General features: G+C 44.9%; 1 protein-coding gene across 2 annotated transcripts; it reads right to left on the minus strand.

Moving 5' to 3' along the window:
* Positions 1-232: 232 nt before the first annotated feature.
* B3GALT5 (beta-1,3-galactosyltransferase 5) lies at positions 233-52,240 on the minus strand. 2 transcript variants are annotated; one of them, XM_041734947.1, is made up of 6 exons: positions 52,088-52,240; positions 23,243-23,356; positions 21,194-21,281; positions 5,258-5,417; positions 4,899-5,061; positions 233-4,123 (listed from the first exon to the last, which is right to left on the minus strand). In XM_041734947.1, exons 5-6 carry the CDS (start codon positions 4,932-4,934, stop codon positions 3,188-3,190), a joined length of 972 nt encoding a protein of 323 aa, XP_041590881.1. In that variant the 5' UTR covers positions 4,935-5,061; positions 5,258-5,417; positions 21,194-21,281; positions 23,243-23,356; positions 52,088-52,240; the 3' UTR covers positions 233-3,187. The 2 variants fall into 2 exon arrangements, with proteins under 2 accessions (XP_041590881.1, XP_041590880.1); XM_041734946.1 differs by lacking the exon at positions 52,088-52,240 and adding an exon at positions 38,311-38,411.
* Positions 52,241-72,089: the final 19,849 nt, after the last annotated feature.

Below are 72,089 nucleotides of genomic sequence, written 5' to 3' on the forward strand. Positions count from 1 at the left end.
CAGCCAGGGAAATAACAACAATGCTATCACACAAAATGTCACAGCCACTGTGTCCACAGTGATGGCTGAAACTGGACAGGAGTTTAAGCTGATCTAAAATCATCAGACTCGGGGCACCTGGGTGGCTCAGTCGGTAAGTGCCTGCCTTCGGCTCAGGTCATGATCCCGGGTCCTGGGATGGAGCCTTGCATGGGGCTCCCTGCTCAGGGGGTAGACACTGCTTCTCCCGCTCCCTCTGTGCTCTCTCTCAAATAAATAAATAAAATATTTTAAAAAAATAAACAAAATAAAATAAAATCATTAGACTCTGGTTTCCATGGTTTTAGATCACCAATTAGCCTTAGACTATTTATTGGCTGAGCAAGGACAAGTAGGTACCATTGCAAATCCATCTTGTTTCTATGTTCATGTTTCTAGAGAGGTGGAACAATGGGCTAACATCATCCTCCAACTGGCCTCCTGGCTATATAATTTCAAGAACCCCACACCCAAACCATCTGGGACTTCATTAAGGAGTACCTGCCAGTGTCACCTGGTTCTTGCCTTGCGTTGTGCCCCGAGTGGCCATTTTACTGCTGTTTCTATTTGGGCCATGCTTCTTTAATCTACTTGTCGAATTCGTGTCCTCTGGACTACAACAGCCCCACATTCAGCTGATGTTCCCATGGGGATTCAACCCATATCCACCGGGAACCGAGTTCCCACATCAGAATTAGATCTGATAACAAGACGTTGCCATGACCTCCAATGATAGGCAGTGTCTACACCCTTGATGAGCAGATGGCCCAAGTACCATCTATCTATCGTCGTTGGCCCAAGTACCCCTTGATGATGTAGCTATAGGAGAGGAGACCTCCATCCATGTTCCCCCTGAGAAATCAGGAGGATGAAATCTCTCAGGGGGGACAAGAGATGATCTGGCACCACAGGAACAAGCCCCAGATGAACATCATCATGCACCACCGGGAGCACTTCCTGAACTGCTTTTCTTACAGAGCAGAACGAGGGTCTGACCCCACACGAGCCAGACTTAAAACAACAGCCGTGGCCATTTCCTGTTGAGGTGGGAACACACAGAGGCTCCACAAACCTGAAAAACCTCAGCTCCAAAAACACGAGCTACTAGGTGGCCTGCCAATATCAGCCAATCAGGACGAGGCACTTTTATGTCCCTTAGAGCATAAGGGCCAGGAGCGGGAACAGTGGTGGAAATGTTCCCAAACACCCCCTCTGCCCAGGGAAGCGAGGCTAATGGCTCTCTGTGGGTGCTGGGTCTCTTTCAGCTCAAGCTGTCACCCCAATAAAGCCCTGCTGGTGCCATTGACTTTTGGGTCCCACCTCATTTCTATCGTCGTTGGCCCAAGTACCCGACTGGGGTCACAGAGCCATGCCTATGCTCATGGTCCCCTACGACTGAGCTACAGGCTGAAGAGAAGGCCAGATCCTGAGTCCACCACACCGAGCCCACCAAGCCCAGTGCACACAGGGACACACACACCAGACAGGATGGACACCCAGTGGAACCAGCCCCACTGCCAGTCCCACGAGCTCCCTCATCCTCAACAGCCACCCACCATTGTCTTCCAAATCAGGGGCAGCCTTTCCACAGGACCAAGGGTCCCACAAAATCTAGGTTTCAGAAAGTGAGCACTGTCCCTGATTCTGCCCCCTGGGAAGGAGGGTTTTCTGAACATGGCTCAGCATGCTCAGAGCAGCCAGGATAAGGTAACGCATCTGCAGAGAAGCAGCAGATGATGAGGGATGTTGTTTAAGCTAATGTGGCCATGGCCATTGTGTGGCAAATACGTCCTCCTGGGCTCAGGTAGGAGCTTAGTCCAACACTGGTGGGTTACCCAGCCATGCGAGCCCTTCACTCTGAGCGCTGGTAAAGTCAAGTCAGGTAAAGTAAAAGGTAAGAACCAACCATTCCCGCAACCAGGAGCAGGGCAACTTTGCATGAAATCCCACAGCGGCCGAATGGGTAAAGGCTCCTGCCAAGCAGGACCTCGCTTCCACAGCCTACAGAACAGGCTTCTACAAGCCTCCAGGGAGAAGGAAATAGAAAGTGAGTCTCCACTCCACCAACTCACTTGTTCCTTGGCTGCCTGAGAAATTCAAAGATGAGTTTGGGTCAGGCATGGGCAGCATGCACAGGAAGACAGCCCCCCTTGGCCAGAGCTCATTTCAGCGCTCAGTGTCCGAGGGGTTCCTTGAAGGCATCTTGTCTTAAACCCACCTGAGTTCCCAGAAAAGCTCCCAGAATCTTTCACAGGCCGAGCCTTGTGCCCAGCTGCCCTCCAGTGTGACCCTGGACGCCTGAATTGCAGAGCAGGGGTATTTGAGTAAACAGATGGTTCAGAGGAGATGGCATGCCCTCAGGGAGGTCAGCAGTGTGGCCAAGAAGTCTGCTCAATAGGTCAGGCTTTGTAGCCATTTCTAAGCTGAATCTATAAAAACAGAGTTTCTGTCTAGAGATGGCCATTTCTTAGGGGCTATGGCCAGGGCTGTGCTTGCTCTGCCATGAGCTGAGTGCCGAGCTGCTCACAGGGACTCAGTATCCCTGCTGGATCCATGCAGTGAGTGAAGGAGCTGGGGGCATGTTGCTTCACCCCAGTGACACCACTAAAAGTACAAGGACTGGGAGCTCAGGTGGAAGGGACTCTTGGAAAGGGATTGAAGGATGCCACCGTCCGGCTTCCCTCTGAACCCTCCTGGACTCTACTCCCCGCCAAGGGAGGTGCGATGGAGGGGCAGGGGCTGCGCCTGGGTTCTGACAGCACTGGATTTTCATCCCTGCCTCATCGTTTGTTGGCTGCGGGGCCTGGGGACAAGGCCCTGCATTTCTGTAAGCTGCTGAGGCCTGGTGTGTAAGATGGGGGTGGCGTCACCCACCACTGCCTGGGGACACTGATCCTGGAAACGGGAAAAGGAAGGCGTGCATCAAAGGCTTAGCACAGTAGTGTAGGTAGTCAAGAGATGGCATCTGTTATTGCTTGGGCACCACGTGGTTTCATTCAGGCCTACGTGGTTGGTCAGACGTGCAGCGCTACAGGGTATCACCCTCACTGACTCTCCCTCCTCCCGCCTCGCTCTCTCCCTGCACCCCCCACGATCCTCAGCTGAAGATCTTCCAAAACTATCACTGTGGGTTGTCTCCAGCGTGTCCCCATGTGCCACCGGGCTCTCCTCAGACAGCTGGACACTCCTCTCCCGGAGAATTCTCCAGAGCCTGCCAGTAGCTCAGCATGTTGCGAGGCTTGACGAAATGGCAGGCCACAATCTTCTTAAAACGACACGTGGAAAAGGGTAACCCGTTTGGGAAAAAGGTCTGCTCGGAGTGAAGTTCCTCCAGCCTGATTTTCAGCTTGGCCAGGCAGAGTCCCACAAAGACGTCTTCGAGCTTGATGAAGGGGACGCTGTCGGAGACGTCGTACACCTGACTCGCAACGTCACTGGAGAACACGTAGCCGGTGCCCGAGCAAAAGGGCGGGTACTTATCCCATGGGTATTCGTATTTACTGACAAACCACTTGTTGGCCTTGTCCCTAATGGGAAACTCGTTCAGTTTTAAGAAGCCGGTGAAAAACCGAGTGGTTCTGTTCTTCTTGAGAAGCAGCTCGGTCAGGTAGTAGACGTTGACAAACATGTCCGAGTCCGTTTTCATCACAAACGTCGCCTGAGGACAGAAGCGGTGGATCCACTCTATGCCCATCATGGTCTTCAGGGTCAGGTTGAAGTAAGCGTCCACAAAGTCCTTCTGGATGATGTCGCGATGCCGCTGGCTTTCCTGCGCCACCACTTTGGACAGGTCCTTACTGGCTGTGGCTCCCAGAAGGAAGAAGGTTTTGATTGGCCTCCCAAGCACGTTCCTTTCTTTTCCCCATGTGTTGCGGATGACCGTGCGAACAAACACCTGTTCGTGGGATGAGGTCACCAGCAGGACAAGGAAGGGGGGATCCTGCCTGCAGTTGATATCTGGAAGCTGGAGGAAGCTGCCTCTTTCTTTCTTGAAAACAAATGGCTGGCCTTTAAAGGGAATCAGACCGTACATGCTAAAATACAAACAGAGGGCTCCCAGGACCACCAGCGAGATGTACATGAACCGCATCTTCAGGTAAGCCATCTGAAAGGAGCAAGGTGGGGTGGTCAGACCTCAGGAGAGGGAGAGCATGTTTAGCTTTGCCCTGGGAGGCCTAGATGCGGGGACACACCTGCGTCTCATGGCCCACGCTCGAGAGACTCTGCAGTCTCACTGCATACAGGGGTGGAGGGCTGTGATTCAACAGTGTGCATGGTGCCCGACAGCGTCATTCACTCCACAGCATGAGATCGGAGCACAGGGCTCCAGGCCAGCCTGCCCTTCACCCCTGGGAGTCTCAGATTACTCCTCTGAAATATGGGGCTAGGTCCCTCCAGCTCTGCCCAAACCTGACTCCATAAGCTAGAGATATTGCAAGACTGGAAGCCCTGTGCTCATCTGCATTCTTCTCTGATCAAACCAAGCCCCGTTTTATCACACCCAGGAAGAAGCAAGACCAATGTTCTGATCTGTACACTCACCCCCCTTATTTGTGGGAATCACTTACAAGATCCCCAGCAGATGCCTGAAGTCAAGCATATACCTTATAGATACTGTTTTCTCCCATACATGCATTCCTATGAGAACTTTTAGTTTTTAAGTTGGGCCCAGTAAGAGATTCACGACATTCAAGAGATTCATTAGTTATTGGATAACTAATGAATAACTAATAATAACTAATAATAAATAACCAATAATAAAACTAATAACTAATAATAAAATAGAACAATTAAATTATAACAATAAACTGTAATAAAAGCCACACGAATGTGGTCTCTCTCTCTCTCTCTCTCAAAATTCCTTATTGTACTGTACTCACCCTTGTTGTGAGGACGTCAGATGATAAAATGCCCATGTGATGAGATGAAGTGAGGTGGGTGACGCAGGCGTGAGATGTCGCGTTAGGCTACTCCTGACCTGACAATAGGTCAGAATGGGGACCATCTGCTTCTGGGCCGCGGTTAACCACAGGTGACTGAAACCTTAGAACACAAAGCTTCAGATAAGGTGGGAATTCCATACCGTGGAACACTGTCCCTGCTAGTGGTGCTTATTTTATTTGAGGGGTTGCTTCTTTAAATCTCCTGGTTCTTCCATTATGCACCCACACATCTCTGTCATTCTCAGCAAATCCAGGACTATGTTAATGTTATAAAATTAAGAAAGCAAATAACTCACTTTCTCCTGGCTCTGATGAACCTCTAGTTTGGAAGCTAAACCACAAGGTAGATTCCAAGAGGAAACTTGCCAAAGAGCTGTCAGCAAATGCCGCTGGACACTGTCCAGTTCTGGATTCACTTCATTTACCCAAAATGATGATTCCCTTTCTCAAGAGTCACTATAAGGAAAAAAACCAAAAAGAACAGAACCATTCAAATCAGCCATGCCTCACCAGCCGCACCTCACCGTTGGCTTTGCCAGCATGTTGCAGACCTATGTCACCACCTACCCAGGTGACCTTGAGGAGCATTTGGGTCCCACTCTAGTCCCACTTTTCTCTTCTGCAAAATGGGTGCAATCAAGACAATTCCACCACATGGTGCACCTGTTAACAACAATAACAGCATGCAAATATTCGAGAAGTCTGTCAGGCTTGATGTGCTAGGACAGCACCCAGAGCTCTGGAAGGGGAACCGGCAGATTCATAGGTCAGCCTCAGTCTAATGTCTTGTGCCAATCATTGACCTTCCTACATAACAGTCTGTGGCTAACGCCTACAGAATTTAACACAGGGAAGAGATCCACCAGTTCTCAACTTACCATCCCGGTCTTCAAAATGTCATCCTGGGAGGAGCTCAGAGGGGCCATCAGGAGAAAAAAAAAACAACTAAGTGGAGGAAAGAAAGCTGATGGCAAAATAGGAACTTGAAATTTCATTCAGTTAGAATTGTTCCAAATACATTCACCACAAAAGTTGTGGAACAGTGATGGAAACTTCCAGGACCAGCTAACTCTCTGGAGGCCAACTTAGTCTGGCTCTGTTCTTCATGACCCCAAGAAGGTCTTGTCCAGCTGGAGCCCCACCTATTTCAGAGAAGTCGCTGTGGGAGGCAAATGGATGGCAAGAATGCGTCTGAGCCACGCCTTGCAGGTTGCTGAGAATTCTATTTCCTTCTTCCTTATTTGTGGGAATATTTACAGGGCTAGGATGTGTGGTTTATTCTGGCTGAGGAAGAGGTAAGGGGAATCAAATTGCATTTACCACCACAACAGATTTTTAAAAGAAACATAAAAATCAAGTCAAGAGAAATATAATGATATTTCTCTATTTTGCTTCCTTTCTCAGATAAGTTTGCTCTTCTTCAGTAGATCGCCTCACCAGTAAACCTTAAAATCTCATTCCCGTAGGGCACCTTTTCTCAGGATCCTTCACATGGATCTCAATCCCCAGGGATGGATGCTCAGCTCACTGACTGTATTGGTCTCTCATTAGACACCAAACAGCATCTATGAGACAGAGCAAGTGGCATGGCCCAACCGGCCAAAGCTCCCTGGGGTCATTTATTTTCATGTGCAGTTGGAACACACTTCCTACCTGAGTGATGTGACCAAGAAGTTATACCTCATTTCCCCATTTACACCTTTGATTGAGGCTCTATGTTGTACTACAAGGCCCCCCTGAAGGGGCTTTGGGAAGGGCACCTAGCATCAATAAGGAACGGAGTGTAGAACAGTACATTTTAGAAAAGGAAATATTGGGGATCCCTGGGTGGCTCAGCAGTTTAGTGCCTGCCTTTGGCCCAGGGCGTGATCCTGGAGTCCCAGGATCAAGCCCCACATCAGGCTCCCTGCATGGGGTCTGTTTCTCCCTCTGCCTGTGTCTCTGCCTCTCTCTCTCTCTCTCTCCTTCTCTCTCTTTCTCTGTCTCTCATGAATATATAAATAAAATCTTTTTTAAAAAAAGAAAGAAAGAAAGAAAGAAAAGGAAGTATTTATCCCCCAGATTCTGTCCCTCAAAGTTTGGCTAAGAGGCAGGAACCCTTAGCATATAAAGCAGCTCTATGGACATAGCCATGAATAGGCAACTATCTCTGCTATGGAAGCCCCATCTTCACAACACACCTGGCCAGCCTGTGTAGCCTACCCACCCAATCAGGAATGGAACAACAGTTTATTTAGCAGATTCTGGATACCAGGCTTTGCTCTTCCAATCTACAGGCAATAGACACAGACACAGAGCCTCGGAACCGGAGTAGATAAGTACTGTGCATGAATTATAGATCAAGGCAAGCCAGAGGTGGCAGGCCCCTTCTTATCTCTCCTCTGCCTCCCCGCCCTCCCCAGGATCCTGTGCAGGTGTTACTTCAGTTCTAGGCTGGGGTCACTGTGTGCCCCTTCTGGGCCAGAGTGCCCAGAGGGCCAGAAGCATGCCGTCCTAATACTCGAGGCTGTGCATAGATTAGACACTGGGCACTTTAGAATTACAGTGGAATAGCACAAAGCTAGGGGCTGTCTGTGGGGAGCCTGGAAGTCAGTGTCTTAACTCCATCAAACAGAGGGTCCCTTCCCAGGCCAGGTGGGTAGGACTCCTAACCTAAGGCTACAGGGCCTAAAGTCAAAGGGATTAGAAGTCCACATCCCCAAGGGCTAGAAAGGCAAAGTCAGTCTGCAAAGTTAAGTTTAATGAGGCTGGGGGGAAAGGGGTGGGGCGGTGGCAGGGACAGGAGAAAACATCCTGGATCTGAAAAAAGGATGATGAATGTAACCTCATAAAATACCATCAGGAGACTTCAAAAGCAAGCCACAGAAAGGGAGAACATATGTGCCATACATATATCTGAAAAAGGACTATCAGTCAGAATACATTGAGAACTTCTATAGATCAATGAGGAAAGCACAAAAACAAAACAAAACAAAAAAAACCCCACAATCTTAAAAATTGAGTTGTAATTCTCCAAAGAAGACATACAAATGGCCAATAGACACATAAAAAATGCTCAACATCACTTGGCATCAGGGACATACAAATCAAAACCACAATGAGATACCACTTCAGAACGTCAGAACAGCTAAAATTAACGTTAGGAAATGACAGATGTTGGCAAGGATGCAAAGAAAGAGGAAGCCTCTCACACTGCTGGTGGGAATGCAAGCTGGTGCAGCCACTCTGGAAAACAGCATAGAAGTTCCTCAAACCTAAAAATAGAGCTACCTTATGACCCAGCAATTGCACTACTAGGTATTTACCCAAAATATACAAACACAGTGATCCAAAGGGAGACCTGCAACCCAATCTTTATAGCACCAATGTCCATAGTAACCAAAGTATGGAAAGAGTCCAGATGCCCATCAACAGATGAATGGATAAAGAAGATGTGGTATCACACACACACACACACACACACACACACACACACACACACAGGACTACTACTCAGCCATAAAAAAATGAAATCTTACCATTTTCAATGATGTGGATGGAACTAGAGGTTATTATGCTAAGCTAAATAAGTCAGTCAGAAAAAGACAATTATATGATTTCACTCATATTTGGAATTTAAGAAACAAAGCAGAAGATTAAAGAGGAAGGGAGGGAAAAATAAAATCAGAGAAAATCAGAGAGGGAGACAAACCATAAGAGACTCTTTAACTCTAGGAAACAAACTGAGGGTCACTGTAGAGAAGGTGGGTGGGGAATGGGGTAACTGAGTGATGGGCATGAAGGAGGGCACGTGATGAGATGAACACTGGGTGTTATATACAACTGATGAATCACTAAACTCTATCCCTGAAACTAATAATTCACTATATGTTCAAAGTAATTGAATTTAAATTAAAAATAAAATGAATTGTGAACATATATTTCACAAAAGAAGATATTTAAATGGCCAAAACCCAAGAAAAGACATCACTAATCATGAGGGAAATGCAAATAAAACCACAATGAAGAACCACTGCCACCCATGAAGATGACTAAAAGGAAGTGAGATGTTGGAAAGCCCTATTTATTTGGCAGCATCTACTGTGGGGAAAGCTATATGATCTGACTCAGCACACCACACCTGAGCTCACACCCAACAGAAATGATGTGTGGCCAAGAACATGCAGAGCACATTGCTGCCCTTAATAACCAAAACCTGTGCTCTCTGTCTGGGTCCAACCAAGAGAGAGAAAGCACACAGTAATTCAAAGGGATCACACTATAAAGTTCCTCTACAGAGAAAGGGGAACCTTCTTACACTGTTGGTGGGAACGCAAGCTGGCACAGCCACTCTAGAAAACAGTGTGGAGGTTCCTCAGAAAAGTTGAAAATAGAGCTACTCTACCACCCAGCAATTACACTACTGGGTATTTACCCCAAAGGTACAAATGGATCACCCCTTTGGTGATCCAAAGGGGCACCTGCACCCCAATGTTTATAGCAGAAATGCCCACAATAGCCAAATTGTGGTAAGAGCTCACCAACACATAAATGGATAAAGATGTGGTCTATATATACAATGGACTACTACTCAGCCATCAAAAAAATGAAATTTTGCCATTTGCAATGATGTGGATGGAACTAGAGGATATTAGGCTAAGTGAAATAAGTCAACCAGAGAAAGATAATTATCATATGATCTCACTCACATGTGGAATTTAAGAAACAAAACAGAATCATAGGGAAAGAGAGGGAAAAATGAGACAAATGAAACCAAAGAGGGAGACAAATCATAAGAGACTCTTTATCATAGGAAACAAACTGAGGGTTGCTGGAGGGGAGGGAGTAGGGATTGGAGTAACTGAGTGATGGGCATGAAGGAGGGCACCGGATGGGATGAGCACTGGGTGTTATATAAGACTAATGAATCACTGAACTCTACCTCTGAAACCATTAATACATTGTATGTTATTTAGTTGAATTTAAATAAAATTTAAAAAAATAATCATTCCTCTAACAAGGGATCTGAGTGATGACCAATTATCAATAAACAAAGAGATCTCTAACAGAGGAACAGCAGATATAAGGAGCAGCACTGCCTCTGGTGCTTAAGATGAAAACTCAAGGAAAGTCCCAAAATCCAGGCCAGAAACGCAGACCTCTGTGACAAGGACACAGTCTGGTCCACTGACAGGAGAGAAGTCACTATGGGCCCAGAGCCATTTTCAAGATTAGTCAAAAAAAAAAAAAGAGCGACTTCGGAGCCAAGAGGCAATACATTAATAAATGACATGAATGTATACAAGAAATTTCCATCAATAGTAGAGTGGGTCAATGAAATGTTACATAGCCGTTAAAAAATACAAACTTTTGATATACCCACTATGTATTAATCTGACAGATGTTATGTTGAATGAAAGCAGCCAGACATGAAAGAGTATGTTCTTCATGATTCCATTGATAAGAAGTTCAAAACCTGGCAAAATGTATAGATGATAATAGAAGTCAGAATAGAAATCAGGTTTGGTGGAGGGATTATTAACCAGGAAAGGGCACAACTACCCTTCTGGAGAGTTGGCCATATTTTATTTTTGATCTGGATGGTGGTTACATATGTAAAAATTCATTGAGCCGTACTACCAAGATTTGTGTACTTTGCTGTATGTTATTCACATTAATAGTTTCTTTTTTAGAGATTTTATTTATTTATTCATGAGACACAGAAAGAGAGGGAGAGAGAGAGAGAGAGACGCAGAGACACAGGCAGAGGGAGAAGCAGGCTCCATGCCAGGAGCCCGAGGTGGGACTCGATCCTGGAACTCCAGGACCACGCCCTGGGCCGAAGGCAGGCGCTAAACCACTGAGCCACCCAGGGATCGCCCACATTAATAGTTTTGAATAATTTCCAATAAAAATAAATCTCTGAAAAGGTGATATCTTCTGTAAAATAGGCTGAATTGATTTACCACAAAGTCTGATTTTTTTCACAGTGCATTTCATGGGCCAGCGCATCACATCACAAAAACATTTTGTGTCTGGGTCTTAATTTATAATGATGACTGAATAACAACCCAAACAAGTCAATGTTATTGAAAGAAAAACATCAATGTTGGGGCACCTGGGTGCTCAGTGGCTGAGCGTCTGTCTTCGGCTCGGGTCGTGATCCCAAGATCCTGGGATCAAGTCCTGCATAGGGCTCCCGACGGGGAGTCTACCTCTCCCTCTGCCTGTGTCTCTGCCTCTCTCTGTGTGTGTCTCATGAATAAATAAATTAAATTAAAAAAAAAAGAAAGAAAACATCAATGTTACTTATAGTTCTCTTAGAAACAAGAGACCTGGCTTGTCATGCTGGGCCATAGGAGGGTCACAAGTTTTGGTCAGGAAACAGAAACAAGAGCAACAGACAGGTCCAGGTCATGGCTTTTATTGAGTATTTTTATGGAAAACCTGACACATGGCAGGTGAACAGATGAGGACAGGCTAGTTTGAGTAATTCTGGCAACTGGCTGTCATGTGGCCCCTAGGTACCTGGTACCTGGCCCTGGGACCATTAAGGCAGAGGAATCGCATCTCCTGAGGAAATAGGGCCAGAGGAAGTGTGGCTCTGGATGGATTCGTTTGCATATTAAACGCCAGGTCCTAGCTGGGCCCTTTCTTATTTCTAAGAATGGGCTCACCCTGGGAGGGGCAGTCCCTCCCCAGGCAGAAATAAGGTGTCGAAACATAATATATAGAAAATTAAGAACAGGATTAATACGACTCTGGGAAACAAAGTCTGGGACTAGCTTTTTCTGAAAACTCTAAAATGTTGACATCTACTTTACCATTATCAGTTGGCCAGATAAGGAAGACAGTCCCCCCACCCCCTATCTAAGAGCAAGGTTTCTACGATGATTCTGCAATATTGCATTCATGGTCAAATCAGTACCTACCCCACTTTCTGTTGGAAGCCAGCTCAAGAGGCTACAGAGCAGATTTTAGAAGACTCTTTTTGTTAACTTCTGGTAGCCTGCTGGGATGGAAAGATGGGGGAATTTGGAAAAAGATCTTGTTCACATTTGGCTCCGTCAACACAGTGGTATAAATTGGCACCAGGGTACTTCTGCGCAGCAGACCTGTGTCTTTGTCTCCAATTGAGATCATAATGTCTGCCCCACAGTGTGGCTGGAAAGCACTATATGCAGGGCAATAATTATTTCTGTCTTGGTTCTAATCAAAGTGTGCCTTTTGGTAGTATCAATTCATAATTCGACTCTTCTCTTCAAGCTCCATCTTGCTAGAGGTATTTGGCCCAGTTCCTCGTCACAGACAAGTGAGTCATAGACACCCCATGTGCTGTCCACGGGGTGACCCAAACTCAAAGAAGAGTGGTCTAGAAGGTGCCTGAAGAGCCTTACTCTTGGCTGGCTGCTCCCAAACATATAGGATTACCAAGGACATCAACGATGTTGAAATACATTTATCAAAAATCATTTTTAATACCATGGACTTTCTTCAGAGAGTTAGAACAAATTATTTTAAGATTTGTGTGGAATCAGAAAAGACCCCGAATAGCCAGGGGAATTTTAAAAAAGAAAACCTTAGCTGGGGGCATCACAATGCCAGATTTCAGGTTGTATTACAAAGCTGTGGTCATCAAGACAGTGTGGTACTGGCACAAAAACAGACACATAGATCAATGGAACAGAATAGAGAACCCAGAAGTGGACCCTGAAATGTACGGTCATCTAATATTCGATAAAGGAGGAAAGACTACCCATTGGAAGAAAGACAGTCTCTTCAATAAATGGTGCTGGGAAAATTGGACATCCACATGCAGAAGAATGAAACTGGACCACTCTCTTTCACCATACACAAAGATAAACTCAAAATGGATGAGAGATCTAAATGTGAGACAAGATTCCATCAAAATCCTAGAGGAGAACACAGGCAACACCCTTTTTGAACTTGGCCACGGTAACTTCTTGCAAGATACATCCACGAAGGCAAAAGAAACAAAAGCAAAAATGAACTATTGGGACTTCATCAAGATAAGAAGCTTTTGCACAGCAAAGGATACAGTCAACAAAACTAAAAGACAACCTACAGAATGGGAGAAGATATTTGCAAATGACATATCAGATAAAGGGCTAGTTTCCAAAATCTATAAAGAACTTATTAAACTCAACACCAAAGAAACAAACAATCCAATCATGAAATGGGCAAAAGACATGAAGAGAAATCTCACAGAGGAAGACATGGACATGGCCAACATGCACATGAGAAAATGCTCTGCATCACTTGCCATCAGGGAAATACAAATCAAAACCACAATGAGATCCCACCTCACACCAGTGAGAATGGGGAAAATTAACAAGGCAGGAAACCACAAATGTTGGAGAGGATGTGGAGAAAAGGGAACCCTCTTACACTGTTGGTGGGAATGTGAACTGGTGCAGCCACTCTGGAAAACTGTGTGGAGGTTCCTCAAAGAGTTAAAAATAGACCTGCCCTACGACCCAGCAATTGCACTGTTGGGGATTTACCCCAAAGATTCAGATGCAATGAAACGTCGGGACACCTGCACCCCGATGTTTCTATCAGCAATGGCCACAATAGCCAAACTGTGGAAGGAGCCTCGGTGTCCATCGAAAGATGATGGATAAAGAAGATGTGGTTTATGTATACAATGGAATATTACTCAGCAATTAGAAACGACAAATACCCACCATTTGCTTCAACGTGGATGGAACTGGAGGGTATTATGCTGAGTGAAATAAGTCAATCGGAGAAGGACAAACAGTGTATGTTCTCATTCATTTGGGGAATATGAATAATAGTGAAAGGGAATATAAAGGAAGGGAAAAGAAATGTTGGGAAATATCAGGAAGGGAGACAGAACATAAAGACTCCTAACTCGGGGAAACGAACTAGGGGTGGTGGAAGGGGAGGAGGGCGGGTGTTGGAGGGGAATGGGTGACGGGCACTGAGGTGGACACTTGACGGGATGAGCACTGGGTGTTTTTCTGTATGTTGGTAAATTAAACACCAATAAAAGTTAATTAAAGAAAAAAAAAATCATTTTTAAAGTGTGCCAGAGTAATATATGCCCCTCCTTATGACTGCATCTCACACCAACTTCTGGCTCCAGGTCCGACAACTATCTTAATTTTGAAGATAGCAAGAGCTGTGCCCCTGTTTGGAAATGTCTACAACTCCTATCATGTGATGTGAAAATATTGGTGATTTCTTTCAGAGACAAAGTCACAGGTTCTACTGTGTGTGGATCAGTGTCTGTTATGGGCTGATTTGTGTCCCCCTCAAATTGGTGTCCTGGAGACCTAACCCCTAGTCTCTCAGAATATGACCCCATTTGGAGATAGGGTCTTTACCAAGTTACAATAAGGTCATTATGGTGGGCCATAATCCAGTTATGACTGGTGTCCTTATAAAAAAGGGGTATTGGGCAGCCACGGTGGCTCAGCAGTTTAGTGCCTGCCTTCAGCCCAGGGCCTGATCCTGGAGACCCGGGATCGAGTCCCACGTCAGGCTCCCTGCATGGAGCCTGCTTCTCCCTCTGCCTGTGTCTCTGCCTCTCTCTCTCTCTCTCTCTCTCTCTCTGGATCTCTCATTAATAAATAATTTTTTAAAAAATTCTTCAAAAAAAGGGGGTATTTAGACACAGACACACAGGGAGAATGTCATGGGAAGATGTAGGCAGAGATTGGGTGATGCTTCTACAAGCCTAGGAAAGTCAAGACGGCAGGCACACACCAGAAGCCAGGAGAGGGGCCTGGAGCAGGTTCTCCCTCACAGCCTCAGAAGCAACCAACCCTGCCCACACCTTGATCTCAGACTTCCAGCCTCCAGAGCTGTGAGACAATACATTTCCATTGTTTTAAGCCACCCACCTGGGGTACACTGTTACGGCAGCCCCAGGAAACCAATATGGTGCCCACATTCATGATGGAAGAAAGTGCTACATTTCAGTTGGAGGTTTGTGAAAATAAGAACGTAGGGTTTTTTCCCATCGTAGATGTTGGATCCCAGGTAATTAGTTCTCCTCTGGTCCTCGGGGTCCCACGCAGCCCGTGGCAGACAGGCTCACACCCCCGAGTGACGAGGGTCGCACTCAGAACTACAGCAGTGTGGCACCTGGAGGGAAGCCAGGACAGTGGAAGTGGGAAGCACCGGGGGAGATGGGCGGCCCCCACATTACCAGTCACTCTGAGAAGGTTCTCATGCCCATGGTTGTTTCTCTCTGGTCTTGCTATCTGGCACGGCCACAGCTGTCCCAGGGCCAGGAGGTCAGGCTGAGGTCGAGCAGTGTGGAACATCTGCAAGCTGCACCCTTTCACCACTTTTTTGGATAAAGTGTACTTTTCAACTATATTTTCTAAATGGTGATAGTGGCTCACAATGTTAAAATTGTTTCCTATTTAATAAAATGAACCATAACTCTATTTCAGCCCTGCTCCCATTTACAAACTGTTTCACCACCTACCTGGCTCCTGCAGTGGCTCAGCAGAGGCCCACCAGGAGGAGGCGGTGGCCGTGGACTCTCCCACCAGCCGCCCACCCGCCGTGGGGCATCTGCGAGCCAGTGGCCCAGGCCTGCACACGCAGGTGTTCAGAGAGGGCTCCTCTCTGGTGAGAAGGGCACTCAAGTGTCCCACCCCAGTGCAGAACGGTATCTCTCTGCCTTTTCACATCATCTCATGAGCCCAGCCAGAAGCTGTGAACAGAAACCCCATTTATCATCCGCCTCTCACTGGGCAGTGGCTGCGGGCCAGCATGGCCTCGGGGGGCATCCTGTGCCTGTCTTTCCAGGCTGATCAATGAAGACAGGACCCTATCCTGTTGGAAGCACTCTCGGCATAGCCCATGGCTGTCACAAGGGAGTGAGCACTGTGTCCTCACCCCAGGCCCTTTTGCTGCCTCAGCCTCCCGAGAGGCTCCCCTATGGCAGGTAGGGGTCCAGGCTCCATGAAGAAGACAGACCTGGAAGGCCTTAGGGCCCACAGCACGAGCAGAACAACAGCTCGCAGAGTGTGAGAGGAACCCTCTCCTGACCAGGCTCCCGTCAGGGTCCTCCTATTCCTTTCCCAGTGAGATCTCAACCTTCAGACATCCGCCCAATTTTAGCTAGGACCCTGCTAGGTTGGTTTGGCCAGAACCTGACCCCTGATGTTTCCTCCCAGGAATCTCTCAAGGGCTTCCCCCACCCCAGCACCACCACCCCCATCGCTCTGCTCCTCAGCTGTGCTTCCTACTTGTCTGTGCTCTGTTGGGAGTTGAAGCCAGCTCTATCCCAGGGTCTCTCCTCCACTGTAATAGTTCCAGACTAAAATCTGGTTTGCTGCTTTATCTGTTGTACAGCTCTGGTTTTTCTTTGACAGGGCAGAGGAGAGAACAGAGGTATGCAGGAGTTGGGATGCTGGACAGAGGCAGGGAATCTGGAAAGGCCTAGTGGGTTCCAGAAACAGGATGATGCACACTGGGAGGGCAGCTGGAGACCAGGTAGGGCGGGCTCCAGGTCTGGCCTTTTCTGAGGACGCCACGGAGCCCATAGTCCTTCACTAGGCTTATTCACTGAGGAGTCTGGGGTCCGATGGGGCCTCCCTCTCCTACTCATAGTAGGACAGAGAGGCCTCCCACTAACTTCGATTATAGCTGCTCCAATCTGAGGAGCTAGAACACACGGTTCATACCAATGATCACTGGTCCCAGAGTTGATGAATTTAGAGTCTTAGGGAGGCATTTTCAGGATTGACATTTTAGGCAACCAAATACCACAGATCGGGTGGCTTGAACAACAGATATTTCTCACTCAGAGCTCTGGAGGCGGAAGTCGGAGATCAGGCTGCCAGCATGGTTGGGTTCTGGTGAGAGCCACCCTCTTGGCTCACAAAAGCCAATTTCTCACTGTGTCCCCACATGGCAGAGGGAGGAGGAAAGAGGATGAAAAGAGGGAGGGAAGGAGAGAGGGAATGTGCACAAGGGCTCTCTTGTGTTTTGGGTCTCCTCTTTACAAACACGCTAATCCCACCACACAGGCCCCACACTCATGACCTCATCTAAATTTAATTATCTCCCCAAAGCCTCACCTCCAAATGCCACCACATACATCTGAATCTGGAGGGAGGTATGGTTCAGTCCATAGCAGGGAAAATCTCCAAACATTTACTGAGCACCTACACTATGTGAAAGGCAGGGTGCTGGTCACTGTGAGTAGTCCTGGGGTCTCCTCCGACTCCCTGGGTCATCTTCAGTTACATGAACTTACTACCCAGAGGCAAGGGTTAGCCTCCCAGGCTTTCTGCTGTGCTTCCCAGTGGGAAGCACCATTTCTAGACCCTCTAGACTCATTCTCTTCTAACACAGACATGATAACCGCACCTGGCCTGGTGACTTGGGCTCTGAAACAGAGAGGTGGAGACATAAATGTGCTTTGGGGGAAGGGGGGCCGTTCAGAGGCACTCCTGCAATCCCCTTGCTCTGCAATCTACCCCCTGCTGAAGCTTTCTCTATTAAGAAAAAAAATGCTTAACTTGCAGCTCTCAAACCTTCAAAACCTGAAAGCACAACTCAAGGTTTTTAAAATCCAGATTTCTTTAAACCTCCACAGCATTCTTTTCTCAATGGCCCAAATAACACTCAACAATCATACAGGACAGTTTTATCTGCAGTGTCAGAAGGAACAACAACAACAAAATGGTGACCGTAGATTTAGGAAGGCCAATCTACAGTGGGCTTTTTAAATAAATAAATAAATAAGCAAGCTTTGGATCATTTCAGTAAGCTAAGACCTGGGACTTTTCTTCTAAACAAAAATTAAACAAAACAAATTAATAACATAGCAGAAAGGATACAGCAGAATGTTATTAATGGGGTTGCTGATTATTCTGTGCAATCAACTACGTCAAAAAAATCCAGAAAATTTGGAAAAGCTCTTTGATTGCCTGGGTCTGATGAAATATAGGAAGGATAGCATTTTTTAACAGCATATAAAACACTCTGAAAACAAATACAAGAGATTTCTCTCAAGGAGCAGCTTCTCCACAATTATTCCTCATGCGTGTGGCCCAAATGGTAGAGCCATAGACTCTAGGCTGCTTGAGGACCCTTCCTCCAGAATTCTAGAGGGACAGGAATTCGGCACGCAAACCATAGAACAGGAAAAGGAAGAAAAATAATGCAAACCAGTGAGTGTGACCATTCTGGAAATATGGCCTGCCCGGATTCCAGTTTACACGAAGTGCCCCAAACAAGAAGCAGTGGAAGCAACAGGCAGCGTTCGGGCTGGACTTGAGCTGCACGCAATGTGTCTTTATGGCTTAAAATTTCATTTCTCCACCAACATGTTTAGCTGATCTTTCAGATGAGGACTCAAAGAGCTACTTATCAATCAGCCCATGCCCTGCACAGTCTGTTCCCATCGACCTCCATGCCTCTACCCTCAGGCCACACCTGTTCCCTTCAGCCCCATGAACAGACCTGTTTCTTCCCTTCTGTGCAAATGGCTCTCCCGCTGTGCTTTCTGGCTTTCTCCACCTGTGACCCCCGACCTCCACCCCTGCCATGCCATTTCTGCTCAGCTAACTCTAGCTCACCCCTGACCCTGACCAATTCCTCAGCAAAGCCATTCCTTCATTTACTACTCATGGCACCCCCATATGGTATTTAAGCAATTTCATTAATGAAATTTATTTCATTTTTTTTATTTTTTGTGCAAACTTTGGCTAGCATTCCCACTGCTTGATAACCCCAGCACAGAGTAAGAACCATCTTCCACGTTTTTGACCATTGTAGCGCCTGCCAACACACAACATTTGCCACATACGACCCCAAAGGAAAGTTCTGAATGAATCAGTGAGAAGATGCCCATGTCTCCGAAAGCCAAATCATGCTTTTTTGCAACATGGAGACATTTTCTTACCTGGAAACAAACCTTCACTTTATAGGGCATCTCCTTGGGATGAAATTTTTTTCACCAAATATTTCAGTGCCTTAGGTATTTTTGTTTTATGTACATTTTGTAAGACTTCAATTATTTCCCAGAAGAAATAGAACCTGGCTTCCTTCAACAGAAGAAGAAATACTGAGATTTTCACCCCCTACTGCTCACACTGAGGAGGCTGAGGGGGTCACCAGCAGCAGTGTGTGGAGCGTCATTAGGGGGTTCAGACATAACTTCACATGCTTTCTCATGGAAGGAAACAAAAGCTGTGCTGAGAAGAAAGACGGGAACTAATAGCACATTTGTCACATTAATTTGCCTACTGGTCCTGGGAGGTAGTCAGATGCGTAGGAGGATGCAAGATAATTTTCATTGAGAAAACAGCGCATATACACAATAATAAACCATGGCTCTCCAGACGCAAAAGTCAAGAGCATTACACAACTTGCCAACATGGCAGTAAGGACTCTCCAATGCAACTGACCCTCCACCGAACACCCTCCTGACCCAAACACCTTCAATCTCCAAGGCACACGAAGGTCGCCCTCAACCTGCTACTTCCTCTGATTATGGGGAAACTCTCTTTCCATGGATTTTGTCACTCACGGCTACCTCTCAACCCTGACAGACAACAGGGAAGAAGAAGACGACAAAAATCTATCAACGAGCAAAAAGCTGAATCCAAGCATCAGCAGTTGGGTCAGGACAGGCAGGCCCACCCTTGAGGCTTCTACTATTGGTAATGCCACTGTGACCATTTGTCTTCTGCTAGGATGCCCTTTGGACCATGGTCCTTTGATTTCACTGCAGGAGGTGGAGCCGAAGATTCTGGTTTTACAGTGGATGCTCTGTAACAGGTGGGCAATTTCTACCTCAAGGTGATGAACTACGTTCTTAGGCCTGTCGTTTTATTCCTACACAATGATCAGATAACTTCCTCCAGCATATCTTACTTGCTGATTATCTTCTGGAAGGATTCCACTGATAACCCACAATGAGGAAATGAACTTTGTTTTTCTAATAGAAATACGATAAAAACTTCCTGACTTTGCTTGCTGGGCTCAAAATTACTTGGCCTGGCCTGAAGCAGATGCCTCTGCCCTGGCTCTGGCAAAATTTTGAGGCCATGGCACTTGGAAAAGAATCCTATAGATGAAGGAAGATGAAGTCCCCCTTTTCCTGATTCAAGCACTGACACCTACACAGTCGCCAAGAGACTTCACTCAACCTTCCAGGACTGTTCAACTCAGACTTTCATTTACAAATATGAGCCATGAAGGGTAAACCAGTCGCTATTTGAGAGAAATTAGCACATGGAAGGGAGATTGGGCAAATATCTTAGTAGTCTTCTTAAGAAAGCAAAGTTTTTCCTTGACATGCTAGAAACAAATTTCACAATTACCATTTGTATATAAATATCATCTGGTTACAAATACTCTTACCAATTCAAGACATCTCCATAGCAGAGAAAGTGAATGTCAGTATACAAAATAACTATTTCACTAGTTGAAAACTGACCTTTTCTCAAAATAGTGAACTTGAGAAAACCTTACTGCAGTGGTGACAAGTAACGCTGAGTCACACCTACTTTTTAGGATTCCCTATTACCAAGGGACCAAGGTGCAAGACAGCTGGTCAAGGCAAAGTCTCATGCCCCTCATGTGATGCACAGAGCCATTTGTCTACATCTGCTTCCTGCTCAAGGCGAATCATGGCAACCACTGCCCTGCTCTCTGACTTAAATCACTCAGCTTCTATAGTCACATCCTACTGAGAATCTTTGGAACAGGAATGATGGAATATGGAGCTGCTCTGCTACACCCCCCAGAGCTCCAGGTACCTCAAGGCCTAACGCAGTGGTTAAGAAATAGTAGGAGGCATACAAATATTTGGTGAATAAACGATCTGAAGTGACTACCTGGGCAGAGTCTATGACCATAAAACAAAAAGACTCCTCTTTCACTAAGCTCCAATGCTCAGCTCATTTCTATCTCTCCAGGTGTATCCACACTTAGACCTCCATCCCCATCTGTGTTCTGGGATTCAGGCTTCAGGTCTGGGGGAACTTTGAATTTTGTCCTCATCACTTCTAATGACAATAAATAATAATGAGCAATACAAATGGTGGTGGTTTTTCTCTTAAGATGACAATCACTGCCTCTGTGGGCTTCTGCTCTAAGTACGACTATAAGACAAAAATTCACTCCAAAAAAATGTTTAAAGAACCTTATTTCAATCACCAGACATCTTCTGTCAGCCTCTTGTTTTCTTTCCCTTCCAAATCAAGCTTCAGAAATAAACAGTTTATACTCACCCCTTGTACTGCTTCATCCACCAATTAATTAATTAATCTTCAATCCACTGCAACCTGCTTCCACTCCCACTGCTTATCTGAATGCACTCTGCAAAGATGACCAACAGTCTGGTTTGAGTCAGGAAAGACTTAGATTGGGGATACTTATAACCTATTTCTCTACCCTGATCTACCAAGAATATTGCCTTTACCAGCCTGTTCCTTACACAGAGTTTGGGCAGAAGATGAGGGAAGAACTGAGAAATGCTCGAAATGGTAAAGAGTGACTAGAGGAACAGAATAGAATCAACATGGAAAAAAATAAAAATTAAAAATTAAAAAAAAAAGAATCAACATGGAGGATAAGAAGTTCTAGTGTAAAAGAAGGAGCGGCAGGGGCTAGATCAGAGAAACATTTCAAAAATTTAGGGGAAGGGAACAAGGGAACTCAGAAAGTGACAGATACAGAGTGGGAGTAACAAGGATTGAAAATTTTGCCAGGCATTGTGAATGCAATCATCTTTGGTGTGTCCTTTCAAAGATCTCAGTAAAGGTTCAAATTGCCTTTTGGATATCAAACTGGTGATACATACATATCAGAAAAGACTTTGAAAGTATAATGTCAAGACTGAGCCACAGGGCACATCGGCTTTTTTGGCTTTATCTTCCATGACCTCCTGTGATGTCAGGTGCTTCTGTCCAAGCTTTTCTTCTTGTAACTTCCATACTCTTCGGCTTCTATGGGGTACCATCATCTCTACTCCAACCTCCCTGATTTTTCTCTGTGGCTCTCCTTTGTTGACTCCTTTTCTTCATCCTGCCCCTAAAATTCAGGTGTGCCCCTGACCCTCTCTTCTGTTTGACACAACCCCGCTTATCCACTCCCATGGCTATACATAAAATAATCCCCAAAGCCATACTGTCCTTCACACTTTTTGTCTAACTCCAAATCCAACTACAACTGGGCGTCTCACAGACATCTCAAGTTCCACTCTTCTGAAACTGAAGTGCCTTGGAATCCACTCAGTGACACCAGCACCAGACCCATGGCCATTTACACAGTTTTATCTCACGGACTCTAGACTTAACCACCTGCACTCTAGCCTCCATGCTATCAATCAGAAGAACATTCCCCAAACCAAAAGTCCAATAGCATTGCTTTTCAGTGGCAATCCATCACAGCGCACCCTACACCTCTACCACAAAATGGCTTGAAGTTCCGTGAATGTACCATTTTGTCTCAGTCTATCTAATAAAGTCCTTTGAATCCCTTCACGTCCAGCTCAAACTTTTCCCCTACAGAGAAGGAAGCTTGATCACTTCCCAGTGAAGAGGCTTGACCAATTCCCTTCTCAGCACCACAGTTCCTTGTACCTACCTTTACTATAACTCTGCCAACCACAGCTATTTTTTTAAATAGCTCTCTCCAACTTTAAGCGATTTGAGACAAGAAAAAATTTTTCATATTTATTTAAATCTCAATATCTCATAACACCTTTGACATAATAGATGCTCAGTAAATATTCACTGAACATGTAAATATTTACTCTTATGAGTTGGACTGTGTTTCTCTCTGCCAAATTCATATGCTGAAGTCCTAACCCCCAGGACCACAGAATATGACCTTGTTTAGAAGTAGGGTCATTGCAAATGTAATAAGATGCAGTCAGGCCAGGGTAGGATAGGCCCTTAATCTAGTATGACTGGTGCCCCTCTGAAAAGAAATATGGACACACACACAGAGACAGAGAGAGAGAGAGAGAGAGAGAGAGAGAGAACACCATGTAAGATGAAGGCAGAGATCAGGGTGATGCTTCCCAAGCCAAGGAACATCAAGGACTGACATCAAACCACCAGAAAGTGGTGGAAAGGCCTGGAGCAGATTCTCTCTTCTGGCCCTCAGACCCCACCCTCCACAACTTGACCTCGGACTTCTGGTCTCCAGAGTGTGAGGCAATAAACCTCTCTTGTTTAAGCCCCGTAACCTGTGGTACCTTGTTAATGCCGCCCTAGGACACTTATACATTTACTAAGGAATAAATGGATAAAATGACTCAAAGCCATTATTACCTGAATATCTGCAGTGTGCTTTTAGCGTGCTTTGCCAGGCAGCAAACACAATAGCAGTGTCAGACAGAGTTCCGCCCACCAGCAAGGAGTCCTGTCAGCGTGTTCCTCCTCTCTCTGTGAAGACATTGAAAGGGAAAATGGTTTTTTCCACATAATTTTTCCCCACTAGATGTTGTTTCTGTTTGGAGAAAACTCAACAGGGAGGAATAGTTATCAAAGACAAATGGTTAACATTAAAAAAGACTTAAAAAAATAAAAATAAAAAAATAAAAAAGACTCAAGAACAGCTCGGTGGAGGGTCTCCGTCCATTCAGCTGTGTCCTGCCCTTTGGTATTTGTGCCTCATCCTGCCTCCTGGGCGCCCCCTTTCCTCCTCGGGCCCCCTCAAGGCAATCACAGCTCTTCAGTGCATCTATGAAAAACATGTTCCCAGAGACAGAAAAAGAAAATGCTAACATGCAAACATCATCTCTAGTCAAATGCCACTCACCCCCTCGTGTCTTTTGATTCTTCTCCTTGAAAACCCAGCATGGATGCCATGGATCAATAGGAGAGGCCAGAAATGTGTGAAAGAGAAATTTCACTGACCTAAATCACCCATGCTCAAATGCTGACTGAGTCACTGTCATGTGTGTGTGTCGGGGAGTGTGGCTAAGATTGTCACAGGGAATATTAACAGAACCAGGACCCAGATGCTCAGGAAATCCCCCCTGTGACACCTGAGTTTCTTGTGGGATCTGCTTCCAGTTCGCTCACATTCCCTGTGCTCCAAATCTGGCTGAAAGTACATAGCTTTCCCTAAAGATAACTCTGGCAGGAAAACCACAGATTTTAATGTGAAATGATTCACAGTGAAAATATGACACTTTTTTAAAGTTCATTAAAATTGTTAAACATTGGTGGGTTTGTTAGAGAGTCGTCCTGTTCCACTTAACAACACCTCCTCATTTTTTCACTGGTATCTGGCTCTGGGTGCTGGTTGTTACACAACGAGTAGGGACTACTTTTCTATAAAAAAACCAAAACTGCCCCCAAGAGTTTTATTGAGAATATATATTCTATTTTAATAATAAAGAGAAACAAAACACATCAGTTAGAGAAACAGGAACTCAAATTTTGAATAAAATAAGTGAATTACAGGATTTTCAAATCCTACTCATTTTCATTTTAAACCAGTATTTCCATTATTACAACTACATGTACTTCTGAATAGCAATGCAACTGTATACAGACTTAAGAGGAAAACAGTAGGTTATCATCCTAACAATAAAGCAATAAAGGAATTAACATTAAGTTTAATCAAGATTATACTTAGAAATAAAGAAAATTGACTAAGAGGTCAAAGGAGAAATTAAATGTGTAATAACAAATTACTATAAAATGAAACAAACGAGACCACCACACATCATTCCTTAGGATGTGTTCAAAGTTGCTTTCAGAAGCAAACGCATAGCCTTAAGCATTTTCATTATTAAAGAAAAGAAAATTTTTAAAAACTAAGCTCTAGGGCAGCTCCAGTGGCCCAGCGGTTTAGCGCCGCCTTCAGTCCAGGGTGTGATCCTGGAGACCCAGGATCGAGTCCCACATGTCAGGCTTCCTGCATGGAACCTGCTTCTCCCTCTGCCTGTGTCTCTGCCTCTCTCTCTCTCTCTCTCTCTCTCTCTCTCTCTGTCATGAATAAATAAATAAAATCTTAAAAAAAAAAAACTAAGCTCTCAAAGAATTTAGAAAACAAAAATTACAGAAAAGAGCAGGGATGATAAAACCAAAAGCAGTATTGAATTAATTCAAATATTAAAACAAAATATTACTAAGAAATATGCACATATCCTCTCTTTAAAATGGACTAAGCCCTTGTATATCCAATAAAGGGAAAGGTGGCAGAAAAAAAATACAATGAAAAATGAGAAAATAATCAAGATGTTGAGAGTCCTATGTTTGGAACCCAGGGAACGTCAAATCTTAAGTCAACCACTTGCTAGTTATGAGACTCTGAGGATATTTACCTTACTAAGGCTCCATTTTCTCTATATATGAGAAATGCAAAACTTGTAAAATTAGAAAGTAGTGCTAACTACTTCCTAAAGTTTTTGTGAAAAGCGAGTAAATACTTCACAGTTCCCAAGAACTGGTAAGCACTCAGGCAACACTCTAGATCATTCCTAAGGCTTATATGATGCTAGTTTGTTTGATTCATAAATCCCTACAATCTCATCTTAACTTTTCCCAGAATATAATCATTTGATGTAGTCCACTGTACATGATGACATTTGCAATTCCATCTTCAAAATAATGCAATTCATAGAAATTGGTAAAAGTACAAATTCTTCCATTTGAAGTAGAATCCACATGGTTGTTAATGAGCTGGTGAGGGGGCAGCTGATGTGCAATGACCTGACAAGAGTCAAATGTCCTCCAAAACATATGTCCCTACAGCACAGTTGTGTGCTGCAAGAAGCCTCCTACTAAAATGTAGAGAACTGACCTGTTTAGATCTGACTGCATAAAGCAAAGATTAAAATGGCAAGAGTGAGACAATGTCTGGGAACAGAATAATGAAGAGCGAAGAAGAGAATTTAGAAAACATGGGTCAGGAGGGGGGAAATGGAGGTAGGAAGGGTTCAACTGGATACATAGGAGAAAAACCACATTAATGTCCCAACACTGGCTAACAAGAACAACTCCTGCATGCCAGCAACTGTTCTGAGTGCTTTTCATATGATTACTCACAAGTTGTCCCCATACATTTACAAGATGGGCTCCAATGTTCTTTTTGAGAGGAAACCCGTAGAAGTCACCAGCCTGGGTTGTGGAGTGAGTTAATGGTCAAAGTCAGCATCTACAGCCAAGCTAAGGTGCCCCAGGGCCCACAGTCCTCAGTCCTACATCCGCTTCTCACTCCCCTTCTCAGAGCCACAGAGAGTGCCCCAGGGACCAAAGATATCTAAAGAAGGAAGGACCATCATCAGTGTCAATCCTATAGAAGACTGTGGGGTCAGAAGCTTCCAAACTTCCACAATGCAGCTTTGGTGGAGTAACTGTGGCTAAAATCAGGCAGCAAATGCCAATCCTTCAGGAAGAAAAGGAAGGCAATGGGGGAAGGGAGCTTAAACAAAACTACCCATACCAGAAGCCAACAGCTAAAGAGATGAGGGTCCAAAACATGGATGGGAAGGAATGGAACCAGTTGGTCCAACCAGAAAACAGGACAAGCAAGATGGTGATAAATGATGGTTGATGGAGAAACACAACGAAAGCACAGCAGAAAAGAAATTAATGCTGCCAACATCTTTCCCAGAAGTAAGGTTTAGGACAGTAAGAGAGTCTTATCTGTTAACATCATCAAAACTACAAAACTTATCAAAACTTAGCATCAGCAACAACAAAAACTGATCAAAAATCAGGCAATGGACTTGAATAGGCAGTCGCCCACAAAAGATACTCAGATGGACAACAGATGCATGAAAAGATGCTCAGACATCACTCATTATCAGGGAAATGCAAATCAAAACCACAATGAGATACCACTTCATACCTGCTAGGATGGCTATCACAAAAATAAATTTTAAAGAATTAACAAGTTTGGCAAGCTTGTGGAGAAACTGGAGCCCACTTTTGTGCAATGCTGGTGGGAATGTAAAAATGATGCAGGACTCTGGGAAACAGTATGGCAATTCCTCAAAGAATGAAACATGGAATTACTATAAGGTACAGTAACCCCACTTCTGGGTACCATCTAAAAAAGAAAGCAGGGGATCCCTGGGTGGCGCAGTGGTTTGGCCCAGGGCGCGATCCTGGAGACCCGGGATCGAATCCCACATCGGGCTCCCAGCGCATGGAGCCTGCTTCTCCCTCTGCCTGTGTCTCTGCCTCTCTCTCTCTCTGTGTGTGACTATCATAAATAAATAAAAATTTAAAAAAAAATAAAAATAAAAATAAAAAAGAAAGCAGGGGAAAAAAATTAAAAAAAAAAAGAAAAAAGAAAGCAGGGACTTAAAAAAGTTATTTGTACACCCATGTTCATGAACAGCAGCATTCACAACAGTCTGAAGGTGAAAACAACCCAAAAGTCCATTAAGAGATGAATGGATAAAGAAAATGTGGTCTATCCAGACAGTGGAATAGTTCTCAGCCTTAAAAGGAAGTGCTTTCTGATACTTGTTACAAACATGAATGAACCTTGAGGACACATCGCTAAATGAAATAAGCCCATCATAAAAGGACAGACACTGTACGATTCCATTTATAAGAGGTCCCTAGCATAGTCAGATGTATAGAATCAGAAAGTAGAATGGTGGTCGCCAGGGCCAGGGGGACTGTGGGTTTCCTTTTGGCATGATAAAGGTGTTCTGCAACTAGACATTAGGGATGGTAGGAAAATATTGCAAATGTACTAAATGTCATGGAATTGTAACTAATGTGGCCAACATAATTTATGTATATTTTACCACCATAGTAAAAAGAAAACAAGGGGTTCGTTGAATTGCAAGTTTTGTGAGTAAAATTTATATTGGTATTGAACTCTGGTAAAAACTGTTCATAAAATCTCAAAAAAGGAAAAAAAAAGAATTAAGGTTGAAGGGAAACCAAGATCAGAGCTAGAGGGGATATGGAGGCCTTTCTATCACTGTAGGGCAAGTTTTCCCAAACCGTGTCCACCAGACACCAAGAGGACCTGTGTGTGTTTGGGGACAATGCTTAGGGGTGGGAGAGAAGTTGATTGCAAGTTGGGGGACCACTGGATTAAACAAAATTAGGCTTCTTCACTGCAAGACTTTTTGGAAACCTTATGAAGTTAACGTTCAGAGTAAATTTCAAAAAGAGGTTTCATAGGCAGGTAGCCCAAATTTCTTTGATCTCAGAACAGTTTGTGAGGAACACATCCCACAGACTAATGAAGAAACCAAACGGATAAAAAGATTGACCAAGTGGGGTTATAGCTGGGTCAACAGCAGGAGAGGTGGGTCAGCAGGTGAGAGCCACAGACTCTATGAATCTGAGTAAGTAGGAAGCAGCCACATGAAAAATCCCTTTCCGGGATGCCTGGTGGCTTAGGGGTTGGGTGCCTGCCTTCGGCTCAGGTCGTGGTCCTGGGATCCGGGATCGAGTCCCACATCAGGCTCCCTGTGAGGAGCTTGCTTCTCCCTCTGCCTGTGTCTCTGCCTCTCTCTCTCTCTCTCTTTCTCTCTCTCGGTGTCTCTCATGAATAAATAAATAAAATATTTTTTAAAAAATGCCATTCCAACCTCATAATTCAGCTTCTCTAACCATTTAAACCTCCCCTATTATGCTTGGCATTATCAGTCTTCATTAGCCTGAAAAAGCTCCTCCACATCTTACCTGATGGAATCACGTGCGCAAACCACCTTGCTTTGGCATGCCACACTGTGCTGCAGATGACCCAAAAAAGAGATTCAATGAGACAAGTGTTAATAGCATGTGTTAGAAGTCAGGAAAGAGTGCCCATCAGTCAATGGACATTGTAGACATAAGTGCTACAATGTAGCTTATGCTACAGGAAGCATAAGTCTGTCAAAGAATAATGGAGACGATTACTCACTTTGCATATAGTTTAGTTATTTTTCATATAAATTATTTTCTCCCTTGGGAGAGTCAGCTGGCAAAGTGACTCTTAGAAACAAAACCATGATTCACAAGAGAGTCAGTATGGAAAGAAAAAACTACAGTCCTAGATGATAAATCTTACTTGCTCATTTTGGCGGGTCACCTGATTAGTTAATAACTAGCAAAGAGGGAAATTCAGCATTGTGTCCTTGAGAAAGCCAAATAAGTATCAAAAAATTTCAATTTCAGTTATTTATGGGTTCTCCAGGAAACTCTGAGAGTGCACTAAGGAGCACTGGTGACAGGCTGTACCTATGGCATGTTGACCACCATCCTTCCACTTATTTGCTTCTTTCAAATTTCTCAGTTCCTTAATCCATGTCTAACTATAATAGGCACGTGTTTCTCTCCAAAGCTATCAAACACCTGGGCACTATGCCAGGCTTCATACAAAACTGGGGCACTGGGTGGCTCAGTCAGTTAAGCATCTGCCTTCAGCTCAGGTCATGATCCCAGAGTCCTGGAACTAAGCCCCTTATCTGGCTCCCTGTTCAGTAGGGAGCCTGCTTCTGTCTCACCATATGCAAGCCCCCCTGCCTGTACTCTCTTGCTCGCTCTCTCTCTCTCTCTCTCAAATAAATAAAATCTTTGAAAAGAATAAGAACTAGGATACTGAATGCCCACTCTGACCTGCTCATTGGTTGAATAATGTTATCAACTAATATTGCTTAAATGTGTAATAGGCTATCAAGACATTTGTTTCTCTATTTTGTCCACACTAACATAAAACAGTAAGTTCAAACTGGCCACAAATAGACAAGCAACATTCAAATGAAAAGCACAACTCTTGGCATATTCCTTGAAAGTGGTAGCCGGGGGGAAAAACACTAATTCTGTAAAAAAAAAAAAAAAAAAAAAAAAAAAAAACAGAATTTGCATGTACATTTAACTGGGTGGTAAAATTAGTGGAAAGGTAAGGAACTGAAATTCATAAACATCTTATTTTTATTCAGCTCCCTTCCCAAGCCAGAGAAAAGTGAACAGAGGTATAAATAGGAAACCTCAAGGAAATGAGGGAAATGGCCCTCTAGAGTAAAATAAGGTCAAATCTCTACAGCTGCCTTTCCAACTTCCAAAGGGTGAAGAAAGGCCCAACAGAAAGAAGAATTATTACCACCCCCAAAGATAATTGCCTCCAATAGAGCCAGGACTTATCAAAAGTCAAAGGAGATGTAGCGGACAGGTTAAGAGGATCAACTTAATACTGTAAGAGCTCCTGAAGAAAAGAATAATGGGAATAGCTGAGAAGAAAAATGAGAAGAAATATCAGCTGAGAATCTTTCAGAATGCAAAATGTGGCCAACATAATTTATGTATATTTTACCACCATAGTAAAAAGAAAACAAGGGGTTCATTGAATTGCAAGTTTTGTGAGTAAAATTTATATTGGTATTGAACTCTGGTAAAAACTGTTCATAAAATCTCAAAAAAGGAAAAAAAGAATTAAGGTTGAAGGGAAACCAAGATCAGAGCTAGAGGGGATATGGAGGCCTTTCTATCACTGTAGGGCAAGTTTTCCCAAACCGTGTCCACCAGACACCAAGAGGACCTGTGTGTGTTTGGGGACAATGCTTAGGGGTGGGAGAGAAGTTGATTGCAAGTTGGGGGACCACTGGATTAAACAAAATTAGGCTTCTTCACTGCAAGACTTTTTGGAAACCTTATGAAGTTAACGTTCAGAGTAAATTTCAAAAAGAGGTTTCATAGGCAGGTAGCCCAAATTTCTTTGATCTCAGAACAGTTTGTGAGGAACACATCCCACAGACTAATGAAGAAACCAAACGGATAAAAATATTTTCTTTTAGTGTGGCCCTCTTAAGTTGAGAATTTTTTTGTTTCCTATAATAGCTTGCACAATGAAAGGGTTGCTTTTTGTTGTTCCCTGAAAATTTAGTGAATTTCATCTCTAAATCTTTCTAGGGTTATTGTCTTTTAGGATGGGATCAGGTATAATTCTGATTATATATTCAGTGTGTTTCGGACGCCTGGGCGGCTCAGCAGTTTGGTGCCTGCCTTTGGCCCAGGGAGTGGCCCTGGAGTCTCGGGATGGAGTCCCACGTCCGGCTCCCTGCATGGAGCCTGCTTCTCCCACTGCCTGTGTCTCTGCCTCTCTCTCTCTCTCTCTCTCTCTCTCTGTCTCTCATGAATAAAAAAATAAAATTTTTAAAATAATAAATAAATAAATAAATTCCGTGTGTTTCATTATTTTTTATTCAGGATCTAGCTCTTCTTCAGTGAACTTTGTTATTTGCTATTTTTACAAAATGATCTATGTTTTGAAAGGTAACAGCATGAAGTTCTTTTTAATATTCTATTACGATTTAAAATTGTCATTTCTCGGGGCACCTCGCTGGCTCAGTCATTTGACCATCGACTCTTGATTTCGACTCAGGTCATGATCTCAGGGTCATGTCAGGCTTCATGCTCAGCGGGGGGTCTGTCTGAGATCCTCTCTCCCTCTCCCTTTGCCCCTTCTTCCTTTGCTCATGCTTGCTCTCTCTCTCTCTCAAAAAAAAAAAAATTAAAAATAAAAGTGTTGTCTCTCCATGGTTGTGCACCTTATTTATTTTTAATACAATTTATTTATGCTCTTTTCTCTTTTTCGTTAAATCTTGCTGGGCTTTATGTCCCTGGTTTTTCTAACAAATAGTTTTTGAGTCTGCAAACACTGCTGTCTGCTTTATTCTCTATTTCATTCATTGCTACTCGTATCCTCATTTTTCCTTTTCTAGCCTTTTAAAGGTTAACTTTGTCTTTTGTCTAACTTCTTGAATTACACACCTAATATATTTTAAATCCTAACTCAGTTGTATGTTTGAAATACTTCATAATTTGAAAAAAAATTTAATGCTTTCAAGCTACATTCTGAATTTGGAGGCAATCTAAAACCCAAGTGTACCCTGAAAGCAACTCTTCATACAATTACAGGATGCACAAAGAGAATCTAAACCCAGCAATCACAATTAGCCACGATTCCAGCTCCGCCTCCTTTGTATCCTCAGGCAACAGCAAAGCAGATAAAACATGATATCCAGAACACAAATTAAAGCTCCAAGCAGAAAACAAATAATTCTCACATAAGGAGAAAAGCAACCAAGGATAATTCATTCACATTATATCTGAAGGTAGAGCAGAACCTGCCCTTCTTAAATATAATTGATGCAGAGAAACAGCAAACAGGCATAACACCACAGAAAAGAAAGGACAGCAAAGGGAAGGAAATGTGGGAAAGACAAATAAAGAAGCCAGTCTAGAGAAAAATATATTCCCAGCAGTGAGTTACAAGTTCTCACATGGGTCCCAGTGATACTCAGTGAACACCGGGGAAATATCCCTGGATGGGTTGATATGTCTCCATCCCTGGCTCCATCTCCAGATGGAACATGTTTGGCCTTGAGGTTGATTTGGAATATTTTACTAGAAACTGGAATGATTAGTACTATCAACAATGATTTTAAAAGCTGTCAGCACATGGGCTGCCTGGGTGGCTCAGTTGGTTGGGCATCTGCCTTCGGCTCAGGTCATGATCACAGGGTCCTGGGATCAAGTCCCACATCAGACTCCCTGATCAGTGGGGAGTCTGCTTCTCCCCATCCCAATGCCTCTCCCCACAGCTTACTTGTGTTCTTTCTCTCTCCCTCTGTCCCAAATTAATTTAAAAATCTTGGACAGCCCAGGTGGCTCAGAGGTTTAGTGCTGCCTTCAGCCCAGGTCGTGATCCTGGAGACCCAGGATGGAGTCCTGTGTCGGGCTCCCTGCATGGAACCTGCTTCTCCCTCTGCCTGTGTCTCTGCCTCTCTCTCTCTCTCATGAATAAATAAATAAAATATTTTAAAAATTAAAAAAAAATAAAAATCTTTTTTTAAAAACCTGTCAGCATAATACCATGCACTTTAAGCTTTAAAAACGTTGACCACAGTCTAAGCTACCAAAAAGGAAAAAAAAAAAAAGCTTTTTACAATTTTACAATAAATGATCTGTGGCTATAAGACATTAAGAACATAAAATCAGCAAAACAAGAACAAAAGCATGAGACGACAATGGGAAAAAAGAGTAAAAAAGGAACCTGCAGAGCTCAGGAACCATATGGAGAGCCAAAGCTCCACAACAAAACAAACAAATAAGGGACAAATAGTAAGAAACAGGGCAGACAGCTGTCAACTTCAATAGGAATGCCCAGGAATGGTTTCAGATAACTTCAGAGAGTCAGAAGTTCAATAAAAGGGTCAGGGACCAAAATTTAGACAACAAATTAAATACTGTGCCCCTGTCATTGGTCATTGTATTCCAGCAATGGAATTTGCTGTTTCACAAAGCTGCTCGGGCACATTTTTTTGGCAATTCTCTTTAAAACCAAGGTTTATTTTTTTTTAATTCAATAAAAGAAAACTAATTTTGTTGCTTTATCTTCATGCCTCATTCTTGACCCAAAACAATCTTATTCAGCATGGTAAAGTGCTCAGCACAAAATGAGCAAATAACAATAACAGTAAAATATAATGGCTATTTGTGTAGCTCTTAATTACATCCTGACACTGCTCTAAAGCTTTATCCATATGAGCCATTTAATCCTCCTACCTCTCCCAACTATGAAATAAACACTATTAGCTCGGATTTCAATGGAGGAAACTGAGGCACAGAGAAATTAAGGAACATGCCCAGGGTCACACAACAAGTGGTTGGCAGAGCTGGGACTGTGAACCTGGGCATCAGGCTTCGGAGCCCAAGCTCTTCATCTCTACATGAGTATTTACTGAATGAGTAAATGGATGATCAGCTACTTTATTTTCTCAACTCGGTCCCAAATAACTTCTGGTGAAAATTCCAGTCGATTTCTTTTCAAAATGAGTCTCATTACCTGACACCCAAATCTCCTGATCCTGGATTTCCACTGAAGGCCATGTGGGTTGCCAAGATCTCCATAAGCCATCTTGGCCATCCTTTCCCCTGGCCTCTTCAGACACAGACTCAGACACCTCTCGCTGCCTTCAGGCCGAGAAAAGTCATCAGAAGAGGACCACTGGAGACCAGTCACAGAGCTTGAAGGAACCCTGTCCTCAGGCCAGCAGCAAAGGAGAAGAGCCTGTAATTAAGGGTGCTGGGAAGAGCCCTCACCCTTTTGAGGGGCTTTCCTAGGGACAGAAAGAGGGGAAGCAGAAGCATGCCATCGGGAGCGGGGGTGGGGGGAGAAGGTAAGGTGGGGAGAATATTACAGGAGGTCACAAGCCTGGGGTCCCTCAAGGGCATCAGTAAGAGAGAGAAGCAGAAACAAGGCTCCTGGAAGCTCCTGACTGTGGACAGTTATCCCTGTGGACAGGGATGTGGTAGTTCAAGGTGTGTTGGGTTCACATCCCCATCAGCATCCTGGTCATCTGCAGAGAGAGGCTGACAAGGACCAAGCAGGGTTTCACAGCCACTGGAACCAGGATTCAGGATCAGGATCTAATCCCGGTAGAAAACCAAGTAGGAACTTGATCCAAAGCCCTGTTAAATGGAGAGGCATCCTGGAGATGCAAAAGGTTCCCCTGAGGCCCCAGAGCCCCAAGGCCAACTCCGAGCTCAGGAAGGCAGCGATGGAGCCCCTGAAACCCTTCCAGGATTGGTCTGACCCAATCTACAGCTGCTAGTGCCAGTCTGGCAAGCCCAAGGAAGGAGAGCTGCCCACTGATGTCCCCTGATGAAAGGATGAAGATTATCATCTGCTCGAGGAAGCTTGGTCAGGTGTGGAGACTCATAAAATCAGATATCAACAGTAGTCCTTGTTTCTTCAAAGTACCTACTTGGAAATAATACAAAAGAAATGGTTCCCATGTTCTGGAAGGAACTTTGTGAAGACAACACTGTCCTTGTCAATGTTTTGAGAGGACAACTTAGTGAAATACCGTTATGATCTGAGTTGCATCTGCAGGAGCTTAATGTCAGTAGACCACAAAAGTTTGCTTTCTTAATTAACCTAACAAAGGAACTATAAAAGATGAGTTGAGTTGAAAAGGGGAAAAATAAGGGGCGCCTGGGTGGCTCAGTGGTTGAGCATCTGCCTTTGGCTCAGGTCGTGATCCCGGGGTCCTGGGATCAAGTCCCACATAAGGCTCCCCACAAGGAGTCTGCTTCGCCCTCTGCCTGTGTCTCTGTCTCTGTCTCTCTCTGTCATTCATGAATAAATAAATAAAACCATTTTAAAAAGAAAGAAAAGGGAAAAATGCAAGACAGAAAACAGGTCTTAAAACATATGCAGCCATTCCTTAAAAGAAGAGATAGATACTTTTTTTTTTTTTTTTACCTACTGCACATTACACCTGCAGGACTTATTTATCTCATAACCAGAAGTTTGTACCTTTTGATGCCCTGTACCCATTTTCCCCACCTGCTCTCACCCTGCCTCTGGCAACCACCAGAACATTCTCTTCCCTCTATGAGTTCAGTTTAGGGGTGTTTTTTTTTTAGATTCCACATATAAGTGAGAGCACTTGTCTTTCTCTTTCTGATTCATTCCACTAAGAGGAAGATATTAAATACTTTCTCTGAAATAATTTGCATATTACATGCACCTGTTTAAGAAGAAACATCATAAAAGATGTGGACATACAAGACTACATAACTTCACTAAAATATTTTATTACATGCAAAGATGAGCAGAATCAGTACACATTTACCCACAAATGTGACTCTAGGAATTTCCACCTATAAAATAGTCTACAGCCATCCCCACCCCCAGCACTCACAGGAATATGACACCTCCCCAGATGCCTGTCTTCATTAATTCACCTCCTGCACCTCATGAAATAAGGGCAGAAACAGCAAATGAGGGAGATGTGGTTGCAGTGACGTTAATATTTACAACAGGCAAATACATAACAGGGACTTTTGTAAGTTTGTCATGCTAACATAGAGGAAGGGTGAAAAATAACTTCACGACATCCGATTACTGCAGACTTGGAAAGGGGTTTCTATTGGAGGCTGTATTAATCCCCAAGTCAGACACCTAAATAGAAAAAAAAAAAAAAAGTAAAACCAATAGGATTAAAAAAAAAGTCAGATGCAATATTTACTGCACACATTTAGCCTGCATGACACACACACATGCGTGCACATGCATGCACATGACTGACACAGATATTATGAGAAAGACTCATTATAAAATCTTACAGCATCTCTCTCTACTTAGAAATGACCTAAAGAGATATCCTTCTAGTCCTCGCCACAAGGCCAAAACCACTACTACGGCTTCTCCATGAAGAGACAGACACCCTTTGCAACCTCCCACCTATCAGCGCTCCATAAACCCCACTGCAGGGAAATGCCTGCACAGACTGCTAGGAGTTGGGCTTTGTTCCTCAGAAGGAGTTATTGATTTTAAGGGGAAGATGTTTCTCTTTTTTTTAAGATTTTTATGTTATTTATTCATGAGAGACAGAGAGAGAGAGAGAGGCAGAGGCACAGGCAGAGGGAGAAGCAGGCTCCATGCAGGGAGCCTGACGTGGGTCTTGATCCCAGGTCTCCAGGATCAGGCCCTGGGCTGAAGGCAGCACTAAACTGCTGAACCACCCAGGCTGCCCAGGGTAAGATGTTTCTATCCTGTTAATTCTCCCATCCTATGTTTGCACCATGCCCACCCCGTAACACCACTTCCTCAAGTGTGTGTGTGGTGTGAGTAGAGATGATACTTTGTAAATGAATATACTATCAATAGCAAAGATAATAATAATGACCCAATTAAAAACTGGGCAAAGGACCTGAATGGACATTTTTCCAAGGACATCCACATGGCCAACAGGTACATGAAATGATGCTCAACATCATTCATCATCAGGGAAATGTAAGTCAAAACCACAGTAACAATAACCTCACACCTGTTAGGATGTCTATTATCAAAAAGACAAGAGAGAACAAGTGTTGGCCAGGAAGTGGGGAGGAGAAGGAGACCCTGGTGCAAACTAGCACAGCTACTACGGAAAACAGTAAGGAGGAAAGTAAACCTGAAAGATATGATCCAGCAATCCTAGTATATAATCCAAAGGAAACAAAAACATTATCTCAGAGCCATCTGTAGTCCCTTGTTCACGGCAGCAATAGTCACAATATCCAAGGTACAGAAACAACCTAAGTGTCTGCAGACAGATAAACAAATACAGAAAACAACTGAATGCTACTGAATCTTAAAAAATGAAGAAAGAAGAAGAAGAAGAAGAAGAAGAAGAAGAAGAAGAAGAAGAAGAAGAAGAAGAAGAAGAAGAAGAAGAAGGAGGAGGAGGAGGAAGAGGAGGAACTCCTGCCAATTGTAACTACGTGAATCAATTTGGAGGGCATCATGCTAAGTGAATAAAAAGAGCCAAAGACAATAATGCACGATATCATTTATACGCAAAATTTCCAAAAAAAAAAAAAAAAGTGGAACTCACAGAATAGGAAAGTGGTTGCCAGGGCCTAGGGGATGGAGGAAACAGGGAGAGGTTCTGAGGATGTATGTATAATACCAAGGGTGTGATTGGTAGCGCTGTGTTATGCAGTTAAATGTGCTGGGATCCAACTTAAATGCTCTCAACAAAACAAAACAAAACCCAGCAAGGTAAATCAAAAAAACAAAAACAAACACAAAAACAAAAACTATTAGACCAAGTTTGATGAAATCTGGTCTGTAACCATCTTCTTTTCCTTAATTTAAAAAGGAACAGGACAAGCCCAGAGAACCCGCGCTCCTCCTCAGTGCAGGGCGGCAAAAGCGCCCCTGAGCCCGGAGCCACACTACCTGGCCCCGCGCCCCCGCCTGCCCCGCAGGGCCCGCTCCTCCCGCACACGCTGGGTCCTCATCTGGACCCCCCTCGCTTCCCCACTTCTTGGACCCCGCGTGCCCCCGCGCCCACACCTGTCGGTCCCCCACCTCCGGGACCCCCGCGTCCTCACCTGTCGGTCCCCCATCTCCGGGACCCCCGCGTCCTCACCTGTCGGTCCCCCATCTCCCACCTCCTGGACCCCCGCGTCCTCACCTGTCGGTCCCCCATCTCCGGGACCCCCGCGTCCTCACCTGTCGGTCCCCCATCTCCGGGACCCCCGCGTCCTCACCTGTCGGTCCCCCATCTCCGGGACCCCCGCGTCCTCACCTGTCGGTCCCCCATCTCCCACCTCCGGGACCCCCGCGTCCTCACCTGTCGGTCCCCCATCTCCCACCTCCGGGACCCCCGCGCCCGCACCTGTCGGTCCCCCCATCTCCCACCTCCGGGACCCCCGCGTCCTCACCTGTCGGTCCCCCATCTCCGGGACCCCCGCGTCCTAACCTGTCGGTCCCCCACCTCCGGGACCCCCGCGTCCTCACCTGTCGGTCCCCCATCTCCGGGACCCCCGCGTCCTCACCTGTCGGTCCCCCATCTCCGGGACCCCCGCGCCCGCACCTGTCGGTCCCCCACCTCCCACCTCCGGTCCCCCGCGGCCGCCCCTCCCGGGCTCACCGTGCGCCCCGCGCTCCCCGCGCCCCCCCGGCCCGGCGGGCTGCAGCCGCAGTGCGCTCACAGCCGCATCGCGGCGACACGGGGAGGCGCGCGGCCGGTCGTCGCCGGCGCCGGGTCCAGGCCGAGGGCGGCTGCCCCTCCGCTCGGCGTTGAGGAGGCGGGAGGAGGGGCGCGGCGAGGCGCCCGGGAAATCTGATAGGTGAGGCGGCGGGCGGGGGGGGGGGAGGCGGGGCGCGGGGCGGGGGGGGGCGGATCCCCTCCCTGCAGCGGGGCGCGGGTCTCGGCGCGGGAGCCGTCTGCGGGGTCCGCCTCGGCAGCCCCAGGGGAAGAGCATCCTTCGCGAGGCACCAGACGGTCCAGATGGTGGAATCTGCTCATATCCCCTTAGGCCCCTCTTTGAGTTTACCCTCCTGGCCTCCCAGGGGACGGTCCCAAAGTTAACTTCGAGAACACTCTGTGCAGGGAAGGCAGTGCTGGCCCTGTGCTTCTCAAACCCCAAAATGCCTCTAGAAAGAATACCCTCCCCCCTTTCAGAAGAGAGAGGCTATTTCCGTCTCCAGGAGTTTGATTAGCAGCAATGAGTCAAGGTCAGCTAAGGGAATGGGGAGTTTGGGGGCTGTTTAATCCTTAGGTCAGGCAAATGAAGTAGGTCCTGCTCGCATACCCATTTCACAGACAAGGCCCGGACAAACTAAGGACTGGGGAAAGGTGAGCGGATGACCGAGAGATAGATGTGGTGCTGGCATCAGGACCCCCGCGTTCCCTGGCAGGAAAAAAAAGAAAAAAAAAATATATATATATATATGTACAGAAATATACACATATTTTTTAAGAGTCAGGGACATATCATTTTTAAAAATATTCACAGCGTTCTTTTTATTGAAACAAGAGCAATGAAAGTCTCTGAAAAATGGATGACACTCTGGTCCGTGAAGCCCGGAGTGTGTTTGGCCCAGGACATTCGAGAAGTGTTGGAAACTGGCATGCTGCGTGGTGCAGCGGGCCACAAGGATGATGGGACCCTGGCAAAGCGGCCCAGACAGCCTACCTCTAACACCGGATCCAGAATCCTCCTCACACGGAAAGGAGGTAACGCGCAGGTCAGGGAGACATAGCACGGGTCACCTCATTCAGTGGTTGTCAGCCCCAGCTGCACGGTGACATCCCAGCCCCTGCCCAGACCAAAGAAATCCGACTACTTTTCCTTTAATCTCATATCTGCAATAGATTCAGGGCAATGCCACGCCGCCAACCCCCACCCCCAGCATGACCCTCCTTGCACAAAGATAAAGCAAGCTGATGTTGGGGAGAGGGGTGAAGGAGACCCCAGAAATATTCAGTGAGTGCCAGAGCTTCAAAGGTCTAGTATCCTTTCGGAATCTCTGAGACCAAAGGCCCCCCAGGAAGGAGCCAGGAGGCTGAGCTGTGGGTTGGAGGGAGGCCCCCCTGTGAAGAGGCTGATGAGTAAGAACATAGTAGCAGCGTAGCACAATCACCAGCCTGGGTGACTAAACTCCCCCGCGCTTCTGCGCTGCTCCCGGCTTTTGTACAGCAGTTTCCTGGGGTAACCAAATGGGCCGGGTGCACCCAGAGCTGAGCGCTGCTAGCCAGCCCAACCCCGCAGGGTGCACCTCGGGAGCCCCTGGGGGCCCTGGGCACCAGCCCAGAGGGAGAACGAGGTGAAACCTGTCTTCACACATACCCCTGCCCCTTCCCTGAGTCCCCTCCCCATCTCCCCCCCTCTCCTGTCACCAGGCCTCCGCGTGGCAGCTGTCAGTAAGAGCCACAGACACCTTAGCTCAGCAGGCTCATCGGACTCACTTCTGGCTTCCTGGGGGCCTGTGACACAGGGCAGGTGTTTTTGAATCCGGATGAAGGGAGCAAGGGAGATGCACCACCCAGAGAAAGAAGCCAGGGGAGGACGGCGGATGGGGACACTGTTCCAGGTGAGACCAGAATGGTGAAAAGAACGCACCTTCCAGGCAGAGGAAGGGCCCTGAGACAGGAATACGCCTGCCCAGGGCTCGGTACTACTGTGTGGAAATGGGCTAATAGAACGGGGCAGACCGGGTAGGTCAGTGCACACAAATCCCATCGCCTTGGACGCACCTGTCAGGGACCCAGAAGCACCGTCTCATGGGCCAGAGCTCATAGGTGAGGCTCCGACACTGGCCTTTGCTAAGCTACGAGACCTTAGCAAAGGCCTTGCTCTGTCCCCTTCGCCCTGGGGTGGGCCTCACCTGTGAACCATGCAGAGGGCTCCCCTGGAGGCACGATTTAGATTTAGCTGCTCCCCACACCCACCCACACCCTCTCGAGAGTGGGGTGGGGGTGGGGGAGCCTGTGACTGCCAGCCCAACGTCCAGTCATCCTGCTTGCTGAGACCCACATCAGGGATTCACACCCTCAGCATAGACATTGGGGGTCAGCAGGTTCTTTCTTTTCTTTTTAAGATTTTATTTATTTTTTTTTTAATTTTTTTTTTTTTTTTTTTTTATGATAGTCACAGAGAGAGAGAGAGGGGGGCAGAGACATAGGCAGAGGGAGAAGCAGGCTCCATGCACCGGGAGCCTGATGTGGGATTCGATCCCGGGTCTCCAGGATCGCGCCCTGGGCCAAAGGCAAGCGCCAAACAACTGCGCCACCCAGGGATCCCCAAGATTTTATTTATTTATTCATGAGAGAGAGAGAGCGAGGCAGAGACACAGGCAGAGGGAGAAGCAGACTCCACAAGGGGAGCCCGACGTGGGACTCGATCCCGGGTCTCCAGGATCAGGCCCTGGGCTGAAGGCGGCGCTAAACCACCGAGCCACCCGGGCTGCCCCTAGCAGGTTCGTTCTTGTGGGGACTGTTCTGTGTGTTGTAAAATGTTTAGCAGGATCCCCGGTCTCCACCCACTAGATGCTAGGAGTGCACACACACCTATGCATATGCACACGTGTGCACACACACACAGAGTTGTCCTCAGATGTCCTGAAGGGAGCAAAATTGCAAGCAGTTGAGAACAGCCACTCTCACAGGAAGCCATGGGACCCGGTGCCCCACGAACAGCTTCAGAACACACATTTCTTAGCGGCGTCCCATGCAAAAGGGCCAATTCGCAGCCTGCACGTTGCGCTACACAATGCGGCCCCCGGCAGCCCCCCGCAGGAGTCCACTTCCCCAGGTCACTCCAGCCTGCTCATGCTCCTGCAACAAGCGCGTCCCCCGGGCAGGATCTGTAGCCTCCTCTTCCTTCTGTCTGGAACGCCCCTCTCCCAGATGCTCATGGGACCCTCGCTGGCTTCCCCCCACCCCCCACCCCCAGCTCTCTGCTCCACTGCCCTCTCTGAGCACTGAGGCACAGCCCCTCCCGCCCTCATCACTCCACAGCCTGTCACCCTCCCTGGTCCTGTTCGCTCCCTGACGTCGCAGAGCCTTGTCTCTCTGTGTGTGCCCTGTCTCCCGTCCCAGAATGGGACTTCACTGCCTCCCCAGCAGAGGGCCCAGCACAGAGAGGATGCTTGAGAACTTGTTGGATAAATAAGTGGGGGGCTGGACAGACACGTGTCCAGTGGCTGGGGAGAACGGGAAAGCAGAGAGGTCCTATGTCCTCGGGTTGGGCCTCTGGAATTGTGAGAGCAGAGAAGGATCCTTCCCCTCTTGTGGGCCAGTCAGTGGTGACAGGTGGAGGGCATGTTGGCCTACTTCTCACAGGCCAGTCAGTGGTGACAGGTGGAGGGGGTGTTGGCCTACCTCTCACTCATCTCAGAGAGGTTAGAGCCGCTGCCGGCATTTCTGATTAAAGAGCCGGGGTGGAACCAGCATGCATGCCTGCATGGTGGCTGAGATAGTCCCAAGGACCCTCATGCAAATTAACACACCCATCAGAGGTTCCTCGAGCCTGGCAAATGGCATTCCCAGGGAAGCCACTGTACTAATTAGAATTACATTTTTCAGGTCCAAAGGAGCTTAATGAAACATTAAACAAGTCTCCCGGAGCAGGGGAAAGGGCTGTAGGAACTGAGATCCAGGGCTCGGGAGGAAGTGGCTGCTGCTTGGGGTCTGGGGTCCCCGCTGGCTCTGTGGCTGCCCCAGCAGGGGACACCCAACCCACATGGCCTGCCAAAGCCAACCCACCTGGGCTGACCGCACCCCCCCCAAGAGGCTGACTGTTCCCTCTCCACCAGGTGGGGGCTGCAGGGTGTCATCATAATCCCCACCCCTCAGAGGGGGGCTAGGGGCTACTGGCCCACAAGGCTTGGCCCACAAGGCTGTGGCCTGTCACATCTTCAGGTTGGGACGCACATGGCCCCTCATTCACACCTTCCCAGCCAGTGAAGGGATCCACATTCAGAGTGCTGCTACAAAGGGCAGTTGACATTGGTAAAAAAACAAAAAACAAAAACAAAAACAAAAAAACTTATCAGGTTAGGGAGTTAGGAAGGCTGAGTTAGCATGGCCCTGGCCACCTCTGAAAAAATAGAGCCCTCCGGCCATCAGGCGACAGCCAAAGTGTAGTGAACAGTATACAAACCTGCTTCGGTAAGCTTTGTGTTACTTACTTTATGATAGGTATTTTATCTTATTTCAGGATTATGCCAGAATAATGCAATTTCATGGCACATTAAAAAAACCCGAGGATTCTTAGAGAATGACCACTGATATTCAGCTGTTCATACTCCATCCTTGGCACAATGCACCATTATCCACAGGGGCTTATGCTGCCCCTGCCTCCCCGGGGAGTGCTGGAGCCTGGACACCTAACCGGATTCCGAAGTCTAACAACAGATGCTCATCTTGAATCTTTAAGGACGGAAGTCCCAGGCCAGGGAGGAGGTGGAGAGGTAAGAACACAAAAAGCCTGGTCGCCTGGTGGTGCCAACCTTCTCTCTGTAAGTGGCGCCATCAGTTGGTGGCCGTGACGACACGGTTGTCATAAGGGTTAAGTAAGATAGTGCAGCCACCGACTGGGCACACACGCTCTCGTTTTTAGAACACTCAATCCTAAAAAAAAAAAAAAAAAAAAATAGAACACTCAATTCTAAGATAGTTTTTGTTTGTTTATTTGTTTGATTCCATGTCCTGTCACCAGAGTGTGAAGCCACACCCTTACCTGAGCCTTGCCCTCCGAGTATTTGCCAGCCTCCCAGGAAACTCGTTCTTTTAAAGAGAGAGAGAGAGAGAGACATGATATGATTTATGTTTTTATTTATTTTTATTTTTTTAAGATTTTATTTATTTGAGAGAGCACAAGCCAGGGGCGGGGGGCAGAGGGAGAGGGAGAAGCAGACTCCCTGCTCAGCAGGGAGCACCATGCGGGACTCGATCCCAGGACAAGGGGCTCTGTCCCAGGACCTCGAGATCATGACCCAAGCTGAAGGCAGACGCTTAACTGACTGGGCCACCCAGGCGCCCCAGGAAACCCATTCTTTCGAGGTACATATCACCCTTGTCAGAGAAGCTGTCTGTGGGCTGCTAAACGATTTTTTGACAGAGTGTAGATCAACGTCGTGCTCAACGGATTTTCTAGATGGAGGAGATCTTCACGTACCCTGAGCTCAGCAGACAGCTGAGCAGAAAACCCTTGGAAGAGAGAGGGTTGAGTCCCCATGGCCATTTTTGCAAAACAGGACACTCATCCCAAATCTAAACACTCTGGAGCAACACTGGTTGTCCCTTGAGGAAGGTGCAAAACAAAAAAGCACTGTCTCTCCTTCAGGGACAGCCAGTGGCAGAAGAAGACCAACTTTTCAGTAAGTGACCATGTTGGGAGTTAGACCTGGACAGGGGTGTTAGCGGAAGTCTAACAAAATGTGGTGGGAGCAGCTGATGCTTCTAACCAGGGGTTGAACTTAGTCTGTTGTGTTCCATCTTTTTCTGACATTAGAAACTCTTTTTTTTCAAATGCAATGTGTGTGGCCCTCCAATGCCCGGATGCAGAAGTGAGCTAGATCAGGGCTGCTCTGTTGGGGGATGGGGCCCCACCACCTAGGGGCTCCCCCTTCCTTCCATCGCCCCAGGTATACCATGTTATGCCCAGGACTGTGCCCCACGATGCCTCCACATGTCTACACAGGAGGATGAGGGTGTCCTTCCAGTGCTAACACCATGGTTAATGGAACCACAGTAGCAAACAGAGGAAGCCAAGGCAGGTCAAGTACCGGCAGCTTCTAATGATTTGCTCCAGGCCCTTCTGCTTCTCTTCAGGCTCCTACCTCCTAGGTAACTGCCTCCCTTTTGCCCACCGGTGGCTGTGCCAGGGTGGGGCGAGGAAACGGAACACTAATCTCAGGGTGCTTTTGCTGGGCCTCCTTCCATAGAGTGGAAGCACAGTAGAACCAAAAATCACTCTCCCCAGACACTCCAGCTCCCGGAGCACTCCTGATGCAAGCAGTCTCACTCAAGCTTCTAATAACCCCACCAGGCAAGCCCAGTGGGGACTTGCAGCGTGGGCTTCAAAGCCACTTACCAGCCCAGTCACCCCAGGGTCCCACATCCACGATGGAGGTGTCAGGAAGGCGCTTTGAATTGTGTCTGGCATGCAGTGGGCCCTCCATACGTGCCAGCTCTGATGGTTGGGTAAATAACCCAGGAGCACATCTCTAAAAATGGGGAGGAGGCAGATGTCCAGGACCCAAGCCTCAGATTCCACCCTTGGACGCCCAACACCCCCCCCCCCCCCACCCAACCCCCTGCCACCAGGCCTGCTATTCCAGGATCCTTTGTGCGGTTGCTCCAGTGCCCACAGAGGCACATTCGATCTCCAAAAATAAGAAGTGCCAGCAGCGCTTGGTGAATGAGCAAATAATACTGTGGTGTCAAGGCTCTGTTTTGCAGAATTCCTCATAATTAGTTTTACTGTGTAAAGCCTGGGAGGAAGAATTGATCATAGTCCATTTAGGGAAACTCACTTAGCCATCTCTTGTAGAAGTAGAATTATCGTGAGTTATTAGGAAAGCTGTACGCCAATCATTATTCTAAATGTTTGTCATATGTTAGCTCTTTTATTTCTCACGACAGCTTTGTGAGGTAGGTGCTAGTAGATCCCCACTTTACGATGAGAATATTGAACCACAGAGAGGCCAAATAATTGGCCCATGTGAAACAACCTCTTACCAACAAGAAATAACCTAAAATTATAATGTGTGTCCGTTACTTTCATTAGCCTACCCCATTCCTCCCTCTGCTTTTTATCACAGATGTTATGGATTTCGAGTTAGGGGGGAAAATTAAGGAGGCGGTGCTTCTCACTCCAGTCAACATGAATGGCTGAGGTTAGCACAGACTTGTTTGGAGGGAAACCTATTAATCCATCATTAGCCCCTGGGTTGAAAGTTAGACAAGATACCTTTTAAAAAAGAGATAAGGAAACAATTATCCTATTTTTGCCTGAGGCAAAACATCCAGGAATAGGGTAGAGAGCAATAAAAATAAATAAATAAATAAACAAAAAAGGAAAAGAGAACTCCTACAAAAGTGGGTAAGATCCTCTCAAGATCCCAGAACAGCCCTGTCGTCCATCCCCCGTGGTTCTAGAACTTGGTTCTTCCTTTCTCATGACTCAAGAACATGACTCTTAAGGTTCTCATGGTTTATGTCAGGGCAGCATTTACAAAAGTCTGCCTCCTGGACATTAAAATGTATTTAAAAAACAAAAAAAATAGGGTCCAGGGTGTCATTACCCTGGAAAGGTATGATAGGATAGGAAACATAGGATAATTGTTTCCTTATCTCTTTTTAAAAGGTATCTCATCTAACTTCCAACCCAGGGGCTAAAATGATGGATTAATGGGTTTCCTTTGAAACAAGTCTGTGCTAACCTCTGCCATTCATTTAGACTAGAGTGAGAAGCACTGCCTCCTTAATTCTTCCCCCTAACTCTAAATCCATAACATTTGTGATAAAAATCGGAGGGAGGAATGGAGTAGGCTAATGAAACTAATGGACATACATTAGAATTTTAGGTTATTTCTCATTGGTAAGAGGTTGTTTCATATGGGCCAACTAACTCTGGAAGACCCTGTCTATACAGTTCCTCTCCCCAGTTTTATTGAGATATAATTGTCACATAACTTTGATAGGTGCAGGGTGCCTGGGTGGCTCCATGGTTGAGCATCTGCCTTTGGCTCAGGCCATGATCCTGGGGTCCTGGGATCGAGTCCCATGTGTCAGGCTTCCTGCTCAGCAGAGAGCCTACTTCTTCCTCTCACTCTGCCCCACCCCCCAGCTTGTATGCGTTCTCGCTCTCTCTCCATCTCTCGAATAAAGTAATAAAATCTTTTTTAAAAAACCATTGTATAGGTGTAAGGTGTACAACACAATGATCTGATACGCCCATATATTATGAAACCTGCTTACCACAATCAATTGAGTAAATATTCATCACCTCACATAATTACAGTTTTATTTGCTTGTGATGAGAACTTTTAGGATCTACTCTCTTAGCGACTTTCAATATACAAAACAGTGTTGGTAATTATGCTCCTCATGTGTATGTTATTACACAGTTTTTTTAGCCAGGACTTCTCAGAGCCTTTATCACGGATTGCAGATTTTCAAGAGGGACATAAGGAATGCAACCTTTTCCAAACTTAACCAAATAACACAACCCATTTTCCAAAGAGCCTGTGATAGGGCTGATGTTTCAACTTTGGTCCCCACGTTAGGCAAAAAATGGTCTAAAGCAAAATAAATCAATGGAAAATAAATAATGATGTGATGACACCTGTTATTTCTGCTATGATCCGACCACGTGACAATGAAGTTCATGAACACGGAGAGGAAGCTTGTTGGGGAGGAGGGAACTGGAGTCTCTGACATTTGTGGGGCTGGACCAACTCTCCTCAAAGCCCACCAGGCAGAGATTAACTACTACACTTGGAAACAAAATTGAGTGCTTTAAAAGCCAAGTGTTTGTGTCATTTGTTTGTTTTCAGGGACTGCATCTCTCTCTCCCCAGAACCAGGAGTACATCCTTTTCGCAGCACTCCCCGACCTCTCTTCCCCTGATGCAGCCAGGGAAGGATGGCCTTCTCACATGCCTCGTCCGAGAAAAAGTGAGTAGAGGAAGCCCTAAATCTATGCATGTGGATGAGACCCAGCCCCTGGTCAATGGCCTGGCTCCCGTTTCTAGAATGCCCAGGCATGAGAATGCCAACACAAGCCAAAATTCCTTCCACAAACAGAGATGTGTAGACAGGCTTCCCCCTCCCGGCCACGCTGCACCTCACCTGGCGGCATCTCCTGGGAGCCCAGGGGTGCTGGGGTGGCTTGGACCACGGCTCTGCCTCTCTCTAAAGTTCCCTCACCTCTTTGTTCTCCAACAACTGCCAAGGCTCATGAGACCGGCAAGCAGGTGGGGTGAGGGGTGGGGAGCAGAGAAAGCAGACACATGCATCTGAGATCTTTCCATCCGTGAGGGAAGGGACCGATGAGGCAGGCCATCATTGCTGAGCCAGTAGGCTTCCCCCCCACAGCCATCCGGATCCCCCCATGACCGTGTCTCTGGGTCTACAGTGTTACCCTCCAGCCTGACACCCAGGTCAAAAGTCTGAGCCCCCTTGTCTCTCCCTCACAAAACCCAATCCATTCTCCCTGAGCTCGCCCTGTGAGCCCCGCTCCTCCTCCTACCCCAATCCAGGCCCCACCATCTAGTGGTTTTACAGTCACTCGGTGACCATCCTCTCCCCTGAGCTCCACTATTAGAAGAATGTGACCTCACCAAATCAGGCCCTTGCTTGAAAACTGTGGTTGCCGGACGCCTGGGTGGCTCAGTGTTTGAGCATCTGCCATCAGCTCAGGTCATGATCCTGGGTCCCAGGATCGAGTCCCATGTTGGACTCCCCACAAGAGAGTGTCTCTGCCTCTGTTGTCTCTCATGAATAAATAAATAAAATGTTTAAAAACAAAAAAAAGAAAAGAGGGGATCTCTGGGTGGCTCAGCGGTTTAGTGCCTGCCTTTGGCCCAGGGCGCAATCCTGGAGTCCCGGGATCGAATCCCCCGTCAGTCTCCTGGCATGGAGCCTGCTTCTCCCTCTGCCTGTGTCTCTGCCTCTCTCTCTCTGTCTATCATGAATAAATAAATAAAATATTAAAAAAAAAGAAAAGAAAAGAAAACTGGTTGCTCCTGGACAGATGCGCGCCCACACTGAAAGACCATTTATAACTTGGCCCCCACTCTTTACCCAGCCTCAATACCAGCCACGAGGTGCACGGCACCTCTCACCAGCCATGCCGACGGTCTGTCATTTGTGACACAGCACTCTGGCATGATTCATCACCCTCCTGCCCACTCTTCCCTCCCCCGGGTCCCTAGAAGACTCTTACTTAGCCATCAAAACCCACGTCTAATGCACCTTCTCTCCCCAGCTCAAAGTCATTGGTTTTATGTCCCTGAACCTCGAGTGTGGTGAGCAGGTAAGTGTCAAATCGTGCCTAAGTAGACACGGAGGAAATCCTGTCTGCCTTGCTGTGACCCCTCCCCCAGAAGCCCCCCCTTTGCATCACACAGATGCAGGAGGAGGAAAAGGCGGCAGCTCTTTTTATTCCTGGACACAGCCAGTGGTCAGCCATTCGGGCGAAAATAAGGAAGAGCTGCATTGAAAACTAGAGCATTATTTGCAGAAGCGGTGGCATAGAAGGCTGTGTGCTGGGACACCAGACAGGTGCATTCCCATAGGAGGCCACGCCCAGCAGTGCCAAGGACAGCAGTGATGTCCCTGGAGAGTCAGGGGCAGCTGGGCTGGGGACATGAGGAGGGGAGAGGATGCCAGGGATGGGGACCCAGGATGGACCCTCTTTGTCCCCTGTGTCTCCCTTTGTCATTTTGACTCTGGTCACACTCCATGATCGGGGGAGGGTGGGATTTTTTTGTTGTTCATTCTTCCACTTACTTCAAGCCTTGGTCATAGTGAAAGGACTTCGGGAAATTACGTGATCCCGGACACTATTAGTTCTTACTTATTGCTCTAAAGCGATAGCATCATACAATTAATATTTTGACGATGCATCCTGGCGGGAGCTGCGAACAAACAAACTGAGGCCCCCTTATGTAATCCGAGCTCCGCTTCCAGAACTATAAACAGGACGTTTTCATGGAAATGGAAATTGGACATTTTCAATTTGAAATGAAAATGTACAATTTTCATTTCATCTTGATAGAATTATCGTCAACCACAAACGGGCTCCCTCGAATGAGAAAGCGCAGTGTCATGCTGCTAGTGAATAAAATTCTGGAAGAAATTGAACCTCTGGTGTTAAATCAACAAATTTGGAAACTGAAGAAACAGTTTTATGTATTTAAATGAAGGGAGGGCAAAACTCTGCGGGAGCCACAGGCATCTGTCGCGGGCAGAGGTTCAAGTAGTTCACCCCGGGTCTCAACAGGCAGACGGTAGCTCGTGTTTTCCACCTCAAAAGTTTTAATCTCAGAAAAGAGCTCATAAAAAAGACACATCGCTAATCTTATTTTATAGTGTTAGAAAATTGTTTACGCGTTCGATGCCTAAGTGAAACCCTATAAATTTCACTACGCCTATATTTTTAGTGATAATGATAACGGTTTTAAATTGGTGAAATCGGTAAAAGAAATTGTTGCTTACTAATTCACACAGCCCAACTCTTCCCTGTAGGTTCTCCAGAACCAGCAAGGCCAGGACCCTGGTGTCCAGTCCATATAGGACCTGCCCCAAGAGCTCTTGAAAACACTGGAGACAAGATTGTTTTTTGTTTTTTGTTGTTGTTTTTGTTGTTGTTTTGGGGGTTTTTTGTTGTTTTGTTTTTGTTTTTGACAAGAATGTTTTTAACTGGGCCTCCTCTGCCATCACCCGGAGCTCACACCTCAGCTTACCTGCCTCTGTTGGATTCAAATTGATCCAAATTAAAATCCCTGCTACAAATTCCTCCTGGCTTTGCCATCTCAGTCAGTCATTGCCCCAAACCTACGGGGCATTATGAATAAAAATTGTAAAAATGGAAAGTGGTGGTTGCAAACTAGATTTCTTTATTGATTCCTTTGTTCAACACGGATCTATGGGGCGTTACTGTATGTCAGGCACAGTGCTAGACGCTAAGATAGAAACAAATGGTGCATCCCGGTGCATCCTTCAGGAAGAAGTGGTCCCAGCCCATGGAGGGCTCACAGTGTAACAAGGGAAAGAAGCGTGTGGGTCACAATTCCCAAGAGCACGATGAGTGTCAGGAAGGAAGTAGCCTGAGGGAACACTCCCAACACCACCAAATCCAGTTTCTAAACCAGGTTGTCTCACCTCCCGGCCAGCAAAGCAAACTGCAGGCAGAGGCAGCCATTTGGGCAATCGGTCAGGAAATGTCAGCTCCCCTTCTCCAGAGGAGGTTCCAGAACCTTCCATCCCATTTTGTTTGCTGTCCACATGCCCACACTTGCATCCTCCTTTTGAATCTTCTGGACAGCAGTGCCTTCCCGCCTCCTCTCAGACCCTTCTGTGCAGCTCCTGCCTCAGCTGTCGCGTGTACCCGCATGTCTCCGGTTACCAGCCACTCTTGGCATCAGGGTGCCCCACGCCCACCAGCTCAGGGCCCAGCTGAGCCAGCCATGTACCCACTGTCTACCATCCCCCAGGGTTTCAGATGAGAACACCGGAGTCATCCGAATATTTGTTCCCAGATATGCGAAGTCTCCTTTCTCTGTGGATGCTTTCAAGGTTTCTTCTATTTCTTTGGTTTTTAGCAATTTTGTTTTTCCCTGTTTGGATATGCTTTTCTTTATTTTCATCCTGTTGGGGGTTTGCTGGGTGACTCTATATGACTCTATATAGTCATGTCTTACTAAATTTGAGAAGTCTGGGGTCACTGTTTGTGTCTCTCTTCAAGTTCTCTCACTTTTTCCTGTGTCATCTGTGAGCTCCATTCCACTATTGGGTCTGTCTAGCAACGTTGCCATTTTCAGAAAGTTGCATTTTTCACCTCTAAATTTCATGTGTTACCTATCTACTCTGCATTTCTCTGCTGAGAAGTTCTAACTTTCCATTCACTTCAAGACTGTTTCACAGAGTCTGGTTGCATGTGATCATTCCAACATTTCAGTAATCTTGGGGTTAGCATCTCTTGACTGTGTATTTCCCGTGAGGATTGGTTGCATTTTTCGGTTCTTTGTATGTTCGGTTAACATGCATTTTATTCCGGACAGTTTAAATATTGTGGGATTCTGGGTCATGTTAAAATCTTCCAAAGTTAATGTTTTTTCATTATTTTTTAAAGATTCTATTCTTTTTATTTGACAGAGAGAGTGCACAAGCAGGGGGAGAGGCAGGCAGAGGGAGAGGGAGAAGCAGACTCCCCTTTGATCAGGGAGCCCAAAGTGGGGCTCGATCCCAGGACCCTGGGATCATGACCTGAGCCAAAGGCAGACACTTAACTAACTGAGCCACCCAGGTGCCCCTTCATTATTATTATCTTAGCAGTCAACTAACCTGGTCAAGTTTAGACCATGAGTTTTGTTTTACCCTCTATGGCCATGGCTTCAATGTCTATTCAGTTTTCAAAGTCAGAATTATCTCTACATTCTCCAGCTCCTGATGCCCCCCCTTTCCTGTATTCCCATCCAGGAAAGCACATTTCTGGAAAAGTGTCAGCAGCTTGCACTACTGCCATGCAGCTTTATGCAACGGGGTTCTACTCAGGGCAAAGCAATAAGGGAAAGGGGGGAGGAAAAAGTAGCTCTTTAGAACACAGGGACCCCTTACTCCAGGTACTTGTGCCTGCTAGAAAGATGGGGTCTACAATGGAGTCAAACTTGGGGTCTACAGTGGGGTCAAACCTGGGGATGGTTGAGAGGGAAGTGCCTAGGGAAGTTCATCCCACTGTCTCAGGTTTGCAGAGGCCTCTTCTTCAGGCACCCTGGCCAGAAACATGCAGCTTCTCTTCATTTTTGCTGCCCACACATGCTACATAGTTCCACATCCAAGACAACCCATGGGTCAGAGCTGAAAGATTAAAAAGTGAAAGAAAAAAAAAACAGAAAATTCACCCATATATGGGTCACTGCTTTGACCCCTCTCCTTAACCCGTCTGCTATTTTTACTTTTCAGAGTCATTGGATAATTTCTATTTATGTTTTGTCCAGAGTTTTGAGCTGTATCTGTGATAGAGAAAAGCTATAGCAGTAGATTACAGTGTAATCGGTATAGTCCGCGCTAGAGAAAAGCTTAGTCCATATTGGCAGCACCAGAAGCAGGTGTCTTGGGTCATTTTAGATGCAGCGATACAGATCTTTCCTTGGTGAGGATAAATATTCTTAATTATGGTTATGTTAGCTTTCATCATGTTCATTTTAAATGCTGTAATGAGCATGCCAAGATGACATATTTCTTGTTCTGCAGCCAATCTCTTTGACAAGCCACATTACTATTGTTTTCCTAAATTCAGCCCCCAAATTTAGAATCATGAGGCTGTTGAGATGTCTTTTACACCTAAAATATCTTTGTGGCTTCCTGGACAGCCACTAGGTAAACATGAATAGTGACTCCTTCGCCTTATAAAAGGAGGAAAAGCAAAAACAATTGGGTTTGTTTGGCATTCTGTAGATTTTAATGAAGTCAAAACTATCATGAGAGCTCTTTTGTTTATCAAACCCAGAATACAAAAAAAGAAAAAAACACCTAAAAGAGAAATTTAGTCTTCCTAGCTTAATTTTATAGAAGTGATTTGTTGCTAATACAGCAATGTCTTAGTGATTATATACTTTTCAGGTTGAGAAGAAGGATACTCATGTCCAAGTATAAAAATTGATGTGTTAACTGTTTACCAATTGATTTGTTTTAAGAAAAATTTGTTTCTACATATAAGTACCCTTCCCAAATGAGGATAATCATAATACACTTTATGTTTTAAGATAAAGCCCATCTCAGGACATCTAGCTGGCTCAGTTGGGGGAGCACTTGATCTTGATCTTGGGATAGTGAGTTTGAGCCCCTATGTTAGGTGTAGAGATTCCTTTAAAAAAATTTTTTTGAATTAAAAAAAAAGATAAGCCCATCTCCACTCGTTGTAATATGTTCCTACCTTAAGGTAATTATTGACAATAATATCCATATAAATATATATTTATAAATATAAAGATATTACATATAATTTCTTAAAGGAAAATATTTTCTTTCATTCCAATATTATTATTTTAAAATTTTTTCTTTTTAATTTATTTATTCATGAAAGACACAGAGAGAGAAGCAGAGACATAGGCAGAGGGAGAAGCAAGCTCCCCACAGTGAACTCCATGCAGAACTCGATCCCAGGACCCCAGGGTTACACCCTGAGCCAAAGGCAGACACTCAACCACTGAGCCACCCAGGTGCCCCCTGATATTATTAATTATTATTATGAATGTAAACAGGTATGATTTACACTTAATTTGTTCACCATTATCTAGATGAAATTTCTACTTCTAACTTCTGTGACACATTGAAACCAAGATAGCAGTGCAGACTTGAAGTGTGAAGATTTGCCTTCCTTTCTGTGGTCAGCCTGTCATCTTGGGAAGTGGGAGGGCTCCAGAGGATGGGGAAGGATTCATCTCCACTCACAGCATCCCTTGTCCAGGAATTATCCACAATGACCAGGATGCAATGGGTCTTCTTTTGACCAATTAAATAGGCGCTCATAGGCTCATCCCTTCCCATCTGTTTTGTAATGATTTCACAGTATTGTTGGGTTTTTTTAATTTATTCTATTACATGTACATTTTCCCAATTAACTCTCATAACTCTCATAGAAGAGAGAAAATATTATACTCATGGAAACCCAATTTAAAATATCCCACTTCCCCAGGGACCCCCAGAGCTGTGGCCTAGGGGTTCCATTCGTCTATACATAGGCCTAGGCCTACTGGCTGGCTTACAAAGTGGCCAGTGGGGGCGATAGGTCAAACATCTCTGCCAGCTCCTCCCAAGAGATGGGTCATAGTCCCTAGGCCTACCCTCCCATTTGCATTTATATTTGTCATTGAAAAAAAGGTTGAGGTAGAAAGAGACAGCTTATTGCTAGCCTTCTTTCAAGCTTGACTCCATGTGAGAGAGAGCACAAATGCTCAGTTGGGCAGGACATCGAGACAACAGGCATAACCCAGGATGGTGCTGCCAAAACTAGGACATCCGGAGCCCATTTCCAGGGATCTCATGGCCCCCTGGACAGCCTCCAGGCTCCATCTGGTCATCCAGCCTGCTTGCCTCAGAAATAGGCCTTCAGGCTGCCCATTGGCCAAGCCTACACTCCTTCCAGATCTGGCACCAGCCCCTGCCCTTGATGGTGTCCCCACAGCTGTGACCTTGCCAGGGCCAGAAACCAGCCTGAATTCTTCTTCCCCCCAGCCCCCTGCATTGCCTAGGAGCTCCACTTGCCGCCTCCTCCTCTTCCTCCCTGGACTGACTTAATCCCCAACAGGGCGCAGCCAGAAACATAGCAGTTCAGACGGGGTCCAGAGAAAAAGAGTTACAGAAGGGCAGATGACCCCAGGCCTTTGACAAAGTATAGGAAGTATGGAAGAGACATCAATATAGATAAATATTTGCCAAGTTGAAAAAGGAGATTAGGAAGAAATACGTACTAAAAGAATGGGACAACCCTATAAAATGAATCTAAAGGCAAGGCCCTTCTGCATACGGGCTCATAACCTTGGGTGAAGCACTGAAATGCTCTCAGACATAAGGGTTGCACGTGGTTTCTGTGGGAACGGGGTCTGGCACACAGTGGTGCTCAACAAGGCCAGATGAATAAGTAAATGAGTGAACCAACACATGAGTTTAGGGTGGGCTGAGGATCCAAGCAGCAGGTGCCAAAATTCAGGTAAAGATCTCTGTAAATCCTTTATCGCTAACTAAAACCTGATTAAGATCAGCATGGCATACAGAATTAAAACCAGAAGTGGCAGGGGCACCTGGGTGGCTCAACCAGTTGAACATCCATCTCTTCATTTCCGCTCAGGTCTTGATCTCAGGGTTGTGAGTTTGAGCCCCGCATCCAGCGTGGAGCCTCTTTATTAAAAAGTGGATGGAGAGGACTGAGCCATCTGGTTTCCCAGAAGAAGGCAGAGGGAGTCTCTGCACTGCTGAGAGCAGGTCCAGTGCCCAGGCAGAAGGCACCCCGACAGCACGGTGCACACAGTCTTTGGGTGAAAAGCCAAATTCAGGGATTCCCACATATTAAGTAAAAAGACTGCTTGCTTTTCTTTTCTTTTCTTTACATAAAGAAGATACCCTGCATCCTCCCCCCCCCCCCCCCACCGCCATGTAATGACATGTGTTGCCTAAGAAGATAAAATCTGATGAAAAAGGGATACCCGAATGGCTCAATGATTAACGCATCTGCCTTTGGCTCAGGGCGTGATCCTGGGGTTCTGGGATCGGGTCCCGAGTCGGGCTCCCTGCATGGAGCCTGCTTCTCCCTCTGCCTCTGTCTCTGCCTCTCTCTGTGTGTCTCTCATGAATAAATAAATAAAATCTTTTTTTAAAAATCTGATGAAAAAGCCTCATACATTTTACATAAATCTGAACCTTCTGTTCCCCAATAGCCTTTCCACGTATTTGAAGGACAGAAGACACATAGGAACAAGACTATCTGAATAACACAACTCTGGGGACACACAGGGACTCAACAGCCTCTTCTTTACCAAGTTCTCTTTCCTCCGGAGTCTGGAAACCCAGTGAAGTGAAAATATCCTGACCTGGAGTCAGACAATCGTGTTCAAAGTTATATCCTGCCCCGGAAAGGCTGTATGATCTTGAGCAAGTTACATAAACTCTCTGAGCTTTAGTTCCTGTTTCTGTGACTTGTGAATGCTGCTCATTCTTTATAGGTTTGCTGTGAAGATTGACTCAGACAACATAAGCAAATCAGCTGGCATTCAGCAGGTGCTCAATGAAGACTAGCATCCTTCCTGTCGACATGAGTCACACTTAGATTCATATCCAATAATAGAAACCTAAGAAAAGAAGACTGAGGGGCTTTTGAATATTTTATATCAAAACAATTATTAGATAAATTAAGTTTTCTCTATTTCCTTTTTCCTCCACGTGAGTTTGGAAATCATGCTTTCTTTTTATATTCTTTGAGCTGGTTATTCTTAAAATGAGAGTAGGCATACATGACCTAAGTCAAATCCCACCCCTATCCCAATCTTACGGCCTCGTCTTCCTGCAGCTCATCATCCCTTTATTTAGAGCCCAAATGCATTGATGTTATTTTTGTTATTTTATATAGTCTGTGCTCTTTTTTTTTCGGTTGTCCTTTTCAGTGAAGTTCTACTACTTTGCATTTTGTTTGTCCAGAAAGTGTCTTTATTTTGCACTCACTCCTCCATGATTCCTGGCCAGCTGTAGAATTCGAGGTGGCAGGTAATTTTCTCTCAGTCATTTGAAAATGTTCCTGTGTGCCATAATCCTCATAAGCACGGGCTCCGTGTGCAGAATCCACACATTCCAGGGCTTTGCCAATCCCCAGCTCTAAGACCTCACTCACATGGGACCCCCAGGGTCTGAGCTCAGCTTCCAAAGTGGCCACGTGGGGAACATCACTGATCTTGCCCTAGACGATTGTAGAGAGTGAGCGAGATAAGAAACATGAGGCTCTGAGAGCAAACACTGCCAATATCCTTCTGGTTATTTTATTGTCTCCTGACTTTGATCGTTGCCACTGCCCATGAGTCTGGTGGCATCTCAGCTTTGTTCTTTTGTGTGTCACCTGACTCTGCTCCCTGGTTACTTTTAGGATTTTCGTTTGGGGTTTTTTGCTGGTTCATTTCCATGGGACTACTGTTGGGGTTCTGGGATTGAGTCCCACATCAGGCTCCCTGCATGGAGCCTGCTTCTCCCTCTGCCTGTGTCTCTACCTCTCTCTCTGTGTCTCTCATGAATAAATAAATAAAATCTTTTTTTAAAAATCTGATGAAAAAGCCTCATACATTTATGTCAAATTTATGTAAAATTTGAACCTTCTGTTCCCCAATAGCCTTTCCACGTATTTGAAGGACAGAAGACACATAGGAACAAGACTATCTGAATAACACAACGCTGAGGACACACAGGGACTCAACAGCCTCTTTGAGGCTGTTGGTCGCACCACTTTGGAGAATGAAGAGGTAGATGGGTCGAAGAGTGGTGGGCACCAAAGCAAAGATTATTGAGCAAGAGTATAAAGTTCCCGGAGAGGGAGGGAGACCCGAGAAAATACCCTCGGAGTTCTCAAGTTTAAGGTTTTTATGAGCTGTTTTGAGTAGCTATCTGAAACAATCAGAGGGTGCTGAATTGTGCCAATCGGGGCTTTGGTCACATTTCTACCTGTTAGGTTAATGTCTACTTACTGATGGTCTTTTTTTGCTGACATCTGGGGGCTTAGGTCTTAATTGTCCCTTGTCCCTTGTTATACTGACAAATGCTTTATGGTTAATTTTCTTATTTTGGAACATTTTGCAGAAGTCACTTCTGCAAAGGCTGCAGAGCAGAATGTTAGGGTGGTCCTGTCTAAGCTGTAAAACAGGATGTCAGTACTGTTTTATCTTAGTTGTCCTGACTCTGTATTTCCTTGTTGGCGACCCTAGCCCCAATTCCCTGACTGTCCAACTCACTCCTAACACTGTCGTTGATTTGTATTTCTACTGTTTAGGTCTCACACAGGCCTTTCTAAATGGAAGAATTTGTTTCCTGCCTCAAGATTAGAAAACTCGCAGGCAATATTTCTAGGAATACTGCCTCTATTTCTCTTGCAAGCCTAGCCTCCCCTTCCGAAGGATCTTTGTTTTATATAATCCAGTATTTCCAGTGGTTGTTTTTTTTTTTTAATAGCAGAAGGGTTTGCAGTGTATGTGGATCACATTCTTGACAGAAATAGAAATCCTAACCTGTGCATTTTTAAAGTTTTTTAAATTTAGCATTAAATTCAAAAGACCAAAGAACTCTGTACAGCCCTAAATTACTTACGTAAATCATAGAATGTGAATATACTGAATACAATGGCATTGTTCTTATAATAATGCTAAGCTAATCATTGAAAGCAAGGGAACATTTGAATTTAAATTTCTTCTGATTGATGCTCAAAGAAAGCTCAAAAACATTATTGAGACAACATCCTCTTCTAAAAACTTAACTGCCCGCAGAAACCCCTTACCAGGGCCAATGAGTAAAAGAAGGTACACCCATGTGTTTCCCTTCCGGCATCCCCATCCCAACTGTCCGCTGTTCTCTTGCATTTAATTAAGCATCAGGATTGGGGCACCTGGGTGGTGCAGTCGCTGAAGCCACTCTTGATGTTGGCTCGGATCATGATCTCAGGGTCATAAGATCGAGCCCTGCATCAGATTCCACAGAGTGTGCTTGGAATTCTCTCTCTCCTTCTTCCTCTGCCCCTCCCTCCACTTGCACTCTATCTCTCTCTAAAAATAAATAGATAAAATATTTTATAAGAAGCATCAGGATTTCCCTTTCTTGAATATACCAATACTAAATACATACCTCAGAATACGTAATGGCACTTTATATACTTACCAACTTTTTTAGCCTAAATTTACGCTCAAAATCCATTTTCCCATTTCTTTTCTTCCAACTCAGTTCTTTGCATTTGTTTCTAAGTTAAATGTTTCCCTGTATAATTGCTTGCCAATAGTTTTTCAATCTCCTACTTTGACATTCTTTAAAGGCTAGACTTTGTTGAAATCATTAAATCATTAAATGTGAGCTCCAAGAGGGTCGGGCCTTGCTCTTGCTCAGCCCTGTAGAATCACTCAATATATATTTGTTGAATTAATGAAAGAACCTTTAAACTTCTCCAAAGTAACTTCCTTCCCAAAGCTGGAGTCCTTTTTAATAGCATCCTAGCAATCCACTCTCTGTCTAAACCTCTCAGTGGCAGGGAGCTCTCTACCGCACATGGAAGACCATTCACCCATCACTAGACCTGTCAGCCACCACACTCAGCTGTTCATTTGATTTTGTTTTTTTATTTGAATCACTTTGCTTCCAACGCCTATACTACCTGGGTCCCAATGTTTCTTCTACAGTAATGACCCCTCGGATGATACATGCATGGTAACCTGTAAAAATACTTCTCCCTTGTCTTGCAATAGATTTTTGGAGCTGGACAGGATCTTGGGTTGGGTCTTGGAAATCCTCAATTTTGAGAATGACCCCAGTGGATTTAGATGCAGTTGATTCATGGGTCAGCACTAATCTGGTATACAATTCTAGCAACAGATTCATCTTCAAATTTCTCTTTTCTTCAGTTAAATATTTCTTGTCCTTTTAATCAGTTCTGTAAAGCTATGGTTTCCAGTTGCCCATTTCTGGACTTGGCCCAATCTGTATATTTCTTCTAAAAATATGTCACACACATAAATAGATACAATACTCTAGGTGTGATCTGACCACTACAGACAATGATGGGACCAGATGGATACCACTTTCCTATCAGTGTGGCCTGATCTCTTCCATAGCCTGAATCATAAGCATAGCATAACCATAGCACATGCAGTTGGGAGGGAAAAGACAATAAACTAAATGCAAAACTATATATTTACTCTTTTTAAATCTTTTTTTGGTACCTCACAGGTACATTTATCCATGCCACAAAGGAAACATGTCTACAAGTATACAGTGATGCTTCATGTTCCCATCTAACAGAGCTTGCTGAGATTTACAGCCCAGACTGTCATTTCATCTGATGTGTACCCCCAAATAAAGCTAACTGATGATGATCATGAGCAGCTGCAGGACTCAAAGCTTTCAAAGCTTTACTTCTTTTATCAGCCCTCCTGATTTTATAAACAATGAAATCCATCAACTCCATTCTTACCCAGATCTCCTGGTAGACTTGGATATCGTAGGGCTTCATGGAGAACTAACACTCTTAATAAGGCTATGAAGCATCTTGGTACAGGACCCCCAGGTCAGGCTGCCCTCACCTGCATTGCCAATGACTCAGAAAGGTCCTCTTTTTAAACCTTATGTTGGTTTTGGTAAATGTTCCACTATTTAGAGAAACTTTTAATCTCCAGTATTCAATGGAAATTTCCATTCAGATTTTTTTGTGATTTGCAAATTTAATTCATAAGCATTCTGTTCTTTCATTTATTCACTCAACAAATACTCACTGATAACCCATTATGTGCAAGTCATTAGCCAAGGCTTTGTGGGACATGAATTTCTGTAAGACTGCTTGCAGGAACTCTGCAGTCTAATAAGCAAATCTACTAAGGTTTCATCTGCATGATTGACAATAGAAAGCAACCCACAACAGAAATGGCCCAAGATTGGCCCAAGATTACAGCTCTTTACCTCAATTCTATGTCCTTAATTGACAACTTTTAAAGACAGTCATTCATCACTTAAGAATCTGCCTTCTGGCTGCTAGCCTCTTGTTTCCCCCCCCCCCCCCCCTTTCTCCACCTTGTCAAAGAATATGAGAAACCTCATCAAGTGTTCTAATGAGATGAAAACATGCATACAATATTCCTAAATTCACTAATTAAACACAAGAAGTAAAATGAGGCTAATTGGTTATGGTGCATCAGGAACCTAAGCTGGCACTCAGTGTTCATTATTTCCTATTGTGAATGTTCAGAAACCATCTGTTTCACACACCATTCCAGAAGCTACCAGGGGCTGACTTGACATTTACCAGTCCAGAGAATCTCTGTTTTTCCCTTTTTTTCTGAAAAGAATTTACACGAGCCTATTCCCAGTCTTTGGAGCCCTTATCTGCAACTCTACTCAAAAGTACCTGGCAGGAGCTCTGAAGAATACTCTGGGCTGTGTACTCATCTGGAGCTGACATGTCCATCTGCCATAGAAATGCATGTTAGGCTTAATGGCTATCCTGTCCTTTCATCCTCTCTACATCTACCTTCCTTTATATATTTTCTACTCTTTCCAGCCGAAGATCCTCTTGGGCAGACCATAGAGTGATTGATTCTTTTGGCTATCCTCCTTTCACTGCATAACAGAATCTTCCTCAAGGAAAGATCTTACATTTCTCAGTCCCCTGAACCTCTTCTTACAGATCCCTGCCAAAGAGTTTTACTCCATTTAGATATAGCATCTCCCCCTCCATTCTTTGGAGAATGAGCTCAAATGAGCTCAAAGACCTTCCTGAGCAGCCGTTGATCCTCTTTAGAAGCCCTCCCCCTCAATTTTATTCGTGTGTCTTACAGCATCATTTTGTTTTTATAAATATCCTATTCCTTGGGACGCCCGGGTGGCTCAGCAGTTTAACGCCTGCTTTCGGCCCAGGGTGGGATCCTGGAGATCCGGGATTGAGTCCCGCATCGGGCTCCCTGCATGAAGCCTGCTTCTCCCTCGGCCTGTCCCTCTGCCTCTCTCTCTCTCTCTCTCTTTCTCTCTCTGTCTCTCTGTCTCTCATGAATAAATAAATAAAATCTTTTTTTTAAATCTCCTATTTCTTATAGTAAATTTCCTTTTTAAGAGTCTGTAGTTGGATCACTGGATTTTAAGATATTTTTTTAAAATAAAGGGGACAGAAAAATCCAGGTAGTGGGGAAATTTGTGTTTAAGCAGGAGACTAAGTCAAGGGGATACCAATAAAATAGTTCAAGAAGTTTGTAGCCAAATGAAAAGAGATCATGTTCAAAATTTGTAATACAAGAACATCAAAAGTAGGAAGCCACTTCCACTATCATCAGAATATAAAAGGGATATTTGGGGACATAAGCAAAGAAGCACATGATTTCTCCCATACTTGCACTGAAAACATCAAAAATACACGTGCTTGCTGTGAAATAATCCAAATATTTCAGAGCTGCACCGAGTTCTGCAAATGCCATGAGCACTACCCAGAGACAAACTACAGTGAACATTTCTGTAAGTATGATCCCTTAGACACGAGGAGTTCTTTTCTATAGTCAGTATTGAATCTGAACATTCAAATGACATTTTATGACAGAGAGATCAGAGGTATCAGACTTAGTCATGTTTGGCAAGCAGGATGTTCTAAACCCAACTGGAAAAAAAGGTTTCTAAATAAGCCATTCCGTCCTGAGGGCACCCACCCACGGTGAAATTCTAAAACTTAATGCTGTAGAAGACACCCTCCTTGAGGATAGAGGCAAAGCTTAGCCACCATTTAGCCCCCATTTAAATATGCCAGCTGAGAGGTATGCACACTCCCATTTCTTTTTAATTTTTTATTTAAATTCGATTAACATATACTGTAATATTAGCTTCAGAGGTAGAATTTAGTGATTCATCAGTTGCATATAACACCCAGTGCTCATCCCATCACATGCCCTCCTTCATGCCCCTCATGCCCATCACCCCATCTCCACATCCCTCTCCCCTCCAGCAGCCCTCAGTTGGTTCCCTATAGTTAAGAGTCTCTTATAGTTTGCCTCCCTTTCTATTTTTGTCTTATTTTATTTTTCCTTCCCTTCCCCTGTATTCCTCTGTTTTGTTTCTTAAATTCCACATATGAGTGAAATCATATGGTATTTGTCTTTCTCTGATTTATTTCACTAAGCATAATACTCTCTAGTTCCATCCACATCATTGCAAATGGCAAGATTTCTTTTTTCGATGACCGAGTAATATTCCATTGTATATATAGACCGCATCTTCTTTAACCATTCATCTGTCAATGGACATCTGGGATCCTTCCACAGTTTGGCTATTGGACATTGCTGCTATAAAAATTAGGGTGGGGCAGCCCGGGTGGCTCAGCGGTTTAGCGGTTTAGTGCCACCTTCCGCCCAGGGCCTGATCCTGGAATCCTGGGATCGAGTCCCATGTTGGGCTCCCTGCATGGAGCCTGCTTTTCCCTCTGCCTGTGTCTCTGCCTCTCTCTCTCTCTCTCTCTCTCTCCCCGTCTCTCATGAATAAATAAAAAAATATTTTTTAAATTAGGGTGCAGGTTCCCCTTTGACATTTCTGTATTTAAAAGGATTCCCTATTCCTAATATATAGATAAAATGAGACTATACAAATGTGTATGTGTATACACACACACACACACACACACACACACACATATATATATATACATCCCTCTTTCTTTCCATAATATGTATCTTGAACCATAAGGTTTCCTAAATAGCTCTGATCTGCCAGTCATCCTGTTTTAATATTCTAGGGCCTCCATAACAAGGTTACCCCACACTGTAGGGCTTAAATAACAGAAATGTACTCACAGTTCTGGAGCTCAAAGGCCCAAAATCAAGGTATTGCAGTCTTGACTCCTTCCAATGGCTGTGAGGTAAAGATCTGTTTTCAGGCCTCTCTCCTTCTCTTCATGTTCACACGGCTTTCTTCCCACATGCAAGTAGTCTCCAAATTTCCTTTTTTAATAAGGATTCCAGTCATATTGGATTAGAGGCCACCCTAATTAAGTCACCTTTAACTTTGTAAAAACCTGCCCCTAAAAATGGCCTCTTTCTGAGGGACTAGGTGTCAGAACTTCAACATAAGAATTTGGGCAAAACACATCAACCCCCAGCACACCTGCACCTCCAGCCTCCACCCTGAAAGTCACTTTATTCTGGAAGAAGCAGCTCTTCAGCATCCAAACACAAGATCACTTGAGAAGAACCAAAGCTCTGAATGCCCAGTTCTCATGGAATGCATGTGCCATCCAGGCTTATGAAGACACCAAGGGTCCCTAGCTGCCACATTTCATACTTGCAATGTCACAGATGTAACCTGCCAACTAGATTGTTGTATAGACCATGAACTGTCACTGAGAGCCATTGCTCCTTTCCATACTGTAGACATAAGAGAAGATTGGCAGGACTTGGGAGTGAGCTTGCATGGAGCCCAAGCATTGGTCCTAATCCTATGTGTTCACCACGTGTTCACAAGGCACGAGCTTCTGTTTTATTTAACAAAGCCAGGTGCTTGTTAAATATTGTGCTTAAGTGGAGCTGGAGTCTAAGTGGAGCTCAAGAGCAGTTGGGGTATGAGGGCTGGGAGTTTCCTCCACCCCACCTAGGTACCCATCTTCATAAGCTGATGGAGGGTAGTAAAAAAAAAAATAATAAGTTGATGGAGAGGAGGGCACATAAAGTTATAGGAGGAGGCAGGAGATGGTTCTGGGGGCCTGGGGAAGAGCTTGAGAGGAACTAGGGGAACAGTGTGGGAAAATGTGGGGGACCCAAGCCCATTCTCATGTCTCCTTCAAAAAGCAGTGTTGTGAGAAAGAGGCAAAGGGGATTTTTTTCCCAACAAAATTATATTTTAATGGTTTATCCATTTGTGGTAAAACTACACAGAAAAACCAACTTTTATTAATGCAAAATTTGGGAAGGTATTTTCTCCAAGGGCCACCAGGGATGTGTGTATCAGGCTTCAAAGGAGCTGGCCACATTCTATTTCTCAGTTTGATGAAGACTTTGTGACTTTGGGATTCAGAGATAAGTATCTCCCCATTCCTGTGTGGAATCTAGGCCTCTGAAGGCCAGCAGAGCAGTTGCCTGGCCCAGCCCTGCTCTGCTTTTAGAATTTTCTAAAATTGCAAACTGACCCCAACTTGGATTAACTATTTATTTTACAGGAATCTTCTGAACCAGCTTTTCCTTCATACTCCCAAAGTATTTTGTCTCTGAGGACAAAGTGCTAAGACTTATAAATAATTGCAACTTTTTATCTAATAAACGATGAATATTAAATTATATCAATTCCTAGATTACTCAGGCAGCCATTACAACACAGTGTCCCTGTGTTGTGTCTGGCCAGTGGAGGAGCTTTCAATGGTGCTCTTAGAGAGTTTATAACTGCACTTTTTTAGGAAGGAGCTGCTACATTGTAAGAAAAAGCATTTTAAATGTTTGGCTTTGTCTTACTATTTACAATAATGTTTTAGAATTCGCTTCTCTAAGCTTTGCACAGTGGCAGTATCGTAGCCAATGAGATTTATCCAAGCCACGATTATTACTAATAAAATTTGCTTCTCTAATTTTAAAATCCATTTCTACCCCTCTTATATACTCACAATCTATTCTGGGCTTATAACCTGCAAGAGTATTTGGGGCTTCATGCCTTTATGTCATCTATGCATTATTCCCATTAGGCTACAGAAGTCATCACTTTTGCTTTTTCTCCTCCAAGAAAGATCATTTTCTAAAATTTCTCAGGCATATGTTTCTCTTTCTTTTGCCAGTGTATAGAAGGTTCTGTTATAATTTGTATAAAATGGCCACATGAATTAAATAAATGTGCAAAATATATGTGTCACCATGCATGTGTAAAACCTCCCTGAGTGTGAGGGGAACCCACTTATCTCAAGCAACAGAGCAGTAGAATCATCCAAACACAGAGAGGTTGGCTCAGGACATCAAAGAGCCATTTTATGATCCATTCATCGGTTTCAGAAAAGTTCATAAATCAATTTCATATAGTCTCAACTCAAGGCTTTCTTAATTATTGGACAGATGCTCCCCACCATCTGTAAACAGGCCAGCCACTGGCCTAAGGGCTAGTTCCTACCAGTTTCCACATATTCCACTGGAGAGTTCTCCTGACTTTTCATCCAAAAATTAACATAAATGTGTCCATCAACTGGTTTTAAGGACTGTAAATATTTTCTCATGATATATTTATAAACAATAAGTATAAACCATACCTCAAAAAATTCTCAATTTAGCCAGAATCATCTTTGTTCATTTCTCACCAATATTTAGACCTCATCTCCCCTTCTCCTCCTCTCCCACCCAGCACATGGCTGGCTAGCAGCATTCCCAGGATGAGGATAAGGAGCAGAGAAACAGTGCTGGGAGGACAGGTCATCCCCTTACTTCCTCTCCCCACAAATTGTGCACCTACCAGAGCCAGCTTTCCAAGGGCTTTGAAGGGATCAAATTGTTTGCAAGGAAAATCAGAGCAAGCCCTGAGGAAGCAGTCTGTCCTGCTCATCTTCAACCTCTGCCAAGTTCAGAGTGCCTTCTTTTCAGAATCCCTGCTTAGAGCTATGAGAAGATGCACTCTGTATGAAGAATGCATTTCCCTGTGGTATCGGAAAATAGATTTCCCCTGGCTGGTGGAGACGAAGATGGTCATGCCCACGTCAGAGCATTATGTTCACAGAACACTATGGGGATGACTACTGGGTGTCAGAATCCTTACATCTCAGGGAACAGGGATGTCCTCCTCACTATCCCGGGAAGTTCTGAGATTCCTTCCCAACAGCAACAGCAACATTGCTCAAAAGAGGCTTCCCATCCCTCTGGGGGTGGTCATTCTGCCTCCTCTGTTGGAAGGTGGATTTGCTCTTTGAACACATTCACAGATGATATATCTGCATCATGGAGTTTTTGGTCCTAAATGATACATGATGATAAGTTTTGATACTCATTTTCTGGTGTGATTAGTTAGTGCCTGTTGAAAGCAATTTTGAGTAATGGCAAAAATATCTAAGTAAGCTCAGCATTTCCCAGTAACCTGCGGGAGGAAGACCAACCGAGCGGCTGGATCAGGTGCCTTCCACTGAACGAGCATGAATGATGAAGCCAGAGGAGACCTGGAAAAACATTTAACAGGAGCCATAAGAGGGCTGAGTCTGGAGCTCGAGCACCTGTTCTGGGATTTGCTAATTTGAAACTGCAACATGGACAACAGACAGGGGACACAGCTGAGGCCCAATCCTGTTTCCAGGAGCTCAACAGGGGCAAATACATCAAACATGAAATAAAACGTGATGAAGTAGAAACCATGCATGGAAGCCAGGAGTTTGGAATTCAGACACAGGAGACCTGATCTTGAATAACAGGAGTTCCAGAAAGATCAAAAGGCCTGATGGAAGGAAGAGAATGAATAGTTAAAGAGACAGGGGAGGACCTTCCAGTTGAAGATGCTACTACCCCTTGTCTGATGACCATGCAGGAAAGCCCCAACGATGCTGTCTGAGGACCAAGAACTAGGGAAGAACACTTGGAAGATGGGAGGCAAAAGGGCTGATTTGAAGGGGGAAACTAAGGCCAGACCCTGCCCAGGTGGGTGTGGTTCACAGGGCTCTCCCTATCCCTAGGAGGTGGATTCCAGACACAGGAGGGCCCAGGGTGGGAGCTGGGAGGTGATGTGGAGCAGCGTGGAAGGTGGAAGTCTCCATCCACCTGCATCCTGCCCTCAGCCCCTCAGTGGTCAGTGGTCAGCAGAAGTGCCTGTTGCTGGGCGAGGAGGGGTGTGAGCTGGGTGGGGAGGCAGGCAGGCCCCGGAGCGGGTCCTCCCCAGAGGGTTGGGAGAAGGCTACATCCTGGCAGTCAGCCTCAACCCGGGCTGCACTGCAGGAGCACCTGGGGAGCTGTTAATGCTATAGGATGCCAGGGCTGCCTCCAAGATCAATTAAGCCAAAGTCTCTGGGAGGGGAGCTCCCAGATGAATTCAATGTGCTGCTAATGTCGAGAGCCACTTCTGTAAAGGAAAACACTAATAGTTGTGAAGTCAAGAATTTTAACCCTCAGAAGAACTCAGGGGTTGTAGGAAGGAGTGTGTGAGTATAGTGGTTGGGAAATAAAAATGCTTCAAAGAATTATGTACTCTGGACGTTGTGGGTTATGCTTTGTAAACTGAGTTCTTTAGATTCCTATGAAGAATGTGAATGTTTGTTTGTTGTTTGTCTGTTTGAGTAAATCATTAATGTCTTGGGACTCCAACTGAAAACTCTGTCTTTCTGCCTCTAGTTGCTTCCCAGATGACTTCTTCTGTCCTTAGTTGGGACCTGTACCATCTCTGCATGGTTCAGGGATCAGCTGGGGCTTGAAGCTCATACCTGTAACTGTAAACACACCCTCTCTAGATCTCTTCCTCAGGATCCCCCCTCACTTTCCAGTGGCTATGGTTCCTCCACACTTGGTCCTCTGATTCTTCAGGCCCAAAAGAATAACGGGTACTTATTGGAGTTAGTCTCCACAGAGCTTGACCTGCCATCAGGCTAAAAACCCTGAAACTGGGTAACTCATCCTGTGCCATTCTCATCTTTCAAGGGTCAACTCTGAATCAGTTTGCTTTTGTTCATTCTCCTGTGCCTTGAGGTATTATTTGTTGCTCATTTATTTTTGCTTTTGGAGCCAGAGTTAGTTAAAGTTCTGAGTCCAATAGGAACTTACTTGGCCATACTGGAATTGAAGTTGTCAGCAAGATTGGATTTTAACACAGACTAAATTATATGCTATTTATGAGAACACAATAAAACAATGATACAAAGACAAATTGAAACAAAAGGATGGGAAATTGGTAATACCAGGTAAAGTGGAATTTAAAGCCAAACACATTAAGTTGGTAAAAAGAGATGCTATGTGATGCTAAAAGACAAAAATCCATGAAGAAAATACAGATCTTCACACATCATACAACCCAGCAGTGAAATACAAAAATCAAAATGCCCAGAAATAAAAAGACTTGCTAAAACACAACTTTCCATAAACACATCATGCTATGTATATGCCAGATGCTATTCTAAGGACACACACAAATACAATCAACAAAGCCAACTTAATAGATATGCATGGAATATACATATATACTAATAGATATGAATAGAATACATGTTATTCTCCAATACTTGTTAAATAATATTTTTGTTAAATAATTTCTAAAGCCTTTGTGTTCTTGACCACAAAGGAAATCTTTATCAGTTAGGAAAGGGTGATTTTTATAGAGTATATTCTATATCCCAAGTATAGAATTAAAAAACTATAAGAGAAATATCATTGAAAACTTAAGAAATTAATAATAAAATTTTTACAAATAACTCTGGATCCAAACCAAAATAAAACAAATTACAAATTATCCAGAAATAAAAATGAGAATATCTCATACCAAAAATCCTGTATGTAGATAAAACTGCATTTAGAGAAAAATTAATAACATTAATAACCTTATGATTAAAAAAAAGAGTCTCTCATGAATAAATAAATAAAATCTTAAAAAAAAAAAAAAAAAAAAAAGAAAAGTTAACCATTACTGAACTTCCCATTTCTGTCTCCTAGACTTCATGTATTTTGAGATTGTCTTTTAGATGTATATACATTTGTAATATTCCTTTTTTTTAAAGATTTTATTTATTTATTCATGAGAGACACAGAGAGAGAGGCAGAGACACAGGCAGAGGGAGAAGCAGGCTCCATGCATGGGACTCGATTCCAGGTCTCCAGGATCAGGCCCTGGGCTGAAGGCGGCGCTAAACCACTGAGCCACCCGGGCTGCCCTGTAATATTCTTTTGATGTAATGAGATAATACACAAAAATTAACTCAAGCTGGATCAAAACCTAAATACAAAAGCAAAAACCATAAAACTTCTAGTTGAAACATAGGAGAAAATCTTCAGACCCTGAGACTGGGCCGTGTGTTCTTAGATACAAAGCCAAAAGTAATATCAACAGGGGGGAAATGAGAAAACGTACTTCATTGAGACCAAACACTTTTGCACTTCCAAAGACATCATAAAGAAGTGAAAATGCAAGCCACAAACTACAGGAAAAAATTTGCAAATTATATCCAATAAAGGATTTGCATCTAGAATGTATAGAGAAGAGCTTACAATTCAATAATAACACAAGCCAATGTTTTTTATTTTTTTTTATTTTTATTTTTTTTAAGCCAATGTTTTTTAAAGTGTAGGATATTTGAATAGACATTTCATCAGAGAAGACATATGAATAAGCCCACAAAAAAAGTGACCAACATCATGAGTTATTAAGAAATGCAAGTGAAAAATGCATGGAGAGAATCCTGCCTGCCACCAGAATGGCCATAATCAAAAAGGTAGCAAGTACCAAGTACTGGTGAAAATGTTGAAAAACTAGAATCCTCATGCATTGCTGGGAATGTAAAAAATGCAGCCACTTTAAAAATCAGTTTGGCAGTTCCTTTAAAAGTTAAACATTCATGCAGGCCCTTGGGTGGCTCAGGCGATTGACTAGTTGAGCAACAGACTCTTGGTTTTGGCTCAGGTTATGGTCTCAGGGCCTGGGATTAAGACCCACAATGGGCTCCATGACCAGCACAGAGTCTGCTTGACCCTCTCCCTCCCCTCTGCTCCTCCTCTCACTTCTGTGCGCTGTTTCTCAAATAAGTAAATAAAATATTTCAAAAAAAAAAATAAAAGTTAAACACGCAAGTATTCATTGGCTCAGCAAATCCATCCTATCCAAGAGAAATGAACTCTGACCACTGTATCCCCCGAGAACCCCAGAGGGCACTGAAGAGCACAGACAGCAGGTGGATTGTGGAGGCCAACTGGAGCCTGGAAGAAGGGATAGCAGAGGATGTGATGCTGGTTTTAGGGTTATCTTATGCTGGAGGCCAAACTAAGTTTGACACTTGATTAGGGGGCTAAAAGTCGGACAAAAAAAATCTGTAGGCTGAAAAACCAAAGGATAGGGCTCAGGGAAACCATGGCCACCGAGAAATGAGAAAAGAGGCCCTAAGAAAAAAAGAATCAGAGAGGGGAGGCCCAAATTCTGTGTCTGCACAGCCCAGACTTCTGATTGACCCCATGAAACATGCATAAGTAGTGAAGACTGCAGATGACCTGCCCAGAATGAGACCCTCGTGTGACTCTGCACTTGAGTTAATAATATCATCAATATTTGTTCAAGTGCAACAAATGTGTGACATCACCTCAAGACACTAATAAAATGGGACACTGTTGGGGCCAGGAGTGAGGACACATGAAAACGTGGTGTACTTTCCGGTCAATTGTTTTATAAAATTAAAACTGCTCCAAAAAATAATTATACATTTTATTTAATGATTAAAAACACCAAGGTCAACCTTTGGAAACTTGAAGATATAGGTGAAGTAGAAGCGCCAAAACTCCCAGGGCAGATGGGCAAGGAAGGCTCAAGAAGCTCTGAGCTCCAAGTGGATTTGCCACAAACCCAAAACCCCTAGTAGCTGACTGTGTCCCCAGGAGAGCCCAGAGGACATTGCCTTTATAAAATCAAAATAGGTATACCAGTGAGAGGGGTAATCGTATTGTTAAAAAGTTCAGTGATGGGTGGCTCAGTGGTTGAGTATCTGCCTTCAGCTCAGGGTGTGATCCCAGGGTGCTGGGATCAAGTCCCACATCAGGCTACCCAGAGGGAGCCTACTTCTCTCTCTGCCTCTCTCTTTCTCCCTCTCTTTCTCTCTCTCTCCCTGTCTCTCATGAATAAGTAAATAAAACCATTATTAAAAAATTCAGTGGCAGCTCTCCCCAAAGGCTAGAGCTGACAATGGACAAGTAGGGCTTTTGGCACAATGGGCAATAAAATCTCAAGGCAACAGAGGCCCCGTCTCAGCACCTACCCCTCAGAGTCCGTCCAATCAGCAGTGAGCTCAGAGTGGTGGCCATGGAGACTGACCCCCCCAGAGCTACACAGAGGTCATTCCCAAGGGCAAGAGAGATGGGCAGCCAACAAGAGCATCATTCAGTCTAAGCCAAGTCAAAGATGGATGAGCAGGAGACTGAGGGAAGTCACTCCAAATACCAAGTCGATCCCTTGCACAGGCACTTGTGTCACTTCTCAGACCCAGAACCCCTGACAGAGGAAGGCCCCTGCAGCACCACGGCAGGAGCATGACATAACGATTCCACAAGCCCTCCCCCAAAGGGCCAGTGGTTATTTACTCAGGTAAGCCTACACTGGGGAAGGAGAAATACACATTTCAAGGATGTTGGACACAGTGTCTGAGGGAGCAGAGAAATGGGCACAAACTTGAGGAGAAAATGAGGCCAATAAATTTTTTTAATGGGAGAAAGAAAAACATGTTTGTATGCTTATCAGCCAGTAAAGAGATGAGAAATGATGGTATAGGAGACAGAGGGGAGACCGAGGCAGCAGTCACCTGGAGTAGGG

The sequence above is a fragment of the Vulpes lagopus genome, chromosome 20, assembly GCF_018345385.1.
Source record: "Vulpes lagopus strain Blue_001 chromosome 20, ASM1834538v1, whole genome shotgun sequence".
In the NCBI taxonomy this organism is placed as follows: Eukaryota; Metazoa; Chordata; class Mammalia; order Carnivora; family Canidae; genus Vulpes; species Vulpes lagopus.

What these genes read in the sequence shown, in the direction of transcription:
- B3GALT5 (XM_041734947.1), bottom strand. Translation starts at nt 4,934, where the DNA reads ATGGGCATTTTATCATCTGACGTCCTCACAACAAGG. An exon ending in CTGACGTCCTCACAACAAGG is followed by an intron (nt 4,124 to 4,898) that starts GTGAGTACAGTA and finishes TGCTCCTTTCAG; the next exon opens with ATGGCTTACCTGAAGATGCG.